Source organism: Pelophylax lessonae (genome assembly GCF_965119305.1).
Source record: "Pelophylax lessonae genome assembly, contig: HAP1_SCAFFOLD_377, whole genome shotgun sequence".
Lineage (NCBI taxonomy): Eukaryota > Metazoa > Chordata > Amphibia > Anura > Ranidae > Pelophylax > Pelophylax lessonae.
The window spans coordinates 99,212-161,000 of record NW_028119967.1 but is presented as its reverse complement, the minus strand read 5'-3'; the positions used below and the strand labels follow the sequence as shown (position 1 = coordinate 161,000).

General features: G+C 45.6%; 1 pseudogene across 1 annotated transcript; it reads right to left on the bottom strand.

The window, feature by feature from the left end:
- Nucleotides 1-5,468: 5,468 nt before the first annotated feature.
- On the bottom strand, nucleotides 5,469-29,528 carry LOC309543828 (annotated as a pseudogene). The gene is made up of 10 exons: nucleotides 29,516-29,528; nucleotides 28,525-28,629; nucleotides 28,311-28,408; nucleotides 28,044-28,182; nucleotides 25,132-26,346; nucleotides 24,853-25,062; nucleotides 24,037-24,096; nucleotides 6,399-7,932; nucleotides 6,228-6,330; nucleotides 5,469-5,753 (listed from the first exon to the last, which is right to left on the bottom strand). The product of its transcript is annotated as an uncharacterized misc_RNA (transcript).
- Between the last annotated feature and the right edge of the window lie 32,261 nt (nucleotides 29,529-61,789).

Sequence of the window (61,789 nt, the reverse complement as noted above, 5' to 3'; positions counted from 1 at the left end):
AAATGTAAACTTGAAAGGTCCACTCACAAATTTTCCATTCAGTCCGAGGTCCGGAAAAGTGACCGTCAAATTCCAAATACAGAAAGCCAACAACAAAAAAAAGGCATTCCCCAAAACTTACCCCCATCCAATGCAGAGCGTCCAGCGTGCGTGCCCCCATTAATGCAGAGCGACCATTGTGGGTGCCCCCATTAATGCAGATTGACCAGTGTGCGTGCCCCCATTAATGCAGATTGACCAGTGTGCGTGCCCCCATTAATGCAGAGCGACCATTGTGCGTGCCCCCATTAATGCAGAGCGACCAGTGTGCGTGCCCCCATTAATGCAGATTGACCAGTGTGCGTGCCCCCATTAATGCAGAGCGACCAGTGTGCGTGCCCCCATTAATGCAGAGCGACCATTGTGCGTGCCCCCATTAATGCAGATTGACCAGTGTGCGTGCCCCAATTAATGCAGAGCGACGTGTGCGTGCCCCCATTAATGCAGAGCAACCAGTGTGCGTGCCCCCATTAATGCAGATTGACCAGTGTGCGTGCCCCCATTAATGCAGATTGACCAGTGTGCGTACCCCCATTAATGCAGAGCGACCAGAGTACGTGCCCCCATTAATGCAGATTGACCAGTGTGCGTGCCCCCATTAATGCAGAGCGACCAGTGTGCGTGCCCCAATTAATGCAGATTGACCAGTGTGCATGCCCCCATTAATGCAGAGCGACCAGTGTGCGTGCCCCCATTAATGCAGAGCGACCAGTGTGCGTGCCCCCATTAATGCAGAGCAACCAGTGGCCCATGCCCCCATTAATGCAGAGTGACCAGTGTGCCCCCATTAATGAAGAGTGACCAGTGTGCCTCCATTAATGAAGAGTGACCAGTGCGGATTAGAGCACCGCATGATTTTAAAAAGTCAAGTCAGCGGGGGGGGGGGGGGGGCAGAATGGAGAGGATCGGAGTGGCTGTGTCTTACACTGGCAGCGCTGCATGATTACAAAAAGCCAAGTTCTTCTGCTTACCCGGCGGAGAGGATGTCCTACAAAGTCCCGCCTTCTGGACACCGGCTCCTATGATAGACGTCACCAGTGTTATGTCTATCATAGGTAAGAGCCGGCCCAGGAGGCGGGACATTGTAGGACATCCTCTCCGCCGAGTAAGCAGAAGAACTCGGCTTTTTGTAATCATGCAGCGCTGCCAGTGTAAGACAAAGCCACTCCGATCCTCCCTATCCTCTCCATTCTGCCCCCCCCCCCCGCTGATGACAGAAGGAAGCAGACCGCTTCGGCGGTCCAGATTTAAGTCCATGTGGGTCCGGAGGCGGCCCGGAGTCCGCCTATTGAGGACCCCGGCCCTATATAGTGCACTGCACAGCAATACCAAAAAAATTGCAGCCCTTTAAATTACTTTTGTGGACATTAACAGAGCGATTTGTGTGACTGCTGCCAATCTCTAACTGCCCCTAAAGCACCGACTGGATACCTGCCCCTAACCTGAAAAGATACTAGTACCATCAGGGTATCAGTACCAATAGAGCGCCTTCCATATAGGATCGCAGGTCTCTATGGTCATTTCACAAGCCACGCCCCCTCAGTTAGAATCACCCACCTAGGTACACATTTAACCCCTTTAATCACCCACAGGGTTAACCCCTTCCCTGCCAGTGCCATTAGTACAGTGACAGTGCATATTTTTAGCACTGACTACTGTAGTAATGTCACCGGTCCCCCCCAAAAGTGTCAGTTAGGGGTCCGATCTGTCCACCGCAATGTTGCATTCCCGCTGAAAATCGCAGATCGCCGTCATTATTAGTAAGAAAAAAATAAAATAAATAAAAAATGACATAAATCTTTCCCGTAGTTAGTAGACGCAAAAACGTTTGTGCAAACCAATTAAAATACGCTTATTGCGATTTTTTTTAACTAAAAATATGTAGCAGAAAACAAATTGGCCTAAAATGTTAAACAAAATTAGATTTTTTAAAAAAATGTTTTTTTTTTTTTTTTGGAAATGTTATATAGCAGTGGGCAATCATTACATTATAGGGGGCAAGAGATGGACAATTATGGCAATGCATGAGGCAACAGGTGATCATTCATGACAATACATGAGGCAATAGATGGGCAATACACAAGGCAACAAGTGGGCAATCATGACAATCCATGGCTTATCATGAGGACCTAACGGGAAATGCTTTATTCTTTTTGTGTTCTACTTATAAATATGTATATAGATCTAACCTACTGGATGGAAAAAGATCACTGTAACATGCATTAACCCACAGCAGCCAATCAGGATTTATCTTCCATTGGTGAACCTTTTTTATTGGTTGCTTCATGTTGTTGCTCCTTTTTGATTTATTGAAGTAGCTGGCTTTTTATTGGTCCAACCAATGTATGATTATTAATACATTTGACACATTTGTTAATTCTATTATAAAAGATTTAAGCTTTATTTTATTCATATCATTTACTGTGTGGTAATCGCTTATTCTGATCTTGTCCAATAAAAACGCTTCGTACAATATTCTGTGCCGAGTCTTCTTTTTTACCAATGATTAGATGATCGGTGATTGGAATGTGATCAGTTCATAGAGAGTCATCCATTGGGGTTTTATTAGTGAGATGGAGAGTGGAGAAGGCACCGCATTGACAAGCCATTGGAGGCCCTTTCTAAAGCCCTAAACATTTTGCCAACCTGTCTATGACATTAGTCTTCCAAACTCTATCTCACTGAGCTAAGGCCAGAAGAGTTCCAGGAGTTCTTCTCTGTCCACAGCATATAAGTGCGATAACGGGCGAAATTCTCGTAGCAGCTCTGGGCCTAGCCGGTTTGACACACATCCCTTGCCTGGCGCATGTGCTGAATTTGGTGGTGCAGAGGTTCCTTAGAAATTACCCCGATATGTCAGAGCTGCTGCAGAAAGTGCGGGCCGTCTGTGCGCACTTTCGGCATTCTCACCCTGCTGCTGCTCGCCTGTCAGCGCTGCAGTGTAACCTCGGCCTTCCCGCTCACCGCCTCATATGTGACGTGCCCACAAGGTGGAACTCCACCTTGCACATGCTGGCCAGACTGTGCGAGCAGCAGCAGGCCATAGTGGAGTTTCAGCTGCAGCACGCACGCGTGAGTCACTCTGCGGAACAGCACCACTTCACCACCAGTAACTGGGCCTCCATGCGAGACCTGTGTGCCTTGTTGCGCTGTAACATATGCAGACTAGGCCGCAATGTAATATTTTTTCCCTAAATGGGTGTTTATTGAATAGCGGAATAGAACAACAGTATCCAATGGGTGTATCTCACTGTAACATATGCAGACTAAGCCGCAATGTAATATTTTTTCCCTAAATGGGTGTTTATTGAATAGCGGAATAGAACAACAGTATCTAAAGAGTGTATCTCACAGTAAAATATGCAGACTAAGCCGCAATGTAATATTTTTTCCATAAATGGGTGTTTATTGAATAGCGGAATAGAACAACAGTATACAACGGGTGTATCTCACACGTAAAGATACAGACTATGCCGCAATTTAATATTTTTCCCCTAAATGGGTGTTTATTGAATAGCGGACTAGAACAACAGTATACAGCGGGTGTATCTCACACGTACATATACAGACTAGGCCGCAATTTAATATTTTTCCCTAAATGGGTGTTTATTGAATAGCGGACTAGAACAACAGTATACAACGAGTGTATCTCACACGTACAGATACAGACTAGGCCGCAATTTAATATCTTTCTGTCCCCTAAATGTTTTTTTTATTGCAATGCGCAATACAACAGTATGCAATGGGCGTATCTCACTGTAACATATGCGGACAGGGCCGCAATAAACTCTTTTGTCCCCTAAATAGTTTTTTTATTGCAAAGCACAATACAACAGTATGCAATGGGTGTATCTCACTGTAAAATATGCAGACAGGGCCGCAATAAACTTTTTTTGCCCATAAATATGTTTTTTTTTTTTTTTATTATTGCAAGGGGCAATACAACAGTATGCAATGGGTGTATCTCACTTTAACATATGCAGACAGGGCCCCAATTAACTTTTTTTGCCCCTAAATAGTTGTTTTTATTGCAAGGTGCAATACAACAGTATGCAATGGGTGTATGTCACTGTAACGTATGAATGAAAAACTGAAAAATAATTGTCACCTTAATTGGTGCTTGTTGAATAGCAGATTTGAAATGCAGTGTCTGTCTAAACAGTAAAATATGAAAGAAAAAAGTTTTTTTTCTTTTTAAAATGCAGATTAAGCAGACACATATGCACTGAGCTTGCAGGAAATGCCCGCTACACGCCGCACGCCTAACAGGTTGGATACTGTTGTTGTTCTATTCCGCTATTGAATAAAAAAAAAAAAGATTTGAATGAAAAAAACTGAAAAATAATTTTTTTACCCTAAATACTGAAAAATAATTATTTCCCCCTCACATTGGTGCTTTTTGAAGAGCAGGTTAGAAAAGCAATGTCTGTCTAAAGACTGTATTTCAAAGCAAAATATGAAGGAAAAAATGTTTTTTCTTTTTTAAATGCAGATTAAGCACACACATATGCACTGAGGTTGCATGAAATGTGCAGCACCGCACGCCGCCCACCTAACACACTCATAAAAGTTTTTTTTTTTTTTCTCCTTTCTCCTCCTCACTTGGCTCAGGTCAGGGCATAAAGATTGTGCACTGCACCCCCACACAATACAATCAATGTAGATCGCTGTCTGAATAAAGCAGATTGTTCCTATCCTATGTTTTCCCTACAAGCAATCTCTCCAGCCTGGCCCTACAGTAAACTCCTATCTCTCCCTCCGGGGAAAAAGATTGTGCACTGCACCCCCACACAATACAATCAATGTAGATCGCTGTATGATAAAGCAGATCAGTGGCATCTGGTGCTCAAAATTTTTGGGGGGCGCAAAAAGAAAAATGTAATAGGTATTGATTTGCGGTAAAAAAATTGTGTGACTTTGACGTCACACAAGTGTGAAAGGGGTCTTCAGTAATCAAGGAACAGTGCCTTGAAAAAGTATCCATAGTCACCCCTTGAAATAATCCACATTTTGTCATGTTATCTTCCAACCAAAAACGTAAATGTATTTTATGTGATAGACCGGCACAAAATTGTGAACTGGAAGGAAAATGGAAGAAAAATGACAATTGGATTGCTTTCAACATTTTATTAACAAAATTCACAAACCTGAAACAAGAAAACCAAACCGCAAAAAGTCACCAGGTACTATTTGAAAAGAAATTTTGCTCTTCTTTCCTTTTGGCATGCAAATTTTTCTATCACCTTCTGGTTGAAATCTGTCATTTCTGTCACCAGTCTCTTTTCCATTGACAGCATGGCCAATGCATTCAACCTCTCCTGGGTCATGGTGTTCCTCAGAAAAGTTTTTATTCTTTTCAGAGTTGAGAAGCACCTCTCAGCCTCTGCTGTGGTCATGGGTGTGGTGATGAGAATCTTCAGGAGAGTGACAGTCTCTCCAAAGACTTCTTTAAGATTGTTCTCCACAAGCAGCTGGAATAGGTCCACAGCACCATGGCAGGTTCTAAATTCCTCCTTGGAGTAGAGGAGACTAAGCTCTGTTCTCAACTTACTCCCATCGAGTACAGGATAGGTCTTCACAGTTGTGCTCAGGGCCTCCTTTGGAAATTCCCTTGCATACTGTTTAAACTTGTTCGCTTGAAGCAGGGTGGCACTAACCAGGTGGTTTGTGAAGGAGAAGCGCTCCATGGTGTGTAGGAGGATGGTATCACAGACCTATCGAGAATGATAAAAACAAAAATGATATACTGGTGACATGTCAATGTCATGCGTTAGCTCCCTGAGCATCAGAAATGCATGAAGCTTAACATATGTACTCAGAATGTCTTGGGCATTTGTATGGGATGCTGAGAAATTATGATTTCAAAAAGCACTTGTTAAAATGTTCAGGTTTAGGTTATTATAAAGTAAGATCATTTTCAGTGTTTTTGAATCCAGAATTTCTCAGAACTCCATACACATGAACAGGACATTCTAAGTACATTTTTATGAGTTGTATGCATTTCTGATGGTCTGGGAGCTATGAAGGCTGTAATACCAATGTTGTCCACTAGAGGAAAAAAACAAACAACAAATTCTTATAGATCACATCATTTTTATTGTAAGAAAAATATTTTTCTTTCCAATCTTCATATCTAAAAGAGGGAGCTATCAAAAAAACCCAAATACTTTCTACAAATAAAAACTAACCTCAGTTGCAATAAGTTTATGGGCTTCTGGATCAAGCGAGCACCACCTCTTCGGTTGAGAACCACCTTCACTGATTTGGCCAACCAGGTAATGGAGAGAATCTCTGAAAAATGTAGAAGAAGTAATAATAATTGAAACAACAACAAGGAAAAGGATGAATAAAGCTGCTACCTGATCTTCTGTATGCTCTGCTGGAACTGCTGGATGCTCCCCTTAATGTGGACTGAATCTATGTCCTTCCGCTGGAGTTTGGCATAGAGGAAGTCCACATGTGGCATGATGTTGTGGAAAAGGGTCAGAAAAAATCTAAAATCCTGATCCTCCAGCAGCATGGCAAAGCCTCTTGCCTCTCTGGTGGTAGTTAGGTCAAAGTCCCCTGAATCCTGTATTGTTTTAAAACAGCGAATGAGGTCCTCTCTGTGCTCAAACACTGTATTGACGGCACGGCTGTGGAAGTTCCATCTGACGCTGCTTGATGTTGGTAGTCTATGGGCAACTACTTTATCAAGAACATCTGTGCACTTAGGTGATCTTGAAAAAAAGCTGGCAAACCCTCCAAGGTTAGAAAAAAAATGTCTTACTTTGGATATGCGAGAAGTGGCCTGCTGAATTATTAGATTAAGCTGATGTGCATAGCAGTGGATGTAATGGGCATTTGGGTAAACATCTTGTATCTTCCTCTGAACACCTGCAGTGGCACCCCTCATCACACTAGCTCCATCATAGGCTTGGCAGATGAGTTTACTCTTCTGATCTTCTGGAAGGATGACAGCAAGACGCTCTTGTAGTGCTGTAGCAATGGAATCAGCTGTAGTTGAATGCAGAGAAATAAACTCAAAAAACCTCTCTTGTACGTTGCTTTTGGCATCAATGTAGCGCAGCACAAGCACAAGTTGGCACTGTGTGGCAATATCAGTGGTCTCGTCGGCCTGGATTGACAGAAAATCACTGTTTCGTGCTTCTTGGATAATGTGTTCTTTCACAACAGACAACATACAGTCCAATAGCTCGTTCTGCACGGTTTTCGAAGTTCCCTTAAACACAGTGGCGTTCTCGAGGTGCTCTTTTAAAACTCCATCAAGAGAAGCAACAAAATCGACCAAGCCACGGAATATCCCGGGATTATCTGAAGTCTCACTCTCGTCATGGCCATGCAAAGCCAGTTCAAATGCACCACAGAATTTCACACAGTCTATAATTCTAGACAGGATGTGTCGATTTTTGGTGACTTCCTCATTGTGCCTTCTAATGTCACTCCCATAGCCTTCATCTAGCTGTTCAGCAATGCTATGCCTCCCAAAAAACTGGAGCCTCATAGCATTGTCATGATGGCTTCGGCTACTTTCATGCTGTTTGCACTTTCCAGTGAGCTGCTGTAAGTCGCGAACCCCTGTTGTTGTCCACAACGTTTCAGTTCCAGGACTTTGAAACAACAAACAGGGAAAACAATAGAAGGCATGACTCACATTGCATCCAGCTAGCCAACTCCGTCTCTCATAACAAGTGGTGGAAAAGCACCGAGTGTAAGCTCGACCACGATCACTTGACTGTTGCTTAATTTCCAAGTTGGGCCGATCTGGTCCAAGCTCCTTTATCTTCTTTTTCTCTTCATCTGAACGCCTTGTGAAGGGGTTTTGTTTTAAAGATAAAACTGAATTTTCTTTCATGGTTAACAAATTTGCCTCGCTTCCACAATGATCAGTACCTAGGAGTCAAATGAGAATATGGGAATGTTTAGAAGAGAGATCGGTATGGCACTGCTCTATGCAAGTGTCTATTTCAGTGGTCTTCAAACTATGGCCCTCCAGTTGTTCTGGAACTACAATTCCCATCATGCCTAGTCATGTCTGTGAATGTCAGTTTTACAATGCCTCATGGGACATGTAGTTCCGCAACAGCTGGAGGGCCATAGTTTGAGGATCCCTGGTCTATTTTATCAAGAGTTATGATAGTTAGGCTAGGAGGTTTGAAGGCTTTTTGCGTGCCACCCTGAAGCCTCGTACACACACAATGAGAATATCGAACAAATGAACCTTATAATTGACTACTTAATGATTTTTACAGTGGTCATTATACAGTGACATGTTGTACTGACTATATGCCAATGATCAGGAGAAGTGGTATTGCTGTGTAAACAAAAGCAAGACAAAGGTGCAGCAGCACATGGAAACTGATAGAGATTGTTGATAATATAAACATTACTCCTGGTGACAACCGAGGATTCCCTCCCACTTCCTGATTGGCTTTGAGGCAGAAATCAAAGAGAAATCTCCCCAATTGGACACAGATCACAAAAAATATCTTATGGGGGTAATAATTATCCCCTACCCTAAAAAAAAAAAAAAAAAAACTACCTTTAGCTCTCCTTTAACCACACCTCAAGAAATGTCATTGAGTCATTGCTGGAGTGTATGTAAAGAGGAAGGAGCTGCAAAGAGGCTACATGAGATCAGCAGGATAAAAGGATGAATCAAAAAATAATTATAATATATATATATATATATATATATAAAATACAATGTGTACATCTAACCACTCTATCTAGAATATATATATATATATATATATATATATATATATATATATATATATATGCAGTGGGTACAGAAAGTATTCAGACCCCCTTAAATTTTTCACTCTTTGTTATATTGCAGCCATTTGCTAAAATCATTTAGGTTCATTCTTCTTCCTCATGAATGTACACATAGCACCCCATACTGACAGAAAAACACAGAATTGTTGACATTGTTGCAGATTTATTAAAAAAGAAAAACTGAAATATCACATGGTCCTAAGTATTCAGACCCTTTGCTCAGTATTTAGTAGAAGCCCCCTTTTGATCTAATACAGCCAGGAGTCTTTTTGGGAAAGATGCAACAAGTCTTTCACACCTGGATTTGGGGATCCTCTGCCATTCCTCCTTGCAGATCCTCTCCAGTTCTGTCAGGTTGGATGGTAAACGTTGGTGGACAGCCATTTTTAGGTCTCTCCAGAGATGCTCAATTGGGTTTAAATCAGGGCTCTGGCTGGGCCATTCAAGAACAGTCACGGAGTTGTTGTGAAGCCACTCCTTCGTTATTTTAGCTGTGTGCTTAGGGTCATTGTCTTGTTGGAAGGTAAACCTTCGGCCCAGTCTGAGGTCCAGAGCACTCTGGAGAAGGTTTTTATCCAGGATATCCCTGTACTTGGCCGCATTCATCTTTCCCTCGATTGCAACCAGTCGTCCTGTCCCTGCAGCTGAAAAACACCCCCACAGCATGATGCTGCCACCACCATGCTTCACTGTTGGGACTGTATTGGACAGGTGATGAGCAGTGCCTGGTTTTCTCCACATATACCGCTTAGAATTAAGGCCAAAAAGTTATATTTTGGTCTCATCAGACCAGAGAATCTTATTTCTCACCATCTTGGAGTCCTTCAGGTGTTTTTTAGCAAACTCCATGCGGGCTTTCATGTGTCTTACACTGAGGAGAGGCTTCCGTCGGGCCACTCTGCCATAAAGCCCCGACTGGTGGAGGACTGCAGTGATGGTTGACTTTCTACAACTTTCTCCCATCTCCTGACTGCATCTCTGGAGCTCAGCCACAGTGATCTTTGGGTTCTTCTTTACCTCTCTCACCAAGGCTCTTCTCCCCCGATAGCTCAGTTTGGCCGGACGGCCAGCTCTAGGAAGGGTTCTGGTCGTCCCAAACGTCTTCCATTTGAGGATTATGGATGCCACTGTGCTCTTAGGAACCTTAAGTGCAGCAGAAATCTTTTTGTAACCTTGGCCAGATCTGTGCCTTGCCACAATTCTGTCTCTGAGCTCTTCAGGCAGTTCCTTTGACCTCATGATTCTCATTTGCTCTGACATGCATTGTGATCTGGAAGGTCTTATATAGTCAGGTGTGTGGCTTTCCTAATCAAGTCCAATCAGTATAATCAAACACAGCTGGACTCAAATGAAGGTGTAGAACCATCTCAAGGATGATCAGAAGAAATGGAAAGCACCCGAGTTAAATATATGAGTGTCACAGCAAAGGGTCTGAATACTTAGGACCATGTGATATTTCAGTTTTTCTTTTTTAATAAATCTGCAACAATGTCAACAATTCTGTGTTTTTCTGTCAGTATGGGGTGCTATGTGTACATTCATGAGGAAGAAGAATGAACCTAAATGATTTTAGCAAATGGCTGCAATATAACAAAGAGTAAAAAATATAAGGGGGTCTGAATACTTTCCGTACCCACTGTATATATATATATATATATATATACATAATATATATATAGGTTACATATATACATAAGATACTTTATACACAGAATTGGGGGGGGGGGGTGTGATTGGAGGTTTCTCATCATGCCGTGCCAAGATATAGATACCGCATACACATAGGATATTGAAAATATGATCATCCTCATCATTGTATTATACACCCATCATCATCATCATCATCTCCATATAATACACCCTTCATCATCATCCTCATCATTGTATTATACACCCATCATCATTATCTCATATAGCGCCTTGTGGGTATATACATTATGCATGGCTGTGTGCAGCCTGACATTACAATACATTGTGCTGCATGCTATTATAACACACGGGGGGATTGCACGCCGCTCAGCATTCCAGCAGATCCATTCCGGCGTTGTATGTAGGAGTAAAAACGCACCCATACCTATATATGTACATCTATACATGCATTCACAAATGTAAAAGATCAGTGCTGAGGATGCGGTAACCCTTAGCAACCAAAGCCCTAGCATCCAGTGCTGATGATGCAGTAACCCATAGCAACCAAAGCCCTAGTACGCAGTTCTGAGGATGCACAAGGCACTGAGGCAGCGGCTTCAATCACTTACCTGCTCTCCTGGGCTGGCTGACTCGACTGTGACTCTGTGAGACGTCTTGACCACACGCTGCTCCTCCTCGCTCTGACGGCGGGCGGGAACTGGGACGCATGCACCGCCCCCACGATGACATCAGCCGGGATGTCCTGAATGATTGGTCCAGGCTGGAGTCTGGACCAATCACAGGACTACAAGTGTAGAAGTGGGGAGTGTCGGGCGCATTGCTCTGCACCCCGATGACACCCAGAAGGCCGCCAATCGGCGCCTCTGCTGTCAGCACGTGGGATGCCAAACCCTTCCCCCACCATAGCCAGCAATAGGTCCGGCGCCCCTAGTGGGCTTTAAATGGTAATTTTTTTTCTTTGAAGATGCTGGTTGGGGGGGGGGGGCGCCCCTGCGCCCCCTATCAACCGGCCGCCACTGGCTAAGAACGTTGTATTCTGTGGCGGAAGGTACATTAGGCATTCACAGGATACAGACGTAAGTGTCGCCCATTCCAGGCCCCAAAAATGAGCCCACATGCGTTTACCTGACAGCTAAGAATGTTGTATTCTGTGGCCGGTGGTACATTAGGCATTGACAGGAAAAATAATTGTCGGCCATGAAAGGCCCCAAAAATTAGACATTCAATGGACATGAAATGCCTTTTATGCCGCTGTATTTACCGAAGACAAGGACCATGAATTGTTGTGGGTGGATAGCGGTCTGGCGGACATTTGTGGTCTGTCATGAGGAATTTTAATCAAACATGGTCTACTGGTCACATGTGTTGAATTCCTATGAGATCCATGCCTCATTCATTTTTATAAATGTGAGGTAGTCAACACTGTCATGAGCTAGGCGAGTGCGCTTATCGGTCACGATCCCCCCTGCTACGCTAAACGTCCTTTCGGACAGGACACTGGACAGTAGGGATGCACAGAATATTCGGCGGCCGAACATTATTCGGCCGAAAATAGAAAAAATAGCACTTTCGGTATTCGGCCGAATAAGTCAAAAGGCCGAATAATTTTGTGCCGAACAATAGGGCTGACTGATAGTCGATATGATATCGACTATCGTTCTGTGGCCGTAGGCGATATTCATATCGCGGAGGTCACGATATTTACAGGGGGAAGGGACTCGGAGGAGGACAGGAGGACTCACAGACTTCCGTGAAGCCGGGACACTTCAGCGGTGAGCATACATCCATTACTCACTCGTGCACTGCAGCCCGCCCCACACATTCAGTGAGTCTTACTCTCCTCCCTAGTTTTTTCAATGGCACATTCAGGAAGCCAATCACGCCGTGATTAGCTGCACAGCGAACCAATCACGCGTGCCTGCATACCTGATTGGTTCCGCTGTGCCGCTACTCATGGCGTGATTGGCTTCCTGAATGTGCCATTGAAAAAACTAGGGAGGAGAGTAAGACTCACTGAATGTGTGGGGCGGGCTGCAGTGCACGAGTGAGTAATGTATGTATGCGGCTGTGCTCCTTTCCAGGCTCCTACTAGTCAACCTCCAGCCTCCTACTACCACCACTATGAGAGACTGTCTGTCACTGTATAATCTGATCGAGTCCACACTGACACTGACTGACTGTCACTGAGTAATTGATGTTACCACATTAACCCTGACCTGCCCAGTGCCCTGTATCTGCAATTAAAATTTACAAGGCTGCCTGCATGCTTCCTGATTTCCATTCCCAGCATCCTTCCCAATCCCTACAGTGTCACTAACATTAACCCTATGGTAAAAGGCTGCAGTGTGCACTGAATCCCATTCCCTACAGTAACATTTAGGGAGAGAGAGAGACATGAGAGGACAAGAGAGAGAGAGAGAGAGAGACATGAGAGGACAAGAGAGAGAGAGTGAGAGGACAAGAGAGAGAGAGACACAAGAGGACAAGAGAGAGGACAAAAAATTGGCAAAATAAATGGAAAAAATGCGAAACACCGCGTTCGGTATTCGGCCTTCGGCCAAACATTTCATTATTATTCGGCTTCGGCCAAGAATTTCATTTCGGTGCATCCCTACTGGACAGGGGGGCAAGCCAACAGTTCCATTGCAAATTGTGCAAGCTCTTGCCAGAGGTCAAGCCTGCTCACCCAGTAGTCCAGGGGTTCATCACTCCTCAGAGCATCCACATTGGCCGTTAACCAGATGTAGTCGGACACCTGTTGATCTAGGCATTCCCTGATGCTGGATCCGGAGTACAGCTGTCGATGGGTCGGCTGAAAGAATGATCTCATATCTAAAGTGACCAACACATCTTCAAAATGCCCTCTTCTTGCAGCCGCTGTTGGGTTGGTACCCGGAACGGTTTCTCTGTGAGTGGAAATTCCTCTGCCAGCAAACGCAAAATCAGAATGCAGCATTTCTCGAAGCAAGGCCTGGAAGTGCTGCGTTCTGATCGCCCTCTGAGATGGTGGAAACATTTCCGTCATTTTTTGTTTGTACCGGGGGTCTAAGTACGTTGCCACCCAGTACTGGTCCTTGCCCTTAATGCTTTTTATATGGGGGTCCCCCCTTAAAACACTGGAGCATGAAGGCCCCCATTTGCACTAAACTGGAATCGGTTTAGTGGCCTGGCTCCAGCTCATCATCCAGGATAATGTCATCCTTGTTCTCCTCCCCCATCCACGGACAACACCAGGGATCCCAGAAAGGTTTAAAGCATGTTCTTCTTGCTCCCCCTCATCCACCCCGGCACCTTCCTCCTCTGACTCCTCTTCAGACTCCTGTTGTTGACTTGTCTCAGATGGAGTAGCACCCCCTGGGATTTCATCCAACATTGCAACTTGCTCATCTTCCTGCTCTTGCTCCACGATGGCTTGATCAATGACACGACACAATGCACGCTCCAGAAAGAAGTCGTAAGGTACGATATCACTGATCAGTTTGGTGATCTCATTGAATGGCCGCAGGAGTCTGCATGCGTCGCACATGAGCAGCCACTGGCACGGTGAAAAAAACCCAAGCTCCCCAGAACCTGTCCTGCCGCAGAGTTCGTACAGGTAGTCGTTACCTGCATGTTTCTGCTGGAGCAGCCTATCAAGCATATGCAACGTTGAGTTCCATCATGTCAGGCAGTCACAAATAAGACGAAGGGCAGGTTGTGTCGCCGCTGAATGTCAGCAAGGCGAGCAATGGCTGTGTAATATCTTCTGAAATGGCCCAAGATTTTCCTGGCCTGCCGCAAGACGTCCTGGACCCCAGGGTATTTGGCAACGAATCGCTGCACCACCAAGTTCAGGACGTGTGCCATGCATGGCATGTGTGTAATTTTGCCTTGTTTCAGCGCGCTCAGCAGATTGGCACCGTTGTCGCACACCACTTTACCAACTGTCAAATTGAGCGGTGTCAGCCACTGATCTGCCTGTGAACGCAAAGCTGAAAGTAGTGCAGGACCAGTGTGGCTCTTGCCTTCCAGGCACAACAGACGCAGCACAGCATGGCAACGTCTCACCTTGCATGTGGAATAGATTCTGGGGATCTTGGGCGGCGCATCGGAAGAGATGGTAGCAGCGGAAAAGGAGGAGTCAGCCAAGGAGGAGAGGGAGGATGGAGAAGGGGGAGGAGAAGAAGAGGCAGGCCTGCATGCAATCCGTGGCGGTAAAACCAAATCTACACGGGTGCCACGGGTTACATGCTTGACGGCCGACAGAAGGTTTACCCAGTGGGCAGTAAAAGTTATATAGCTTCCCTGCCCGTGTTTGCTAGACCATGTGTCTGTGGTCAGATGTATCTTGGCACTGACACTGTGTGCCAGAGATACTGTATATTCACTTGCTGCTGAACATGGCCATACAGCTCTGGAATGCCCTTCTGCGAGAAACATTTCCTTCCTGGGACCTTCCATTGTTGTGTTCCAATGGCCACAAATTTCCGAAAGGCCTCTGAGTCCACCAGTTGATATGGCAGTAGTTGGCGGGCTATCAGTTCCGACAAGCCAGCAGTCAACCGTTGAGCAAGAGGGTTATCCGGCATCATCATTTTTTTTTAAGCTCCAACATTTGGGCCACGGAAGCCTTCCTTTTTCCAGAACAACGGGAGGACGGCATGATGGAAGGTGGAGTGGAGGACAATTGTGAGGAGAGAGGAGAAGGAGAAGAGGCTGGACGGTGAGAGCCTGGAGTGTGGCTTTGTGGGTTCTGGTGGCGTTGCTCCCACTGGGCTCGTGATGGGTATCCAGGTGCCTTCTTAAGGCAGTCGTCCCTAGGTGAGTGTTGGGCTTACCGCGATTTATGTGTTGACTGCAAAGGCTGCAGATGGCAACACTATTGTCAGCAGCAGACACATTAAAAAAATCCAACACTGCAGAGCAATGTGCCGGCGTCTTGGGAGCGCCAGATGTGACTGTACATGGTTGATGGCTCGCTCCCGATACATTAGCAGTCTGCTTTGTCCCTCCTGTGCAATGTACATTCGGCCTGCTTCTCCTCCCTATCTGCTGGTCCATCTCTCCCTCTGAACTCCCCTCCTCTTCCTTTCTTGTGGGCACCCACGTGACGTCCATAGACAATTCATCATCGACGTCACATTCCCCACCACTAACATTTGAGATCTTGGAGTAGGCAGCAACAGCGGGACCAACCTCTTTGGGCTAATCTGGGTACAGTCATCAGACTGCTGAGTGGCGGCTGTTGCTACCTCCTCTTCCTGATTCGATGCCAAGAATGGCTGCGCATCGCAAATGTCTTGTGATGGATCAGAAAATAATTCCAGTGACTCAAGCGGAAGGTATATGGTGGTGGTGGTGTCTTTGGTGGCGCACACAGCAGAGAGTGAAGAGGGTGCAGATAGAGAGGATGAGAAGGGTGCAGAAGAGGAAAGCTGAGTGAGCCACTCAAACAAGTCTGGTGCGTCCTTTGACGCAATTGAACGCACCTTCTGAAACTTCACACTTTGGCTCCGGCCTACTGCTTCTGCCCTACCCCTACCACCCCTGCGTAAGGGCCTGCCTCTTCCTCTGCCTGCATTTTAAATTACCCTGTGACAAAAGTCTCTAGAGAAGCGCAGTATATGTGGAAGAAGATATATAAATACCCCAATAAAACTTGATAAGAGAACTCACTTAAAACATACACATCAATAATAAATATCAAAAAATGTGACATCAAAATAATAGTGATGTGATAAAGTGCATATGTGTCACAGTCACAGCTTTTATTTACACAATCATATATTGCTATTCCTTCACTGTGCATTTATTTATTATTTTCACTTTGGATCATATCTTATTGGTGACTTTGTTTAGTCTACCACCACTTGGCACTTTCATTCACTGTCACTTTTCCTTCACAGTGACGTTTGTTCGCTATTATTGGTTATAGCTTTTTGCTGCTACTTATTGGAGTCTGTTCTCACATATTTATGCATTTTTATGCACTTTTGGCACATATGCACTTTATCACATTACTTATTTTGATGTCACAATTTTTGATATTTATTATTGATGTGTATATTTTAAGTGAGTTCTCTTATCAAGTTTTATTGGGGGATCAATTGCACGATGATTTTATTGCCTTTTATCTATTTATGTATGTGGTGACACTATACAGAATTGGCTGCTAATTCCTTTAATTCCCTATCTTGACTCTTTATCTATCACTCAGTTTTTATCTATAACATCTGGCATATGATCAAGCGCATAGGTTCTTTTTATTCTCACTCCTGCATATAAATACCCCGCTTCAATCTGTGGTATTGGGGGGGGCACTGATTTATCACACCAGTTCTACAAAAAATTGGCCAGTAACTGTTGTCACTGTGTGTTAACGCAGCAAAAGAGGCAATATTTTTGCAGGACACAAATACACTGTTCTAAAAGTATATTGTTAGATAACACCCCGCTTCAATCTATGGTTTAGGGGGGGTCACTGGTCTATTGCGCCAGTTATAATACTTGTCACTCTTTGTAGTTGTAGTATCGCTGCAGAAACGCTCACCACACCAGTCACAATGCACAATGCAAATCCACTATAATATGCTTTCTATATTAGAATAAAGAATTCTCCTCTCCTCTCTGGTCAGATCTGTGTTTTATTAATAGAGATAAGAGTAATATCATGTGACAAGCGAGAGAAAGCAAGGTGGCAGCATTGGGTCTGGGTAAAGAGTGGGGGACAGAAGCATCGAATAAGGGTTGTGAGGAGTTGAGATCTGCAATGTTGAATAAGGGAATGAGGAGTGGGGGACAACAGTGTTAGATGGGGGGTGAGGAGCGGGGAACAGCAGTGTTAGATGGGGGGGTGAGGAGCGGGGAACAGCGGTGTTAGATGGGGGGTGAGGAGTGGGGTACAGCAGTGTTAGACGGGGGGGGGGGGGGGGTGAGGAGCGGGGGACAGTGGTGTCAGATGGGGGGTGAGGAGCGGGGGACAGTGGTGTCAGATGGGGGGGTGAGGAGCGGGAACAGCGGTGTCAGATGGGGGCAGGTAGCCATGTCTGGTATCTTCTGACACATGCAGAGTATAGATGGCACAGACATGGTGGGGTTCCTGGTCATCCTGTATATACAGATCTGGGGGCCCAGTTGGTGTTGGGGCAGAGGACGGGATTAATGTTAGTAGTGATGAGGGAGGAAAGCTGCTGAATATTTCCAGGGGTGAGTGTCGGGGTCACCCTAAGCTCTGCCTCTTCCCCAGATAGATTATGAGTACCTCGGCTCTGCCTGGTGAGGGCGCTACAGGAGAGCTGGAGGAAGTTTTGCTGCTCATCCTACTTATGTGATTTCACCGGGGGACTGCAATCTGATTCTCAGTGTTATGCGTTCCTCTGTTTCTGTTCCTCCAGCATAAAAACAGAAGGAGAACATTTTCTTTATGTAATTAAAGATTATATATAGAAAATAATATCTTATTACCTCCTCTGCTGCCACTTCTCCTCTCTTCTTCCTCCCGACTCGCCTCTTTCCTTTCTATATCTGACATCACTTCCTCTGTGGACCTACATCACTTCCTGTCAGTGTCACTTCCTGTCTTTACCTCATCACTTCCTGTTTGTGCATTCCATCTGAGAGAAGTCAGGTCACCACCTTGTGGACCATATTGGGATTTTTGTACTTAGCGTACTTACGGTGACTGTAGGCGTATTTGTTCCTCGCAGCAAAACAGTTGAGTACTCTCGGTGATGTTTTGGTTATTTGCTCTAACAGGTAACTTTTCAGGACTGGCCTTCAGGGTGTTCTCCCTTCATCTTCTTCCGAACAGTATCAGTATTTCTTGCTAGAAAACTACTTAGAACCCCCAAACATTATACATTTTATTTAGCGGAGACCCAAGAGAAAGAAATGGGGAAAGTTGCAATTTTTTATGTCACATGGTATTTGCGCAGCGATTTTGCAAACTCAATTTTTGGTTGGAAAATATATTTTAATTAATTAAAAAAACACAATACCCCTAAACCTCAATTTTTTTTTGTATAATGTGAAAGATGATGTTATGCCGAGTAAATAGATACCTAACATGTCATGCTTTAAAATTGCGTACACTCGTATGTGTTAACATACGTAACGTATGTGTTCGCTTCTACGTGCGAGCACGGAGGGACGGGGCTCTTTACATTTTTCTTTTCTTATTTATTTTTTATTTTTTTACTGTTTATCTTTACTCTATCCCTTTTTTTTTTTCCATCACTTTTATTCCTAATACAAGGATTGTAAACATCTCTTGTAATAGAAATAAGGATGACAGGTCCTCTTTATGGGTGTCAAAAAGACCCCAAATCTCTTCTTTAACTTTAAAAGCAAAAAGAAAAAAAGATTTACTTCTAGCCTGGATCAGAACTGACGTCATGATGTCACTCCGTTCCTCCAAGGCCATTGGGGTGATCAAAGAGTATCTACACTTTGATCGTCTATGGCAGCAGCCAGCCACACCATCTGATCGTTTCTTAGGCGAACCGATGAAAACGGTAAGCCCAAACACCGGTGAGCGGCAGAAGAGGGGGGTATGTCCCTTCCCGCTGCTTCAGAAAGCTCATAAGCCGCTCAGAATGGTTTCATGAGAAAGCCAGCCACTGGCTTGAAAAAACAATTCTGGGGTTATGGCATATAGCTTTGGCCATAACCCCAGTAAACCACAATGTATATATATATACGTATTGTGGTCAGCAAGTATTAGTTCGTTGTTCCCAAAAAATGCGTATTCAGGTTGGGGAGCGCCTGTAGATGAAAACTAACTGTGCAGATTTGAATAAACTTGAATAATTCCCATCCTACCTGGTGTAGGCCATTTATGTACCTACCAGAGCCTAGCCCAAAAACACCCCCTGAGATGGCGTCCTCCCCAACCTGCCTTGTTGCTAGGTTGTTGCTAAGATAATCCCTGCCATTACTGCTTACCCTCACTATTACAAGAGGGAGGTCTCTACGATGCAAATCCTGCAACTGTGTGATCCAACTTCCTTTTCGTAGAAGCTCTGAGCTCAGAGCTGCTGTGACGGAGGAGATGGCAAATTGCGCTTGAACCTGAATCATAGATGGCCCCATTTTTCCCAACTGACGAGGCCCTTTCTCCTCCGATTGGCCAGAGTATGCCCCCTCCCCAAAGTCTGAAGCACAGTAAACTGACTCATTGTTTAGAAAGTATGGAGACCCCCTGATCTAGAAGAACACTACTATGAGCTCCAGAAATCTCATGCAGAAGCAAAAAGTTGGGTGACCCTTGGACTGAGGAGCCTGAGCCTAGGAACAGAGAGTTTTAAGATTCTCTTGGGGAAGAAAAACTCTTGCTTGAGCTGTGTTTAGAATGAGTCTCCGATATTGTAAGTGATGAGTTGGTTCCAGTATTGAGTTCTGAAGGTTCAGGACCAGTTGAACCTTTGCAATGTCAGGACAGTTCAAGCTATGCTGTCAGCCAGAACCTAAGCTAATGGAGGTGTTCCAGATATCCCACAATGGGGATACCCTGGGAGCACAGCAAGGCTAGCCCTGGGGGCCAGCGCCTTGGTGAACACTCAAAGTGCAGAAGAGATGATGAACAAGAGAAGCTGAAGGCCCACAGCAAAGGGGAAGAATTGCTGGTGCGTCAGAAAAACAGGAACATTCAAGTATCCATCCTTGATGTCCACAGAGTTTAGAAAGTCTCATTGATTATATAGGTATAGGCAGGAACTGTTAGATAAGCGAAATTCTGTATATGATATTGTGCTGACTCTGTATCCCGTTCTATTTCTTCTGGGGTGCGTAGATTCTCCACATTGGATCATGACCAGGTAGAGGCTATTATGAGATCACTATTTTTACAGTGAGGAAAAAAGTATTTGGTCCCCTGCTGATTTTGTACATTTGTCCAGTGACAAAAAAATGATCAGTCTAAAATTTTAATGGTCGGTTTATTTTACCAGTGAGAGACAGAATAACAACAAAGATATCTAGAAAAATGCATTTCAAAAAAGTTATAAATTGATTTGCATTTTAATGAGTGATATACTGTAAGTATTTGACCCCTTTGCAAAACATGACTTGGTACTTGGTGGCAAAACCCTTGTTGGCAATCACAGAGGTCAGACGTTTCTTGTAGTTGGCCACCAGGTTTGCAAACATCTTAGGAGGGATTTTGTCCCACTCCTCTTTGCAGATCCTCTCCAAGTCATTAAGGTTTCGAGGCTGACGTTTGGTAACTTGAACCTTCAGCTCCCTCCATATATTTTCTATGGGATTAAGATCTGGAGACTGGCTAGGCCACTCCAGGACCTTAATGTGCTTTTTGAGCCACTCCTTTGTTGCCTTGGCCGTGTGTTTTGGGTCATTCTTATGCTGGAAGACCCATCCATGACCCATTCTCAATGCCCTGGCTGAGGGAAGGAGGTTCTCACCCAAGATGTGATGGTACATGGCCCTTTGATGCGATGAAGTGTCCTGTCCCCTTAGCAGAAAAACAACCCCAAAGCATAATGTGTCCACCTCCCTGTTTGACGGTGTGAATGGTGTTCCTGGGGTCATAGGCAGCATTCCTCCTCCTCTGACATGGTGAGTTGAGTTGATGCCAAAGAGTTTGATTTTGGTCTCATCTGACCACAAATCTTTCACCCAGTTCTCCTCTGAATTGTTCATTAGCAAACTTCAATTAACACAGGGGTTCTGGCTTGTAGGATAGCTGGAGGAATCCTAGTAGTGTGTGGTAATTCCTAGACTGTTCCCCAACCCTTAGAGTGCACCAGATTGTATGTATGATTTGTATCTGCCTGTGTGTGGTCAGCCAGCTGGATTGGAGTGGAGTCTCCCTCTAGTGGTGACCAAAGGCAGTGCAGGCTGTGAAAGTATCGCAGCCAATCTAATTACTCAGTAGGAATTTTCTTTATTCTGTCATCCCCTTATACTCCCCAGTCACGGTTTACCACGTCTCGGTTAGCTAGTCGCTGTGGGCGTGGTCAAATCGTGACACGCTGTACCCAAATAAAATTGATGTCCTTTTTCCCCACAAATAGAGCGTTCTTTTGGTGGTATTTGATCACCTCTGTGATTTTCATTTTTTATGCTATAAACCGAGAAAAAAAAGATGATTTTGACAAAAAAAAACAATATTTTTTCATTTCTGCCATAAAACATTCAATAAAAAAAATGTAAAAAAATCTAATTTCTTCATCAATTTAGGCCAATTTGTATTCTGCTACATATTTTTGGTAAAAGAAAATCCCAATAAGTGTTTATTCATTTGTTTGCGCAAAAGTTATATCCTCTACAAACTATGGGATATTTTTATAGAATTTTATCTTTTTAATATTTTCTAGTAATGGCGGCGATCAGCGACTTATAGCGGGACTGCGACATTGCGGTGGACAAATTGCACAGCTAACTGATGCTTTTTTTGGGACCAGTGCCACCAATACAGTGATCAGTGTTAAAAAAAAATATGCACTGTTACTGTACTAATGACAATGGCAGGGAAGGAGGTTAACATCAGGGGGGTGGGGTCAAAGGGTTAAATGTGTTCCTAGGGAGTGCTTACTCATTGTGGGGGAGGTGCTTTAACTGTGGGAATGTAGAGATCCGTGTTCCTGCCTAGCAGAAACACACAGGAAGCTCGGGTTGCCACCTTTTCTTCAAGCCAAACCCGAACACTTTAGCCACGCACTGCAAAATCTTATTTTTAAAGAGGAACCCTGTGCACTCTGATGTAAAGGGGAACTCTAACGTAAGGGGGTTTCTACTCACCAAACCTCCCACTTACATGAGAGTCTCCAGCATTTCCCCTTTCATTTGGGTTCCCAAAGCCCCCCTTACATCAGAGTCCACAGAGCACCTCTTAAATCTTACCTTAGTGTACTTACTCACTTGGAGGCATCAGAGAGAATGGAGAGAGGGCAGAGACTTCAATCATAGACATTGGATGGTGAGCTCACTCTACCGAGGATGGAGGTTTAGGCATCAAAGCCTTTAATCCACCCTGTATCTGCCGGTTGCTGAGCTTAAAACTTCCAGCCCACACATCCCTTTCCTGAAGCACAGAACGCCAGGGATTGGAGTGTGGGTGGGCAGACAGAGGGGTAGGGGTGGGAGGAAGAGGAGTAGATCAAGCCCTTTCTTCTCTCCTGTCTGTGTATGGGGGTAGGGCCGGTGTGTACATGTATGCACTCAGTGGTTGTGGTACTTGGTTATTCCGGGAGCCACAGTCCATTCTGAATATTGTGTCTGGATTTCAGGTGGCCTGAAACCCAAACACATGACTCAAAACCTGAACTGTCCAGGTGAATCCTAGATAGGTGGTAACCCTACAGGAAGCACCAGCAAAGTGTAGTATCCTATTTAAAGGGTTTTAATAGTGATGGATTAAAAACACTCACATGAGGTAAAATATACAAGTGCTTATCTGGTGTCAGAGTCTATGGATCCTCTTAGAACCATTCTGCAGGACCGCTGTCCTCTGTTCCGGCTGCTGGGCACAGAGATGGCTGGCTCGGGAGCCTGGAGGAGCCCCAAGAAGCCATGCTAACCAGTGTGGAAGGCACAGGGAATGTGCCAGCACTGGAAGGATAGGAGGTACCAGACGAGAAGAGAAGCAAGGCTTTCCTCTTGGTCTATACAGAGCCAGTCACAAGGACAGCAGCCTTAGGTGGTCCCGTGCATTCCTTTATTGTACCCCCATAACCAAAGACCAGTGACATTTTATGAATTACCCTCTACCCTGATGATTGGTAGTTTTAGATATTTATGTGAATATTACGTGTGAAACGCGTCCACCTTTCTGTATCCCGTATTGACTGTCTGCAATAAATATCATCGCTATAACCTGTTGGAGTGCCACCATTTTCATTGGTTTTATGCCCCATATATTGTCAGGATTGACCATTAATTATCCCATGTATTGTCCGGATTGCCCACCTGTTGCCCCATGTTTTGTCTTAATTGCTCACTTGTTGCCCCATGTCTTGTCATGGTTTCCCGCCTGTTGCCTCATGTGGGGAGGGATCAGTAAAGGTAGACAGTTGACTCATGATTTTACCACCCCCTAAGCTTAAATTGCAGTCGGATGGGGCGGTACACATGGCACTGCAATTTGCGGCTGCTGCAAACCTCACACCCCCCGGTCACATTGGGCAATGCTAGTCAACTGAATGGGGTTGTTCTGCAACAGCCCTGATGCATACAGTTGCGGCATACTGGCGTGGACTTTACAGGGTTAACATAAGGGCTCCCAGCTGCCTGCCAAACCCACAGTGGGTCAGAGGGCGATGCGGGTGTAAACTAACCCCGAGTGGACTGTGGTGGTTTCACATTTTTTTATGGCCTAAACAGTTCCACCCGTTACAATCCAGCGTATTCTGATGTTTCATTATATTTCCTTTATTTGTAAACTTTCCCGCACTCTGAGCATGAAATAGGACACTCGCCCGTATGAACTTTCTGGTTTCTAAGAAATAAACCTTTGTTTGGAAGACATTTCCCACACTCGTAACATTAAAAAGGGCGCTCACCTGTGTGTAAGTAGGTGTTCTTTCTTAGTTAAACATTTCCCGCACTCTGCACAAGATTAGAGACGCTCACCTTTAGGAACTTTCCGGTGTTTAACAAGTAAACATTTGAGTGCAAAACATTTCCCGCACTCTGAACATGAATAGGGAAGCTCACCAGTGTGTATTCTCTAAAGGCTAAGAAAGTTTCCTTTATTATTAAAACATTTCCCGCACTCTGAACATGAATAGGGAGGCTTAACTGTGTGTATTCTCTGCTGTTTAAGAAGGTTTCCTTATATGATTAAAACATTTCCCACACTCTTGTTAAAGAAATTATGAATGTTTCATAATTATTATGTGTGTTATAATCATTTATGTATACATATATAGAGTATACCTAGAAACTGCATTTCTTCAGCAGATTCTGCTAATAATTTAAACAGTGGCTACTGCATATCCTGTCATATGTTCTTTGTTAAAGTTTTCACATTTACAAAGACTTACTACATTGCCTGACTCCGTATATCCTGTACAGATGTTTGTAGATGAAGAAGAATACAATAGACTACTGTTCAACCCCCCTCCTTAGGATATATTAAAGGCGGTATAGGCCATCATTCATTGTCCAAAGGAATAAGGATAGGAACCACGTATGCAAACCAGACGGGTTATAGAAGCTCACAGAAGTATGTCGATATAACCTATCTCCTCGTATACAAGTATTCAATGAATTCTTCTTTGAATCAGCTTGTGGTCTAAAGGTAAATTCCTTGACAACTCTGAAAATTAACAGGGAAGCTCACCCCTGTGCATTTTCTGATGGCTAAGAGGGCTTACTTCATGAGTAAAACATTTCCCGCACTCTGAACATGAATATGGAATCTCCCCTGTGTGTATTCTCTGATGCCTAAGAAGATTTCCTTTCTCATTAAAATGTTTCCCCCACACTCCGAACATGAATAGGGACGCTCACCTGTGTGTATTCTCTGATGGCTAAGAAGGAATCCTCTATGAGTAAAACATTTCCCACACGCTGAACATGAATAGGGACGCTCCCCTGTGTGTATTCTCTGATGGTTAAGAAGGTTTCCTTTATAATTAAAACATTTCCCACACTCTAAAAATGATCAGGGAAGCTCACCCCTGTGGCTAAGAAGGTTTCTTTTGTGATTAGAACATTTCCCACACCTGGCACATGAATAGGGACGTTCAACAGTGTGTATTCTTTTGATGGGTTAGAAGGCTTACTTCATGAGTAAAACATTTCCCGCACTCTGAACATGAATAGGGCGCTCACCTGTGTGTATTCTCTGATGGCTATTTAGGCTTATTTTATGATTAAAACATTTCCCGCACTCTGAACATGAATATGGAAGCTCCCCTGTGTGTATTCTCTGATGGCTAAGAAGGTTTCCTTTTTGAGTAAAACTTTTCCCACACTCTGAACATGAATAGGGACGCTCACCTGTGTGAATTCTCTGGTGCTGAAGAAGGTGTTCTTTTTGACTAAAACATTTCCCGCACTCTAAACATGAATATGGAAGCTCCCCTGTGTGTATTCTCTGATGGCTAAGAAGGGTTCCTTTCTCATTAAAACGTTTCCCGCACTCCAAACATGAATAGGGACGCTCACCTGTGTGTATTCTCTGGTGGTTAAGAAGGCTTCCTTTATCCTTAAAACATTTCCCGCACTCTGAACATGAATAGGGACGCTCATCCGTGTGTATTCTCTGATGCCTAATAAGGACTCCTTTATCATTAAAACATTTCCCGCACTCTGAACATGAATAGGGAAGGTCACCTGTGTGTATTCTCTGATGGCTAAGAAGGCTTCTTTTATGATTAAAACTTTTCCCGCACTCTGAACATGAATAGGGAAGGTCACCTGTGTGAATTCTCTGGTGCTGAAGAAGCCTTACTTTATGATTAAAACATTTCCCGCACTGTAAACATGAATAGGGACGCTCCCCTGTGTGAATTCTCTGGTGCTTTAGAAGGGTTCCTTTTTGGCTAAAATATTTCCCGCACTCTGAACATGAATAGGGAAGATCACCTGTGTGTATTCTGTGGTGCTGAAGAAGGTATCTTTTCTGTTTAAAACATTTCCCGCACTCTGAACATGAATAGGGACGCTCCCCTGTGTGTATTTTCTGATGATTATGAAGGCTTCCTTCATGATTAAAACATTTCCCGCACTGTAAACATGAATAGGGACGCTCCCCTGTGTGAATTCTCTGGTGCTGAAGAAGGCTTGCTTTTTGACTAAAACATTTCCCGCACTCTGAACATGAATAAAGACGCTCATCTGTGTGTTTTCTCTGATGGCTAAGAAGGCTTTTTTTGTGTTTAAAACATTTCCCACACCCTGAACATGACAATGAATTCTCTCCTGTATGACCCCCTTTATGATTTAAAGAAGATTCCCTGAGATTAGATAGTTTCCCGCACCCGCCGGCACTGTCAGATATTAGAGGACTATGTGAAGTATCAGGAGATTCCAATGATCTCCTCCAATGGTGAGGTCTGTCATGTATATTATGAGGAACGGGATTTACTTCTGGAGAAGATGCCATGTCATTATCTTCTGTAGTCACATCTTCCTCCGATGTCCTTCTATTCCCACCACAGAGTCCGTCTGTCAGAAGACAAGAAAAATTACCAAGAGTTTTCCACACTCATATACACTGCGCAACACTTTATAATCAGAGTATAGCATCAAGTCAGGGAAACTCCTGTGATATTCATCTGCTCAGTGAAGTAGCAGAGGGGGTTGTTAATCAGTTTCAGCTGGACAGGGCCGTAGAAGGTCCTTAACCCATCAGCAGGACCGGTATCTGCTCCTTTGTGCAAGGAGGAACAGGATGAGCTCTGCCAGAGCCCTACAAAATGACCTCCAGCAGGACACTGGTGTGAATGTCTCTGACCAAACAATCAGAAACAGACTTCATGAGGGTGGCCCGAGGACCCAACGTCCTCTAGTGGGCGCTGTGCTCACTGCCCGGCATCGTGGAGCTCGATTGGCATTTCCCATTGACCACCAGAATTGGCAGCTCCACCACTGGCACCCTGTGCTTTTCACAGATGAGAGCAGGGTCACCCTGAGCACATGTGACAGACGTGAAAGGGTTTGGAGAAGCTGTGGAGAACATTATGCTGCCTGTAACATCGTTCAGCATGACCGGTTGGGTGGTGGGTCAGTGATGGTCTGGGGAGGCGTATCCATGGAGGGACGCACAGACCTCTACAGGCTAGACAACGGCACCCTGACTGCCATTAGGTATTGGGATGAAATCCTTGGACCCATTGTCAGACCCTACGCTGGTGCAGTGGGTCCTGGGTTCCTCCTGGTGCACGACAATGCCCAGCCTTATGTGGTGAGAGTATGCAGCCAGTTCCTGGAGGATGGATACCATTGAATGGCCCCCACACTCGCCTGACCTGAATCCAATAGAACATCTCTGGGACATTCTGTTTCAGTCCATCTGATGTTTTTCGTTGCCGATACCAATACTTTGGCCATTGAATATCGGTATCGGCTGATATTTTAGTACATTTAAAAAAAAAAAAATGTATTTTAAGCACTTGACAGGTACTCTTTTGGAGGGACCTGAGGGTCTAAAAGACCCCAAACCCCTCCTCTGCACTTAACACCATTCAAAACGACAAGTTTGGATTTTTTGAATGCTGTCATTTTTTGGAATCTGGCGCCGAGTACCCGGAAGTGATGTCATGAATGCGGCTTTGATCAGGTCTTCGGCAGCCATGCAGGCTGGTTGCCTGGGTCTCCCGTTGGGACGGGAGACTCGGGCGAGCCGCAGAAGGCTGTCTTGTAATGAAAGCTGAGTGGCTTCTCAGCCGCATCGGTTGTCATTACAAGACAGCCGACTGTTGGCTATAGACGCCGATACCAGAGTGATGCAGGAATCACTCCGCTCCGGTACATGCACTTTCCCGAAATATCGGCAATATCGGTCACCTTGGTGGCCGATTCCGATATATCGGGGAAAGTGCATACTGGCCCCCGATATATCGGCTACTGATCCTCAAACATCAATCCATATACCCAAACAGTTTTTGTATTTAGTGGCCATCACTCACCTGTGCTGATATCTGGAGAAGATTCCTCCTCTTTAACTTTGTCCATCATCCCAACTTCTTCCCTGAACTGCTGATCACCCCTCACATACGTCTCTTCTTCCTCTTTAACCTCATCTTTTATATCTATCAGATTTTCATTCTAAACAAACAAAATAGCGGGGGATGGTTTCTTTAAACTGTGAGCACAAATAACCTTATACCTAAAAGTGGAATATATTTTCATACAGTCAGATCACTTTTAGGATCTCGACATCCATCTTCACCTACCTGATGATGGTGAGGGATGGTGTGACCTTCCTGTGTGGAATCCCAGGAATACAGAGGACGGGGACATCTCTCTGGTGGGTTCCCATTACTGGATCCATCTGTAGGAAACACACACACTGACTGAATACATTGTTTCTATGAGTTTATCAGATGATGGGGGATCTAGGTGGACCCTCCGTACTGCTCTCTCCTTTACAATAAAGTCTCCTCTTACCCGGTGATGTGAGGGGCAGCTGATTCTCCATCATGATGTCCTTGTAGAGATCCTTGTGTCCTTCTAAGAATCTTCTGAGAATCCTCCTCACCTCTCTGGTCAGGTCTGTGTGTTATTAATAGAGATAAGAGCGATATCATGAGAGAAGCGAGAGAAAGCAAGGTGGCAGCATGGGGTTTGGGTGAAGAGTGGGGGGCAGAAGCATCAAATATGGGGTGTGACGAGTTGAGATCTGCAATGTTAAATAAGGGAATGAGGAGTGGGGGACAACAGTGTTAGATAGGGGGTGTGGAGCGGGGGACAGTGGTGTTAGATGGGGAGTGAGGAGCGGGGGACAGCGGTGTTAGATGGGGGGTGAGGAGCAGGGAACAGCAGTGTTAGATGGGGGGGGGTGAGGAGCAGGGGACAGTGGTGTTAGATAGGGGGTGAGGAGTGGGGGACAGTGGTGTTAGATGGGGGGTGAGGAGTGGGGGACAGCAGTGTTAGATGGGGGGTGAGGAATGGGGGACAGTGGTGTTAGATGGGGGGTGAGGAGCGGGGGACAGCGGTGTTAGATGGGGGCAGGTAGCTGTGTCTGGTGTCTTCTGACACATGCAGAGTATAGATGGCATAGACACGGTGGGGTTCCCGGTCATCCACTATATACAGATCTGGGGACCCAGTTGGTGTTGGGGCAGAGGAAGGGATTAATGTTAGTAGTGACGAGGGAGGAAAGCTGCTGAATATTTCCAGAGGTGAGTGTCGGGGTCACCCTAAGCTCTGCCTCTTCCCCAAATAGATTATGAGTACCTCAGCTCTGCCTGGTGAGGGTGCTACAGGAGAGCTGGAGGAAGTTTTGCTGCTCATCCTACTTATTTGATTTCACCGGGGGACTGCAATCTGATTCTCAGTGTTATGCGTTCCTCTGTTTCTTTCCTCTGGCATAAAAACGGAAGGAGAACATTTTCTTTATGTAATTAAAGATTATAAATAGAAAATAATATCTTATTACCTCCTCTGCTGCCACTTCTCCTCTCTTCTTCCTCGGACAGAAAGTCTCTGTGGAATACAGACAGGAAGTGATGTCAGATACAGACAGGAAGTTCCGGGTGAGAGGTGAGTTGGAAGGAAGTAGAGAGGAGACGTTGTTGGAATAGGCAGCAGAGGAGGTAATAAGATCTTATTTTCTATTAACACCCAGTAACCCCCCGTCATGTTCGTCCTCTTCCTCCATAGTCACTGTGACATCTTTTATCTCCAGCAGATGATGATACACACATAGTGTGGAAACCTAGATTAACCCCTTCAGGGTTAGAACCCACTTTTGTGGCCGGAACATTCCCTTTATTTTGAAGATAAATTCTAGTAATATGTTCCTCTAAACAAACAGCACTGACAATAAATAGACAAGACAATGACCATCCTGACTAGAGATGGGCTCGGGCGTGTTCGAGTTTGCACGTGCCCGATCCCGCCAGGAAGCCGACACTGCACTCCGCTAATCACAGACAGTGAGACATTTCCCGATCCGCAGGTGCACAGATCAGTAAATGTCTCACTGCCTGTGATTAGTGGATTGCAGTGTTGGCTTCCTGGCGGGATCGGGCACGTGCGAACTCGACCACGCCCAAGCCCATCTCTAATCCTGACCATACATGGCCTACAAAGGGCAATTATTACACAACACAGGCAGCCAATGGGCAATCATTACAATATGCAGCCAACACAATGATGGAGTGCAGGGGTCAGGAGTATGGAGCCCCTTACATTGCTGGTCAGGAGGAAGAAAACATTCCCTAGCCTGCCATGAAGAATATGTTCTATCATTGGTGTCAGAGGGAGGAAAATAGTGAGGGCTCTGAGGAAAGTATAGGAGCTACATAGTTACATAGTTAGCGAGGTTGAAAAAAGACATCAGTCCATCCAGTTCAACCTATGATGTGTGTGTGTGTGTGTGTTTTCTGTTAACCGTACATTGTATACCCCTGTATGTTGTACATTGTATACCCCTGTATGTTGTGGTCTTTAAGGTGTCCATCTAATCGTTTTTTGAAACTATCAATGCTCCCTGCAGATATGACTGTTTGCGGAAGAGAATTCCACATCCTTACTGCTCTTACAGTGAAGAACCCTCTGCGTATTTTAAGGTTAAACCGCTTTTCCTCTAGTTTTAGTGAGTGGTCACGTGTCTTATTGTATTCCCTTTCACTGAATAGGTTTTTCCATATGCTAGGGTTGCCAGTACAGTATTTGTACATTGATATCATATCACCCCTCAATCGTCTCTTCTCCAGAGAGAATAAGTTCAGTGCTTGTAGTCTTTCCTCATAGCTTATGTCCTCCATTCCCCTAATTATTTTTGTTGCCCTTCTCTGGACTTTCTCCAGTTCCAGCACATCCTTCCTGAGGACCGGTGCCCAGAACTGGACAGCATACTCCAGATGTGGCCGGACCAGAGTCTTGTAGAGTGGGAGAATAATCTCTTTATTTCTGAAGTGAATCCCCTTTTCCCTTATCTTCTTTCAGGACAGGCATTTCTGAGAGAACCTGGCTCCTCCCTTCCTAGGAAACACCGCCCCAATCAATTGGATTTAAGCCTCCCTCCAGCTGGCTGCCTCAGTTCTGGTGTTTCCTCCAGCGGGGAGACACCGTCCAAAGAGGAGCCATAGCTGAGGCGGGGAGGCTGAAGCTACAAGGGAGTCAGGTACTCTCAGAAGCGGCCATAAAGACAGCACCGGGGGGGCACCCGCCTACCTGTCGGCCGCAAAAAGATGTTTATCACCCCAGCCCCGCTCAGGGGGTTTCCCAGGCTGGGGGGGCTGCTCTCCGCGCTCGGGGAGAGCGTCCGACGATTGTGCACCGCCCCCCACCCCCCCCCCCCCCCCCCACTGTACGGCCGGTATGGAGCAGCCGGGCCGGATGACGGAGGATGTCACTTCTGGTAGGGGCGGGCACTTCCGTCAGCAACCGCGACTTCCGGGTCGCGCCGGTGAGCGGGCCAGATATGAAGGCTGGTGCATTTCAAAGAGCTGGGGGACAGCTGCCTGAAGGATTTGTGAGCCACTCCAAGAGCCATGTCGGAGGCACAGGCCTCAGGGACTGCTCCGGGGGAGAACAGCACAAGCCACCATAAGGAGACCTGGGGTGGTACTCCTTTACCTTCTCCCTCTAGCTCCATTTCCTTCCCCTAGAGGCTCTATAAGGGGATCGGGGAGGCTTGAGGGTTACACTGTGGGATCTTTTGGTGATGGTCGTCCCTAGTAACACCCTCGGTTGGGGCAAGCTGTGCGGGCTGGGGGCGCTAGTGAGAGTACATGTTTTTACTATGTTTGTTTAAATTTTTTCAGATTAAGGCCTCTGAGATAGCAAAAACAGCCCATATTGCAAAGAAGAGATGCCCTTCCTGCAAAGCTAACATGGGGGAATCCTGGACTAAACCCTTATGCAAGGATTGTCTGGATAGTTTAGTCAGGGAGCACACAGAAAGTAAAAATGCAGCCTTAGCTACATCAGTCAAGGAGCTTACTAGCACTTTTCAGTCTTTTAAAGATTTGTTTGCTACCATTCAGCTTCCGCAGAGTTCCCCCCAGTCGGCACGGCAGGAAATTGCTCCAACGCCACAGGTACTACCCTCTACAAGTGGGGAAGCACCAGTGGTTCTTGAATATCAGGGGGAAGAGTGTGACAGCACACACCCCCCCCCCAATTCCCAAGGGGAATCTGAGGCAGAGGGGTCGGATGGGGAATCCAACAGAACCTCTAGGTACAAACTGTCTTTGGAAGAGGTGGAGGGCCTTCTACTGGCCATCCAAACCACTCTGGGAATCCAAGAGGAAAAGAAAACCTTATCCCTACATGATCAGATGTATGGGGGTCTGGGAAAACCTAAGAAAATTTTTTTTTTTTAGTACACAAGGTCCTGGTAGACACCATAAAAGAAGAATGGCAGGACCTAGAAAGAAAACCATTTTTTCCGGGGCTTTAAAAAGGAGGTTTCCTTTTTCTGAAGATGATTCGGCCGTCTGGAATAAATCACCTAAACTGGACGCAGCCTTTTCACGAGTCTCCAGACATACGGATCTGGCTTTTGAGGATATGGGATCTCTTCCTGATCCCATGGATAAGAGAGCAGACTCCCTCCTCAAAAAAGCATGGGACTCTTCTTTAGGAAACCTAAAACCTTCTATGGCAATTACTGTGGTAGCAAGAAACATGGAGTATTGGCTAACTCAGATAAAGGCGCACATTGAGGCTGGTACGGCCAAGGAGACCATATTGTCGTCTTTCCCCATGCTGCTACGGGGAGTAGCATATATTGCGGATGCCTCTGTGAAGTCGGTGCGCATGACGGCCAGGTCATCTGCCTTAACCAATTTGGCTAGGAGAGCCCTTTAGTTAAAAACTTGGCAGGGAGACGGGTGATCCAAATCTAAGCTGTGTGGGATCCCATTGACGGGGGACTACTTATTTGGTCCAGGGTTAGAGACCATCCTAGACCAAACGGCAGATCGGAAAAAATCCTTTCTGGTAAAGCAGGGGAAAAAGGTGGGATTCAATAAAAGATCATATCCCCAAAATAATTTTTTGGCTCCAAGAAAATCTGAAGGACAGAGAAAATCCTGGAGTCAAAAAGGGAAGGGCCATGGGGGGGGGGCTATTTTTCACCCTCCTGAACAGCCCAGAAAGTCACAGTGACAGCCTCACCACAGTGGGAGGGAGACTGGGGGCTTTTCTTCCACAGTGGGAAGAGATCACCTCCAGCTATTTTATCATGGATGTCGTAAGATGGGGCTATCAGCTGGAGTTCTCAAGCCAGGATGTTAGTTACCCATCTGCCAAGGTGCGAGAAGAAGGCCACGGCCATACTCTCCTCCCTCAAGGACCTGAGCAAACAGAAGGTCATCAGGAGGGTATCACCAGGGGAAGTAGGAGAGGGGCTCTACTCCCACATTTTTGTGGTGGTAAAGCCCTCAGGCAGTTACAGGTTGATCTTAAACCTAAAGCCCCTGAATCGTGCAATCAGATACAGGAAGTTCAGGATGGACTCTGTTATATTCGATAAGGGCTATCCTTCCCCCAGACTGTTATATGGCCTCAATAGACCTCAAGGATGCCTATCTGCACATTCCCATTGCAGAGAGAAGCCAGAAGTTCCTGAGGTTAGCCATAAAAACAAGAGAGGACATACAGCATTGGCAGTTTCAGGCCCTCCCATTTGGTCTATCCTCTTCCCCCCGAATATTTACAAAGGTCATGGCAGAGACTTTGGCATTCATGCATCTGCAGGGGTTGTCGGTCATAGCTTACCTAGACGACCTGTTACTTTTTGCCCATTCCCGAGAACAATTGTTAAGGGACCTCCGAGATGCAACACGGATGCTGGAAAGTCTGGGTTGGCTACTAAACCTAGAAAAATCCTCCCCAGTACCAACACAAAGGATATTATTTCTGGGCTACGAGATAGACTCCACTGTACAGAAAATCTTCTTACCTCTGGACAAAAAGCAGAGGATAGACAAGGCGGTAGGGCTGTTACAATCCAACCAAGCAATCTCAGTCAGACAGGCCATGTCCATACTGGGGTTTCTAACAGCCGCCATCCCAGCAGTTCAGTGGGCAGGCCTGCATTTCTGTCCCTTAAAGCTGTGCATTCTGGAAGCGTGGGACCACAGCCAGGACTCCCTGGATACTCTAATCCACATCCCAACCGGAGTAAAGCGATCCCTGTGGTGGTGGAGAAAAACTTCAAACCTATTGCAGGGCCTCTATTGGGTTCAGATAGCTTCCACCATTATCACCACAGATGCAAGCAGCACAGGCTGGGGGGCCCATCTAGGATCCAAGCTAACGCAGGGGTCTTGGGGACCGGAAGAAGCGAAACAATCCTCCAACTGGAGGAAATTGAGGGCAGTAGAGCTGGCCCTCAGAGCCTTCCAGGAAGACTTGCAGGGATGCAGAATCCAGGTTCGGTCGGACAATGCCACAGTGGTGGCATATGTAAACCGACAGGGGGGAACCAGGAGCAATCTCCTTTGGGGTTTGGCAAAAAGAATCTTGCAATGGGCCAAAGTTCAAGTTCTCTCTCTTTCTGCGGTTCACCTCAAGGGAGAGTTAAACCAACTGACCGACTTTCTCAGCAGGAGAACAGTAAGGGAAGGCGACTGGACTCCAGTGTTAATTTCGTCGACTAAAACCGACTAAAACGTTTTCGTCGACTAAATTAACACAATTTTAGTCGACTAAAATACGACTAAAACTAAAACAATTCAGATGACTAAAATACGACTAAAACTAAAATGGCATTTTAGTCAAAAGACTAAACTAAAACTAAATTGATATTTGCTGCCAAAATTAACACTGGTGCATGCTCAAAGCTTAATACCATAAATAATAACATATTAGATTTTTCACTCCAGGACCAGCAGTAGTATATAATGAGTTTGGAAATTGTAGAGAAATGCTTAAATAATGCATTACAAATTACAATTGAACTACACCCATTCGATTATAGATGACTAAAATGAGTTTTAGTCGACAAAAATGTAGGACGTTTTAGTCGACTAAAATGTACTGGAGTTTTAGTCGACTAAATACGACTAAAACTAAAACACTTGCAGAAGACTAAAATGGGACTAAAACTAAAATGCCATTTTAGTCCTAAGACTAAGACTAAAACTAAATTGAAATTTGCTGCCAAAATTAACACTGCTGGACTCTGAACCAGGAGGTGTTCAATGGGATTACCCAGAGATGGGAAATACCGAATATCCTGTTTGCCTCACGGCAAAACGCAAAGTCACCTCAATTCTTTTCCCTGAACAGATGGGATGGAGCTCTAGGAGTGGACGCTCTGGCTCAACCTTTGGCTTTCCCCAAATCTTATGCCTTCCCTCCGCTGGTGCTAATACCAGCGGTCCTGAGGAAGTTTCAGGAGGAAAGTATGACGCTAATCCTTATAGCGCCACACTGGCCAAGGAGGCCATGGTTCTCGACCCTAAAACACCTAGCGGTAGAACCCCCCTGGTTATTACCAGTGAGAGAAGATCTCCTCTATCAGGGCCCAGTACTCTGTCCTCAGGCACAACGTTGGAGCCTTGCAGCCTGAAGAAGAACTGTTAAGGAGCAAGGGTTTCTCGGACCAACTGGTACCAACTCTGCTAAGAAGCAGAAAGAAAGAGACACAGAGCATTTACCTAAAAACTTGGAAGTTTTTTAAAGGTTGGTGTAAAGCAAGCTCTTTAGACGCAGGAAGCACAGTGTCAGTACTCGAGTTCCTGCAAGAGGGGGCAAACAAGCGGTTAGCCATCAGCACCCTGAAAAGCCAAGTTTCAGCCATTAGCATGTTCCTAGAAATTCCCTTAGCAAAGGATCCCTGGGTGATCCGTTTCTTTAAGGCTTTGAATAGACAAAGACCAGCAGGAAGTCTCCCATTTCCAATGTGGGATCTGTCCTTAGTTTTGCAGGCTCTCATTAAAGAACCATTTGAGCCATTTGAGTCTTGTTCGGTGAAAACCTTAACCCTCAAGACAGTTTTTTTAGTGGCAATCACTACCGCCAGACGGGTTAGTGAGCTAGAGGCCTTTTCAGTTAAAGCACCTTTCTTACAGATTTTTGCAGATCAAATTATTTTTAAGACCGATCCAGCATTTCTTCCCAAGGTGGTCTCGAAGTTCCATAGAGACCAGGAGATAGTGATAGCGACGTTTTGTTCAGATCCTGTAAGGGAACAGGAAATTAATTTTCACAAATTAGATATCAGAAGATATGTTCTGCAATACTTAAACATCACGAAGGAGTTCAGGAAGTCAGATTCCTTTTTTGTTTTATTTACTAGTTCAAAAAAGGGTACTAAAGCGTCCAGACGGTCAATAGCCATATGGCTTAGGCTAGCCGTTAGTGGGGCTTATAGGCTTTCCGGGAAGGAGGTTCCTATGGGTATCAAGGCGCATTCTACAAGAGCAATGGCGACCTCTCAGGCGGAAAGAGCTGGAGCTACCCCGGAGCAGATCTGTCGGGCAGCAACCTGGTCCAGCTATACAACCTTTTCCAGATACTACAGACTGGACCTACTATCCGCTAAAGATCAGGCTTTTGGGCAAAAAGTCCTGCAAGCGGTAGTCCCACCCTGAAAGTAAGTACTCGCTTATCCTCTCAGAAGTGCCTGTCCTTAAAGACGTTAAGGGAAAATTAAAGTTACTTACTGGTAACGTCTTTTCCACTAGTCTTTCAGGACAGCACTAATACCCACCCAAAGAAGTTCTGAATATAAGATGATCAAAGGATGGAGGTTAGTATGATATATCTTTGTGTCTCCCCAGTGGCCGGAGGTACTCTTGAAGAACTGAGGCAGCCAGCTGGAGGGAGGCTTAAATCCAATTGATTGGGATGGTGTTTCCTAGGAAGGGAGGAGCCAGGTTTTCTCAGAAGTGCCTGTCCTGAAAGACTACTGGAAAAGAAGTTACCAGTAAGTAACTTTAATTTTTTATACATCCCAGTATTCTGTTGGCTTTGCTTGCAGCGGCTTGGCATTGCATGCCACTGCCAAGCCTGTTGTCTACCAGTACCCCCAGGTCCTTTTCCATCTTAGATTCACCCAGAGGTTCCCCCCCTAGTGAGTTGCTTGCTTTCTGGTTTCTGGCACCCAAGTGCATTACTTTACATTTTTCAACATTAAACATCATCTGCCATGTAGTTGCCCACCCCATTATTTTGTTCAGGTCCGCTTGTAAGGTTTTCACATCCTGCATAGAAGATATTGGCATGCTTAGTTTAGTATCATCCGCAAATACTGCGATTGTACTAGATATCCCCTCCTTCTAGATCATTTATGAATAAATAAAACAGGATTGGCCCCAGGACAGAACCTTGGGGGACCCCGTTTTCCACACCCGCCCAATCTGAGTACTCCCCATTAATCACCACCCTTTGCAACCTACCCTGGAGCCAGTTCTCTATCCAGGTACTCACCTTATGGTCCATACCTACCTTCCTTAGTTTGAACAGTAAGCGTTTGTGGGGAACGGTGTCAAAGGCCTTTGCAAAGTCCAGGTACACCACATCAACAGGCTTACCTTAATCTAGGTGGCAGCTCACTTCATCATAGAAGGTTAATAGATTGGTTTGGCAAGAACGATTTTTCATGAATCCATGCTGATTACTACTAATAATTAGTGATGGACGAACATCGGCCGGGGCGGTTCGCGAATACCAGCCGCAAATTTTCTCAAAAGTCCGCGAACTGCGAGTTCGTGGCGGGCCCCATTAACTTTAATGGGAGGCAAACTTTAAAAACCTTTAGGTCATATTTGCAGCCACAAAAGACGTACTAGCTGTGCACAAATAGTCCCAGCACATGGACAATGTCATAACAGAAGTATTGCAATTGAAAAAGTTGCCCTAAATTTTTTTTTTTTTTACAGCAAAAAATATTTTATTTATTTTTTCATAAATCAGCCAGAACTGACAGCAGCTGGTAAATACATTGTCTAATACATATTGGGTCCATTCACAAATCTATAAAATGGGTCCGCATCCATTCCACAATTTGGCGGAACCTTTACAGACCCATTGTTTTTCATTTCCAGTCTGAAAAATATGGCATTCACAGGATAAAGAAGTAAGTGTCGGCCATTCCAGGCCCCAAAAATTAGCCCACATGCATTTACCTGACAGCTAAGAACGTTGTATTCTGAAGGTACATGAAAAAGGTCTGAAAAATATGGCATTCACAGGATACAGAAGTAAGTGTCGGCCATAAAAGGCACCAAAAAATAGCCCACATGGGTTTAACTGACAGCTAAGAATGTAGTATTCTGTGGCTGAAGGTACATTAGGTATTCACAGGATACAGAAGTAAGTGTCGCCCATTCCAGGCCCCAAACATTAGCCCACATGGGTTTACCTGACAGCTAAGTACGTAATATTCTGTGGCTGAAGGTACATTAGGCATTCACACAGTATACAGAAGTGGCGGCCTGTATAGGCTCCAAAAATGAGCTCACATGGTTTGAACTGACAGCAAAGAACGTAGTATATGATGGCTAGAGGTACGGTAGGCATTCATAGTACACAGAACCGTAAGTGTTGGCCTGTATAGGCTCCAAATATTCGCTCCCATGGTTTGAACTGACAGCAAAAAACATATTTTTTGATTGCTAGATGTACGGTAGGCATTCACAGGATACAGAAACATAAGTGTCGGCCTGTATAGGCTCCAAAAATGAGCTCACATGGTTTGAACTGACAGCAAAGAACGTAGTATATGATGGCTAGAGGTACGGTAGGCATTCACAGTACACAGAACCATAAGTGTCGGCCTGTATAGGCTCCAAAAATTAGCTCACATGGTTTTAACTGACAGCAAAAAATGTATTGTTTGATGGCTAGATGTACGGTAGGAATTCACAGGATACAGAACCGTAAGTGTCGGCCTGTATAGGCTCCAAAAATTAGCTCACATGGTTTGACCTGACAGCAAAAAACATATTTTTTGATGGCTAGAGGTACGGTAGGCATTCACAGAAAAAATAATTGTCAGCCCTGAAAGGCCCCTAAAATTTGCCATTCAATGGACATGAAATGCCTTTTATGCCGCTGTATGTAGCAAATCCAAGGACCAGGAATTGTTGTGGGTGGAGGAATTTCAATGAAACCTGGTCTACTGGTCACATGTGTTGAATTCCTCAGAGATCCATGCCTCATTCATTTTTTATAAATGTAAGGTAGTCTACACTGTCATGAGCTAGGCGAGTGCGCTTATCGGTCACGTTCCCCCCTGCTGCGCTGAACGTCCTTTCGGACAGGACACTGGACGGGGGGCAAGCCAACAGTTCCATTGCAAATTGTGCAAGCTCTGGCCAGAGGTCAAGCCTGCCCACCCAGTAGTCCAGGGGTTCATCACTCCTCAGAGCGTCCACATCGACCGTTAACCCGATGTAGTCGGACACCTGTCGGTCTAGGCATTCCCTCATGCTGGATCCGGAGTACAGCTGTCGATGGTTCGGCTGAAAGAAGGATCTCATATCTGAAGTGACCAAGACATCTTCCAACCGCCCTCTTCGTGCAGGCGCTGTTGGATTGCTACCCGCAACTGTCTCTCTGTGACTGGACATTCCTCTGCCAGCGCACGGAAAAGCAGAACGGATAACACCAGGGATCCCAGAAAGGTTTAAAGCATGCTCTTCTTGCTCCTCCTCATCCCCCCCAGCACCATCCTCCTCCTCTGACTCCTCTTCAGACTCCTGCTGTTGATTTGTCTCAGATGGAGTAGCACCCCCTGGGAATTCATCCAACATTGCAACTTCCTGATCTTCGTGCTCCTGCTCCTCGATGGCTTGATCAATGACACGACACAATGCACGCTCATGAAAGAAGGCATTATGTATGATGTCACTTATGGCGCCCTGGCCGTGACTGACCAGTTTGGTGATCTCATCGAATGGCCGCAGAAGTCTGCATACATCCCGCATGAGCTGCCACTGGGGAGGTGAAAAATACCCAAGCTCCCCACAACCTGTCCTGCCGCCGAGTTCGAACAGGTAGTCATTAACTGCACATTTCTGCTGGAGCAGCCTATTGAGCATATGCAACGTTGAGTTCCATCGCGTCGGGCAGTCACAAATAGGACGCCTGAGGGGCAGGTTATGTCGCCGCTGAATCTCAGCAAGGCGAGCCATGGCTGTGTAAGATCTTTGGAAATGGCCCGAGATTTTCCTGGCCTGCCGCAAGATGTCCTGGACCCCAGTGTATTTGCCAACGAATCGCTGCACCACCAAGTTCAGGACGTGTGCCATGCATGGCACGTGTGTCATTTTGCCCTGTTTCAGCGCGCTCAGCAGATTGGCACCGTTGTCGCACACCACTTTACCAACTGACAAATTCAGCAGTGTCAGCCACTGATCTGCCTGTGTATGCAAAGCTGAAAGGAGTGCAGGACCAGTGTGGCTCTTGGCTTCCAGGCACAACAGACGCAGCACAGCATGGCAACGTCTCACCTGGTATGTGGAATAGGTTCTGGGGATGTTGGGCGGCGCAGGAGAAGAGACGGTAGCAGCGGAAGAGGAGGAGTCAGCCGAGGAGGAGAGGGAGGATGATGGAGGAGAAGAAGAGGCAGGCCTGCTTGCAATCCATTGCGGTACAACTAAATCTACACGGGTGCCACGGGTTACATGCTTAACGGCCGTCAGAAGGTTCACCCAGTGGGCAGTAAAAGTGATATACCTTCCCTGCCCGTGTTTGCTAGATCATGTGTCTGTGGTCAGATGAATCTTGGCACCAACACTGTGTGCCAGAGATATATTCACTTGCCGCTTAACATGGCCATACAGCTCTGGAATGCCCTTTGCAAGAAGTATTTCCTGCCTGGGACCTTCCATTGTGGTGTTCCAATGGCCACAAATTTACGAAAGGCCTCTGAGTCCACCAGTTGATATGGCAGTAGTTGGCGGGCTATCAGTTGCGACAAGCCAGCAGTCAAATGTTGGGCAAGAGGGTTATCCGGCGTCATCATTTTTTTACGCTCCAACATTTGGACCACAGAAGCCTGCCTTTTTCCAGAACAACGTGACAACGCCATCATGGAAGGTGGAGTGGAGGGAAAATGTGAGGAGAGAGGAGAAGGAGAAGGAGCTGGACAGTGAGAGCCTGGAGTGTGGCTTTGTGGGTTCTGAAGGTGTTTCTCCCACTGGGCTCGGTGATGGGAGTTTAGGTGCCTTCTTAAGGCGGTTGTCCCTAGGTGAGTGTTGGGCTTACCGCGACTTATGCGTTGACTGCAAAGGCTGCAGATGGCAATACTGTTGTCAGCAACGGACACATTAAAAAAAGCCCACACTGCAGAGCCATGTGCCGGCATCCTGGGAGCGCCAGATGTGACTGTACATGGTTGATGGCTCGCTCCTGATACATTTGCAGTCTGCTTTCTACCTCTTCTGCAATGCAAGTTCTGCCTGCCTCTCCTCCCTATCTTCCGGTCCGTCTCTCCCTCTGAACTCCCTTCCTCTTCCTCTCTTGTGGACTCCCACGTGACGTCCATAGACTCGTCATTATCCACGTCATCTTCCCCACCACTAACATTCGAGATCTGGGAGTAGGCAGCAACAGCAGGGACCAACCTCCTTGGGCTGATCTGGGTACTGTCGTCAGACTGCTGAGTGGCGGCTGTTGCTACCTCCTCTTCCTGATCCGATGCCAACAATGGCTGTGCATCGCAAATGTCTTGTGATGGATCTGAAAATAATTCCAGTGGCTCAAGTGGAGGGTATGTGGTGGTGGTGGTGATGTCTTTGGGGGTGCAGATAGAGAGGATGAGAAGGGTGCAGAAGAGGAAGGCTGAGTGACCCACTCAACCAAGTCTGGTGCGTCCTTTGTCGTAATTGCACGCTGCTTTTGAAAGTTCACAGTTAGGCTCTGGCCTACTGCTCTTGCCCTACCCTTACCACCCCTGCGTACGTCTCTGCCTCTTCCTCTGCCTGTCATGTTTTTTAATTACCCTGTGACAAAAGTCTCTAGAGAATCGCAGTATATCTGCAAAAAGGTAGATAACACCCCACTTCAATCTGTGGTATTGGGGGGCCACTGGTCTATCACACCAGTTCTACAAATAATTGGCCAGTAACTATTGTCACTGTGTGTAGCACACAGCAAGAGAGGCCACATTTTTGCAGGACTAAAATACACTCTTATAAAAGTATACTGTTAAATAACACCCCGCTTCAATATGTGCTATTGGGGGGCTACTGGTCTGTCACACCAGTTCTACAAATAATTGCCCAGGGAGTTTGCCAATGTGTGTAGTGTTGCTGCAGAAACGCTCAGTATTACCACCACACCTGTCACAATGCTGCACAGTGCACAATAATAGTACTAATCCACTATAATATGCTTTCTACAAAGTATATTATATTGTGGATTAACCCCCTCCCCCCCTTTTTAGTGCACTGCACAGCAATACCAAAAAATTTGCAGCCCTTTAAATGACTTTTGTGGACATTGACAAAGCGATTTCTGTGTGACTGCAGCCGATCTGTAACTGCCCCTAAAGCAACCACAGGATACCTGTCCCTAACCTGAAAAGAGACTGTAGAAGGCCTATACCGAAATACCAGCCCTGAAAAGGGCTTTTGTGGATCTTCACAGCGCTATATGTGTCTAGCAAACTCTCCCTAATGAGCACAGCAGACCTCTCCCTACACTGGCAGAAAGCGGAATGTGAAATGGCCGCCAGATCTGGTCTGTTTATAGGGTAGGGGGACTGTCCATGTGCTGGAATGTTTCAATTGGCTGTCCCGTTCCACCTGACGGCTGTGTCACGGGTCAAAGTTCTCCCCAATGTAAACAAATATGGCCGCCGCGCACGACGCCATGTGTCCAAAAATTTGGTGGGTAGTGAACAAGCAAAATTCGCCGCGAACCGACCGTCGGGCGAACTGCAAGGCCATCTCTACTAATAATACCATTTTCATTACTAAAGTCTTGTATGTGGTCCCTTAACATCCCCTCCAAAATCTTGCAGACTACTGATGTTAGGCTGACCGGCCTATAGTTACCCGGATATATCTCGGCCCTTTTTTAAATATTGGTACCACGTTGGCTTTTTTCCAATCAGCTGGCACCATACCCGTCTGTATACCATCCTTACAGGTCAAGAATAATGGTCTGGCAATCACCTGGCTGAGCTCTTTAAGAACCCTCGGGTGCAAGCCATCCGGTCCCGGGGATTTATTTATGTTAAGTTTCTCTAGTTTAGTTCTAAGTCTATCTTCTGTTAGCCATGGCGGTATTTCCTGAGGTGTGTTGTTTAGTTTGGCCTTACAAGCGTGGTTAGTGTACCCCCCCCCCCCCCAATTCTTTTGTAAAGACTGAAGAGAAGAAATTATTTAACACTACCGCCTTTTCCCTGTCCTCTGTGGCCAAAACTCCCTTATCGTCTTTTATGGGGCCAATGTGTTCTGGCCTCGCTTTCTTACTGTTTATATACTTAAAGAATTTCTTGGGGTTCTTTTTACTCTCTTCCACTATATGTCTCTCGTGTTCTATTTTAGCCGCCCTAATTTTGTCTTTACATTTCTTATTACACTCTTTGTAATGCTTGAATGCTGCCAATGACCCCTCAGCCTTTCCTTTAGCATTAATATGCATTTTTATGTGGGAGTTTAGCCACACAGGGTTTAGTTTTGCTCTTTTAAATGTATTTCCCTTTGGAATGCACTGGTCAATCCCTTTGTTAAGTATGCTCTTGAAGCACTCCAATTTTTCCTCCGTGTTCTTTGTTCCCAGGGTTCTATCCCATTTGATATTTTCTAGCAGAGAGCGCAGTTTAGGGAAATTGGCTCTTTTGAAATTCAGTGTTTTTATATTACCCTTGTGTTTCCTATTACTATAATTAATACTATAATTAATACTGAAACTAATTGACCTATGGTCACTGTTTCCTAAGTTGCCCCGTATTTCTATATCTGTGAGCAGGTCTGTATTGTTGGTAATCAGTAGGTATAGTACCGCATTGTTTCTTGTCGGTGCATTCACCATCTGACCCATGAAATTGTCCTGCAAAACATTTAGGAACTGCCGAGCCTTGGATGAAAAGGACATAATTCAAGAGATGGTCAGAGACTGAGGACATGATACAGTAGATGGTCAGAGACTGAGGACATGATACAAGAGACTGAGGACATGATAGAGTAGATGATCAGAGACTCAGGACATGATACAGTAGATCAGGGGTCCTCAAACTACGGCCCTCCAGCTGTTGTTGAACTACACATCCCATGAGGCATTGTAAAACTGACATTCACAAACATGACTAGGCATGATGGGAATTGTAGTTCCTAAACAACTGGAGGGCCATAGTTTGAAGACCCCTGCAGTAGATGGTCAGAGACTGAGGACATGATACAGTAGATGGTCAGAGACTCAGGACATGATACAAGAGACTGAGGACATGATACAATAGATGGTCAGAGACTGAGGACATGATACAGTAGATGGTCAGAGACTGAGGACACGATACAGTAGATGGTCAGAGAGAGACTGAGGACATGATACAGGAGATGATCAGAGACTGCGGACACAGTACAGGAGATGGTCAGAGACTGCAGAAGAGCACTAAGGGGGCCGGAAAGCACAGGGCAAGCAGAGAGCACTAGAGGAGCTGAAGGGCACGGGGGGGGGGCTGAAGAGAATTAAGGGAGGGGTTTGGAAAGCATTGCAGGGGGGTTGGAAGGTGCAGGAGATGGAGAGCACTGGGGGGAGGGGGGGAACAGGTAGCACTGGGGGGGAGGGCAGGGAAAGCCAGGGGGATGAAGAGCACGGGGGAAAACTAGAAATCACAGAGGGTGGAGCCAGGGAGCACTGGGGGAGCCAGAGAGCATGGGGGGATGAAAAGCACTGGGGGGGCTAAAGAGCAATGGCGGGGGGGGGCTAAGGGCACTAAGGGGAGGTTAAGAGCACTGGAGGGGGGTTAAGAGCATTGAGGGGGGGCTGGAGAGCACTGGGGGGGCCAGCAAAAGAAGTTGTATAGGAGGGGGATGGGCAGCTGCATATAGAGGAATTGGTCTTTCCCTATTCCTCCTGCAGCCACTGAATACTGCAGGAGGAATAGGGAAAGATCAATTCCTCTATATGCAGCTGCCCCATCCCCCTCCTATACAACAGCACACACACTGACTCGGGCACTCACCTGGCTTCTTCTCGTTGCGGCTCCGCCCATCCCCCCCCGGACTGAAGGAGCTGTCACTGCAGCCGAGCTGCCTTCACACTGAGAGATGCCGGGATCTGACAGCGCTTCCCCGCTGGCACGCCATTGGCCCTTACTATGGAGAGGGACAGATAGAGACACACAGGAGAGAGAACCCCTCACACAGCTCCTTACCCAGGGGGACAATAGCAGACTTCAGGCGGAAAGACAAGGCGCATTCTCGACTGGCTAACAAACTTTCATTCAAATTAGACTGTAGCCTGAATCTCACGATAATACACCGCAGCACTGCCCCCACGAGAGCTATAATTGGTTTTGATTAGTCCTGCCTTATGATGGCCATTTTCTGTGTCCAATGTGGTTTAGCAAATTACGGGCAGCCCGAGGCAACACTGACTAGTCCCGGCAGACTAAATTACACGTGACAGGGTCCTACTTGCTGGGATTGCCTCACCAAAAACGGGACAGTTGGCAAGTATGCCTTCCCCACAGTGCCTTCCCTTTGAAGTTCTACCCATAGGGATTCTACCTCGTTCATGGCTCCATTATTAATATCATCCCTCATACTTACCTGTACACTGTTCTTAATATACAGACATACCCCTCCCCCTTTTTTACCTTCTCTATCTCTGCGATAAAGGGAATACCCCTGAATGGTTGCCATCCAGTCATGACAGTTGTTAAACCAAGTCTCTAATCCCCACAAAATCTAAACCCTCCTCAGACCTCAGCAGGTCCAGCTCTCCCATCTTGACACTCAGGTAGTAATAGGTCCTCACAGATACTCAGGTAGTAATAGGTACTCACAGGCACTCAGGTAGTAATAGGTACTCACAGGCACTCAGGTAGTAATAGGCCCTCACAGATACTCAGGTAGTAATAGGTACTCACAGGCACTCAGGTAGTAATAGGTACTCACAGGCACTCAGGTAGTAATAGGTCCTCACAGATACTCAGGTAGTAATAGGTACTCACAGGCACTCAGGTAGTAATAGGTACTCACAGGCACTCAGGTAGTAATAGGTACTCACAGACACTCAGTGTTCAATCTCAGTCACCAGTCTTACTTACCTAGTGTGTGTCCCTTTAAGCCTGTCACTTGCAGTTCCTGACAAGGATTCCTCCCTCCTCCCTCAGTCGGTCAGTCTTCCCCTCTGCACCCGCCTCCCTCTGTCACTTCCCGGTCAGCCTTTGCTCTGTTAGTCTCCTCTTCTCCCTCTCTGTCCGGGGGGGGGAGGTTACCCCACCGCTCGCTGCCCGCCGCAAAAGGGGGGTTACTGCACCGCTCGCCGCCCGCACAAGGGAGGGGGGGGTTACTGACCCGCTCGCCGCCCGCTTTTACTTCCGGGGGGGGGGGTTCTAGCACCGCTCGCCCCCGCCACTCTACTGGGGGGGGCGGTTACTCACACACCCACAAGCAGTCGGTCACACACCCGCTCCTCTCACTTGCACACAGCCACTGATCCCACGCTCTGCTCTGCTCCTCTGCTCCACATATATCATCATGCATCACTTCTCTGCTGCTTCTTCCAGCAGTGTCTTCTATTTGTGTCTGGATGGTGACTGTATCATTGTGTGTGTCAGGTTCCTATAAGGTGTCAGGATGTCACTGTCTGTTTCTCCATGGAGGAGTGGGAGTATTTAGAAGGACACAAGGATCTCTACAAGGACGTCATGATGGACAATCAGCCGCCCCTCACATCACCGGGTAAGAGGAGACTTTATTGTAAAGGAGAGAGCAGTACGGGGGCTCCACCTAGATCCCCCATCATCTGATAAACACATAGAAACAATGTATTCAGTCAGTGTGTGTGTTTCCTACAGATGGATCCAGTAATGGGAACCCACCAGAGAGATGTCCCCGTCCTCTGTATTCCCGGGATTCCACACAGGAAGGTCACACCATCCCCCACCATCATCAGGTAGATGGGGAACAATCACTGATAGTATCATTAGGATCTGTACATTATCTGCATTGTTACCATTGATGTCATTTTTATTATATATTCAGAGTGGAAACCTGAGAGATTCTAAAGTTGAGGTTAAAGAAGAGATAAAAGAGGAGGATGATGAGGATGGGGTGATGAAGGAGTCAGAGATTCCAAAAGAACACAAAGATCTGTATCAGGACACCATGGTGGAGTCATCCAGCTACAGAAACCCACCAGAGAAATGTCCCCGTCCTCTGTATTCCCAGGATTCCACACAGGAAGGTCACACCATCCCTCACCATCATCAGGTAGATGATTGACACTTATTAGTAGTTATTATTTATACACAGCATGTTTGTTACAATGAATGTTTTATTATATATTTAGAGTGGAAACGTCTGGGATTATAATATTGTTGTTAAAGAGGAGGATGAGGAATATGGAGTGATGGAGGAGTTTTCAGAAGGACACAAGGATATGATGGAGCCACCAAATACCAGGAACCCACCAGAGAGATGTCCCCGTCCTCTGTATTCCCGGGATTCCACACAGGAAGATCACACCATCCCCCACCATCATCAGGTAGATGAGGAACAATCACTGATAGTATCATTAGGATCTGTACATTATCTGCATTGTTACCATTGATGTGATTTTTATTATATATTCAGAGTGGAAAGCTGAGAGATTCTAAAGTTGAGGTTAAAGCAGAAGAAGAAGTGAGGGATGATCAGCAGTCTATTGGGGAGGATGGAATAATGGGGACATGTAAAGAGGAGGACATTCTTACAGAGATCAGCACAGGTGGGTCATTAACACTAAATACATATATGACATGAATACGTGTAAGCCACCACTGATTACTGAATACCAATATTATGAGTCTTGACTTTTGCACTATATACTTTATGTTGTACATTACATACTCCTGACCTCTGCACTATATACTCCATGTTGTACATTACATTCTCCTGATCCCTGCATTATATACTCCATGTTGTACATTACATACTCCTGACCCCTATACTATATACTCTATGTTGTACATTACAGACTCCTGACTTCTGCTTTCTCCCCTCTACCCACTGCTATATATACACATATTATGGATTCTCTTTTGTTAAGCCCATTTCCTACCAGCTGGACATTTTATTTTATATCTGATGATTTGATTGGAGGACAGACTTTTACAGTAACCCAATGATGGTGGTCTTCAGGATCAGTTCAGTCTTCATCTTGGTTGTTCTCCCCCTATCCTCACTCTCTGACCTCTGGTGCGGCTCAGCCCCTCTGCTATTCATGACTAAATCATGGACTAAATAAGGAAGTGCAGCACTTCTTGTGTTAGGAAGATGGCAATGAGTGATAGAGGGGAAGGGGACACTCGTCCTATATTCCCCTCATTACTGTCACTCCTATAAAAGACAGTTCTCATTGTTTTCTCACCCTCTGACTAAGGTCCATGAATAAAGAAATGAACTGGTAGGAGATCAGAGGACCCATTTACTAGTTACCTTGAGTGGGGAATTGTAAGATCCTCAGAGACAAAGCTGTCTAATGTGGGCGGAGTCCTGGTTTAGGGGAACCAATCTGCTGATGTCTAGTAATAATCTTTGTATTTCTATTTTAGTAGATGGATGGGAGATGAGGAAAACCTCAGAGGATTGTCTCACTTTGTCTCCAGACTGTAAAGTAGAAGATGAGGACATCACACAGTATAGTCCAGGAGAAAACCCGGCTACCTCAAATGTCCATCCGGCACCACACAGTGTAGATGGACCATCATATTCCTTTTATCCTGAGGAACCTCAGACTGTGAGGGACAGTGCCGGACCATCGTATTCCTTTTACCTTGAGGAACCTCAGACTGTGAGGGACAGTGCCGGACCATCGTATTCCTTTTACCTTGAGGAACCTCAGACTGTGAGGGACGGTGCTGGACCATCGTATTCCTCTTATCCTGAGGAACCTCAGACTGTGAGGGACAGTGCCGGATCATCGTATTCCTCTTATCCTGAGGAACCTCAGACTGTGAGGGACGGTGCCGTCCTTCCAACAGAAAAGAGGTTCTCCTGTACTGAGTGCGGGAAGTGTTTCCGCTTTAAATACAAGCTTATTGTACATAAAAGATCTCACACCGGTGAGAAGCCGTATTCCTGTCCTGAGTGCGGGAAATGTTTTTCAGAGAAGTTCAATCTTTTCACGCATCAGAGATTGCACACTGGTGAGAAGCCCTATTCCTGTCCTGAGTGCAGGAAATGTTTTTCAGAGAAGTCCAGTCTTTTCACGCATCAGAGATTGCACACTGGTGAGAAGCCGTATTCCTGTCCTGAGTGTGGGAAATGTTTTTCAGTGAAGTCCAATCTTTACAAACATCAGAGATTGCACACAGGGGAGAAGCCATATTCCTGTCCTGAGTGCGGGAAATGTTTTTCACAGAAGTCCAATCTTTCCACACATCAGAGATTGCACACTGGTAAGAAGCTGTATTCCTGTCTTGAGTGTGGGAAATGTTTTTCAAGCAAGTCATATCTTTCCACACATCAGAGATTGCACACGGGTGAGAAGTCAGATTCCTGTCCTGAGTGCGGGAAATGTTTTATGCAGAAGTCCACTCTTTCTATACATCAGAGAATGCACACTGGTGAGAAGCCGTATTCGTGTCCTAAATGCGGAAAATGTTTTACACAGAAGTCCAATCTTGCCACACATCAGGGATTGCACACTGGTAAGAAGCTGTATTCCTGTCCTGAGTGTGGGAAATGTTTTTCAAGCAAGTCATATCTTTCGTCACATCAGAGATTTCACACAGGGGAGAAGCCGTATTCCTGTCCTGAGTGTGGGAAATGTTTTGCACAGAAGTCCCATCTTTCCACACATCAGAGATCGCACACTGGTGAGAAGCCGTATTCCTGTCCTGAGTGCGGGAAATGTTTTTCACAGAAGTCCACTCTTTACACGCATCAGAGATCGCACACTGATGAGAAGCCGTATTCCTGTCCTGAGTGTGGGAAATGTTTTTCACGCAAATCACATCTTTCCACACATCAGAAATTGCACACGGGTGAAAAGCCGCATTCCTGTCCTGAGTGCGGGAAATGTTTTGCAAGGAAGTCCAATCTTTACAGACATCAGAGATCTCACACAGGGGAGAAGCCGTATTCCTGTCCTGAGTGAGGGAAATTTTCCTCACTGAAGTGATGTCTTCCTGTACATCAGGGGTCCCACACAACCCTTGAGGTGTATTAGTGCCTTGAGTGCGGGAAATGTCTTCTATATGAATGTTGGTGGACATGTGGGGAAGAAGCACACCCTGATATACACCTCAGATATACTCCATGGCTGATCTTCATCATGTAAGAAACACTTCATAAGGAGATCAGAGATCACCAGAGACATGGATGAAGTGTTGTCCCGTGTTGGCCATTGATAGCAGGATAAAAATAAAAATGGAGTTCTTACCTTTCATTGGCTGAGTACATTTTGTGCGGGAAGATTTCAAAAACACTTACAGATCTGGTTGTTATAAATGTGTTGATGAAATGTGACCCCCATTCCCCCAGTCATGATGAAATGGGATTTCCTATAATGGTCAGTTCCATCTAGTGGCCATAATGTGCTTTCCTGAAAGATGTCCATGACAGCATACGACCCCATAAATGTTCAGGATAAGCCAATGACTGCGTTCCTTTTTTGTCCTCCTCACTTATAGGACCATTTTTTGTATGAATTTTTCCTACCTATTGGAAGTATTGGTGGGCGGGTCTGGTGCTGGGCAGCTGTGCGGGATGTCAGGAGCTTCCTTTGGTATCCAGAAGTCTTCCAGGATGTCCCGAGTGGTCATTGAGTCCCCAGCTATCAGCGGGGTGGTGTTATGGCACACATATGTAGTGGATCCATGCCTGGAGAGTGGGCCCTGCCATCGGCGGCCATTTGCATTGGCTGGGAGCCCAGCTGTTAGTGGGTGGCCATTAAGTGTTAGACACATGAAATTTGTTTCGGTGAGAATACAAATTCCGACAAATTTTTGGCTATTCCTAGATTCGGATGTATCCAAATGAAATTGCAATGAATCTCATTGAAATCTGTTAAAATTAGTTTCATTTATTCATTTTCTTCTGAATACTAACTTTTCAGAACAATTCGAATTCGGATCAGTCAAAAAAAACGATCGACTGATGCAAATTCTGTGTGAAGAAATAGCTGGTTGTTTGGCAGCAAGCCGGGAAGCCGGCCGCCCGCATCCTTACCAACCAAGACTCATCAGCTGTCAGCGGGCTTCCCCACTGACAGCTGAATGTAAAGAAAAGAATGTCGGCATTGCCCGGCAATAGAAGAAAATGACGTCCCCCCCACCCAGTCCATACCAGGCCCTTAGGAGCCCAAAAAAAAGCAGCGTGAGTTCTCCCCTAAAATCCATACCATATCCCGGCATGCAGCCTGGCAGGTCAGGAAAGTGAGAGGGACGAGTGAGGGCCCCCCCTCCTTAACCATACGAGGCCACATGTCCTCAACATGGGGGGTGGGTGCTTTGGGGAAGCTCTGCCCCCCCCCCACCCCACCCCAAAGCACTTTGTCCCCATGTTAATGGGGACAAGGGCCTCTTCCCCACAACCGTGGCCTGTGGTTGTGGGAGTCTGCTGTCAGGGGGCTTGTCGTAATTTGAAAGACCCTTTTACCAAGGGGACCCCCAGATCCCGCCCCCCCCATGTGAGTATCGGGACCATATTACCTGTATCTATTCACCAAAAAAGTGTCAAATATTATTAAAAACACACACACAATTTTTGAAAAATCCTTTATTAAAAAATAACTACTGCAGGCTCCTCCTCCATTTTACATTTCTTACATAGGTAAGGGGCGGGGTCACCTGTCTACGTCACCTGGTGGCACTGCCCCCTTCTGACCTCATGGACCAGTGCATGCTAGATCCCTGACGTCAGAAGGGGCGTGGTCTCCAGGTGATGTAGACAGGTGACCCCATCCCTTACCTATATAAAAGATGTGAAACGGGGAGCCTGCAGTAGGCAGAGGGCCTCCATGACGGCGAGAGCGTCTTTTTTAATTTATTTTTTTGGGTGCGGCAGGCGTTGTGATTGATGACGTATTTACATCGGGGGAGGCTGGTTTTTATTTTTTCATAAAGGTCTTTTCCAAAATCGTGTTTGTGTTTTTATTACTTTTTGACACTTTTTTGGTGAATAGGTTCAGGTACTATGGTCCACTGCCTGCAGACCCCCACAAACACAGGCCACGGTTGTGGGGAAGAGGCCCTTGTCCCCGTCAACTTGGAGACAAGGTGCCTTGGGGTGGGGAGGGCAGAGCTGGCACAAAAACCCACCCCACCCCATGGTGAGGACATTGTATGGGTTGGAAGGGAGGGAGCTCGCTTGTCCCCCTTTTCCTGACTTGCCAAACTGCATGTTCAGGTTAAGAATCTGGTATGGATTTTGGAGGGACCCCACTGCATTTATTTTTTTACATTTTGGTATGGGCCTGGTATAGACTGGGGGGGGGGGGGGGGGGAGGGGATCCCACGTAATTTTTTTTCATGAGTCCCAACATCTTATCTATTCAGAGAAATGGGAACCTACAGATGTTCACAAGGAACCACTGTCATATGTGTGGACTTCAAGGGCACAGCATGAGACAGATAACTACATGGATTTATCCTAAAATAACATTTATTGATTTATCTAAAACCAGATCTCAATAAAATGAGGAACAGGGTTCGTACGGTCATTAAAAACCTGGAAAAGTTATGGAATTCTGAGATGACACTTTCCAGGCCTGGAAAGGTCATGGAAAAGTACGATTTTACAAATGTTTTGGAAAAGTCATGGAAATCTGGGGAGGAGCGGGGTGGAGCGGCGGGCAGCGGCGGGGGGAGCGGATGCTTAAAACTTTTTTATTGCAAATTAATGTATAATTATTTTATTTTATGCTTGTGCACATTTCCGGGTCCGCAGCAGCCGAGGAGTAGATCACACACCAAGCACCAATCGCTGGCAGCGGGGAGGGCCGGGCCGCGGTTTGCCTGTATGTGACTGGCCAGCAGCAGCAAACCAATCACAGGCGGCGGAAGCGTCACTGGAGGGCGGGCCGCATGAACGTGATGATGACGCGGAAGGGGGCGGTAACCGTTTCAGTTACCGCACCCCCGCGTGATCACGTTCATGCGGCCGGCCCGCTCTCCAGTGACGCTTCCGTTGCCTGTGATTGGTTTGCTGCTGCTGGCCAGTCACATACAGGCAAACCACGGCCCGGCCCTCCCCGCTGCCTGTCATTGGTGCACGATCATTTCCTCGGCTGCTGCTGGCCAGTGACCGACCGTAGGGCAAACTGCAAGCACCTACTGTACCAGTCCTATGGGAATGTTAAAAATAAATGTAAATAAATATTTAAGCATCCAATCCTGAGTCGCCTTAGTTTCTGTGAGAACTCTTTTCTGCCTCATGGGACTGTTAGGTTCGGCCTAAGAATAGTAAGCGCCGCATTTTTTCCAGCTGCACCTTCATGACTCACTGCCACCTGAACAGTTTTATTTGGGCAAGCAGGAGCACCACTGTTCTTTCTCCCAAAAGTAAGTGCCGCATTTGTGCACCATCAGATCTGTGCCATCCATACCAGTCCGCCTGCACCTCATGACTGTCGCTTGGGCCTAAAAGATTGCTGTGCTGCATTTTGTGCATCTCACTGTCTGTGCCATCCATACCAGTCTGCCTGCACCTCATGACTGTCGCTTGGGCCTAAAAAGATTACTGTGCTGCATTTTGTGCATCTCACTGTCTGTGCCATCCATACCAGTCCGCCTGCACCTTATGACTCGCTTGGGCCTAAAAAGGATTACTGTGCTGCATTTTGTGCATCTCACTGTCTGTGCCATCCATACCAGTCCGCCTGCACCTTATGACTGTTGCTTGGGCCTAAAAATATTAAGTGCTGCATTTTGTGCCATCCATACCAGTCCGTTCACAGTTACAGCAATGCCAGGGAAATGCAGCTTTAAAAATGTATGGCTTCATGACGAAAAGTATGAGAGGTGGCTGGAGAAAGATCAGGACCCGGGACGTGCTAAATGTACAGTGTGTCGTAAAACGTTTGACATTTCGAACATGGGAGAGGCAGCGCTGTCTAGCCACGCTAAAGGTGCAAAGCACCAGTCTGCAGCTGCGTGCTCGACAGCTTCCAATCCGATCGCTGGCTTTTTCACCCGTGCGCTTGAAGTGACACCGGCTCCCAGCTGCGGCAGCGGTGCTTCCACCTCATCCTCTGTAAAACAGGGGACCATTTTGAGTCACGCTGTATCCAGAAACGAAACTCTAACAGCAGAGGTACTGTGGGCTCTAAAGGTGGTTAATTCACACTATTCATACAAGTCTTGTGAAGACACAGGTCAGCTTTTCCAGACTATGTTCCCAGACAGCAAGATAGCGGCCAGCTTTGCATGCAGCGAACGTAAGTGCTCATATTTATGTTCAGAACAGTGTTGCTGGACACTTTTTTATTTTTTAGTTGCTTCCCCTTGATTTATGTTATATCTCCTGTGGATTACGTTAATCCATTTCTAAGCGGTTCTCAGGGTTTATGTTATGAAACATCGTTACTGTGCAAGCGTTATTTAAATAAATATTTCATATTCCACTGTACACTACAAAGCTGGTCATTTATATTAGTAAATATATGCTGGGTGTGACATAGATTTTCTTCTTATTTAACACGTATACATAGACATTTCATGAAACATTAGGTCATGAATATTTACGTGAAGTCATGGAAAAGTCATGGAATTTCATTGGTGAAAATGTGTATGAACCCTGTGAGGAAACTGGCCCCAAACTGAGCTCAGCTCGTACACAGGAGATCAATGTCTCCAACTAATTTCACTCATGTACATCATACATATATAAGGATAAGTTGGTATATATCATAAGGTTCGTGTAGGTATAGATATTTCCTCTCTTCACTTAGATGTAACATTTAGTGACGGTCATGTACTTTTTTTTACTGAATATATCTTATTACTATTATAACAATCTCCTTACTATATGGATTTTTTTGTGTCAGCTTTTTTTGTATACATGTCTGCATCATATTTGTTACTGATGTCAACATTTGTATCAATTACTGTATGTATAATAAATGACTACGTTCAGATTCTATTTTTGTATATCTTAGTTGGTGACCGGCCTCATTTAAAGTCCCACGACCTCTGTTTTCTGTTTGCATTAACCATTAGGAATAGAGGCACGTCACTGTGTTTGCTTCGGATCATATTCCTCTATCTTCCTCTGTTCACTGGTCAACGCGTTTCACACAAGGCTTCTTCAGGACTATGAAGATGTGCAGACAGTTTTTTCTTAAAATGAACAGACTCGATATTAGTGTTTCATAAACATAGAACATAATATGTATTTATGTACATCATAATAAATACAAACATGGCTTACTAGCACACGGCCTTCCTTCTAACCCCCAACAAATTAACCCAACCTGGGGCGGACACAGGGGGGAAAAATCAGACCAAAATGTGTTGTGTATCTATAGGTATCTGTCCTGAAGATCCTATGTACAAGATAAAATATACAGTATCTCACAAAAGTAAGTACACTCTCACATTTTTGTAAATATTTTATTATATCTTTTCATGTTACACCACTGAAGAAATGACACTTTACTACAATGTAAAGTAGTGAGTGTACAGCTTGTATAACAGTGTAAATTTGCTGTCTCCTCAAATTAACTCAACACACAGCCATTAATGTCTAAACCGCTGGCAACAAAAGTGAATACACCCCTAAGTGAAAATGTCCACATTAGGCCCAATTAGCTATTTTCTCCCCAGTGTCATGTGACTCGTTAGTGTTACAAGGTTTCAGGTGTGAATGGGGAGCAGGTGTGGTAAATTTGGTGTTATCGCTCTCACTCTCTCATACTGATCACTGGAAGTTCAACATGGCACCTCATGGCAAAGAACTCTGAGGATTTTATAAAAAGAATTGTTGCTCTACGTAAAGATGGCCTAGGCTTTAAGAAGATTGCCAAGACCCTGAAACTGAGCTGCAACACAGTGGCCCGGACCATACAGCGGTTTAACTGGACAGGTTCCACTCAGAACAGGCCTGTCGTGGAAATGAATAGGGCTTGGAGCATGAAAACCCGCTTCAGTGCGCTCAAGATTATTACGCACCAAGCTCCATTAATAGCTTGTACTGAAAAGTACAATTGTACCGCTCTTTTGTGTAACGGTTTACCAAGCACTGGTAGCAAAGAAATGAACAGACACGCTTGCTGTAGTCAATCCGATGCTCTCTGGAGGGTCCCTCTGAGTAAACTGCCCTCTTCCAGGACACATCAGGTTTATTTAACAAAAGGGAGTTACAGGGAGTGGCTTCAAAACCACCAATCAACGAACAAGTATACATTAAAAAAAACACAATAGAAACTGGAGTACATGCCCATGAATGGACACGAGCGAACAAAGGGCTCAACTGCCACAAGGGGCACATGGCTTTTCATTGTTCATTAATGTCAATCCAAAAACATGAGTCCATTACTTGTTAGTGGGTCTTCATCAAACATGATTCACATATAAAGCATTTTTGATAGTGACCATTCTATTTGTTCCAGTTGATGAGGTTTTATCTGCATAAGATAATAGCAGCAGTCATTCAGTCACACCGATCGAATGTGACTAAAAGGAGCTATCTATTTATCTTGGTAAAATGCTAAGAATTTCCATATCACAGACATATCTCAGCAGCACAGGGCCCCGAACTGCAGACATAGATCTGTGCGATGGACTCTCTCTGCTACTAGTATTGTGCCATTTCATCCAATGGAAGATTTTCACCAACAAGTCTTTCCTGTAATGACAGTTAAAGCGACAATCACTGTAAATGGCGATTATCAGTAAAACTGACACTGGGAGACATTATGACTATTTAACTAAAGAAATGTCTATCAAAATTTCCACAACAGCCCCTCCTCTTTGTCATATGCTCCCATGTGTCCCTTGATGAATCTTCTTCTTCTAAATAAACAGAACAGTTCTTCTGACGATAAAACAATCCATTTCAAAAAGTTTATAAAAAGAAAAAGATAGGTAAAAACAATCCATCGAAAGGAAACAACACTTGGGTTCCGTTCTTCGGGAGATGACTTCAGAGGGAGGGCATGAGATGATGGGATGCGTTGATCAGCGGTCGGGCTGGGGTCCTTGGTGTCGGATGCAGGGGCGGAATCTTGGGGCGTCTCGTCTCAGCAATCAGGACAAGGTCATCTGCTCGGGCTTTGGTGACTTGGTCGACCAGACAACAGGATCATATGGGAGGAGTAGAAACAAGAACAACATAAGTATATATACTTCTATTTTCTTCAACCAAGAGCCAATGGAGAACAAAAAAAATACTCAAAACCTCCCAAAGCAATAAAAGGATTCCAACCCTCGCTAGCTATAGCTCTGCCTTGCAATGAAGTTACCTTATCCATATAGGCTTGGACCTTATCACTGGTGTTTGCTATACCGGAACAGCAGTCTTCCCCTATGAATTCACAGAAACCCCCCTTGGAAGCTAAAAGAAAATCTAGTACCATTTTCTCCTACAGTAAAAACACCCGGAGTTTCATTGGTGAGATGACTGCTATACCTGTCCCACAGGTTGTAGATCCTACGAATCTAGTTCCGGTGCCAAAACTAAAGTTAAAGCCCAGCCGTGGACTACCTGATTGTCCCGATACCCAAATTGTATTGACCAGAAAAGAACAGGAGCCAGAGCTAACATAAAAACTAAAATTGATGTTACCCTCTAGGAATGTGTCATTAAATTCTGTGGACAAGTGTCTCTCGGTTGTCTTCATGATGATACGAATGTCTGCCATTGCTGGGGTGTAATAGCTAGGTGGGGGTTTGGAGCACACCCAGCCATTAGACCTGTTTGCCGTCTTGGTCAGCTGAAAATGCATTACCCTTGCTAAAACACACTTGCTAAATATGTAAATAAAAATGATACTCCTCATCATCATTCTTGGATGGAGTTGAGCAGCTTTTTGCAGTGGCTGGCATGGATCCAGAGCCTCAAGGAAGTCGGCGTTGTCAGCTGAACCTGGTAATACCTCAGAATACCTCCGCTCCAATCCCGTCTTTTGACGTTTCCTCACAACGACTCAGTCACCTGGTTGGACAGAATGTACACCGGTTATCGTGTCAGGGTTCGGCAGAGACTCCCGAACCCTATGATGGACCTTTTGGAGCTCCCTTTGCCAGGACTGCACCCACCCCGTCAGCTGAGAATGTAAAAATTACAGCTGCTGAGGAAAGTACAATCCAGTCTCTGGTTGACTCCCAAACAAAACCTTCTAGGGTGATAACCCATGGGGCATTCCTGATGGGGTAAAGAGCAATGAAAAAACATTTGAGCCATGGCCCTTTCTATTCAGCTGTTCAACCTTACCGCTACTTTGAATCCCTTAAGCGCCTTACGTACCTCTGCAAAGATCTGACCAGTGCAGTGTGATCCGCGATCTGACTTGATCATTCCCGGCAGCCCCCCCTCCTGCTACAAACTATTTCAGACAGGATCTTTTTCGTGGTGGCAGTGGTAATGGCATTGTGAATGGGCCAAGCCTATGGCCACCCAGAAAACATATCCAGACAGACCAAGACACGCTCGTCTGTTCTTTGGCAAAGTGATATAGTCTATCTGGATGCGCTGAAAGGGATATTCCGGTTTGGGTGAGGGCTTTCTCTGTACCATTACCGTTTTCAGCTGCGGTAGAAAAGCCAGGGCCAATCCAATGCTCCTCCACCTATGCACACATAACCAGCTTTGTCTGATGCCCAGGGTAATGAGCCGAGTGGGCCATCATTGGAAAAACCGATCTGGGTAAACACCATTTACCATCAAGACCCCAGATGTTGCCTGGACCATGTGTAGCCCCTAAGGCTGTCCATCTCCTCTTTTCCGGCATTTCCACTTTGAACTACAGTTTACTAAATTCCTCTAGCGGCACGTCAGGGGGGATGGCTAGCATCAGGGTCTCTGCCCCAGGGCTCAGAGCACCTTCCTTAGCAGCTCTATCTGCCAAGGCATTTCCATTGGCTTCCATAGTGGTCTCAGTAGTATGAGCCTTTACCTTCAGAATGGTTATCTCGTGTGGCAAGCAGAAGGCAATGAACAGCTCTATAAACCCCACACATTTCACCGACCTCCCCAAACTAGTCAAGAACCCTCTTGCCTTCCAGACAGGACCACAATAATGTGCCAACCCAAAAAGCGTATCTTCAATCTGTATAGAAATTGATCCTCTGATCTCGGTCTTACAATCTGGGGTGTAGTACCTGGAACCATCTACAAAAAGGTTAGCGTCTGGAATGGGGGCCTCAGCTGATTGCCAATCCATCAAAGACAATTGTGTTGTTCCTACTAAAGTTAGAAATTGATGAGAGAGAAAGAGAAAAAGAAAAAGAGAGAGAGCGAGATAAAGTTTTTGAAAATTACCATTTTTCTGCATGACCTTCTCCCCCTTCTCTTCCTCCTTAACAGGAAGAAGAGACGCAGGGTTCAAAAATAGTGCATCGTTTAAGGTTACGAGGTCTTTGGGGGTCCTCCAGTGTCTGTATTCTCTGAGTGGTTAGATGTTGGGTACCCAGAGAAATGCAATGACCTAAAAAAAAAAAACAAGCTTCTCCTTGCAGAACTGGCCTAGCCTGCAATAGAGAGGTTCAGTCTTTGTAAAGACACTATCTGGCCTGTGAGACCTACAGTAGGAGTTGTCTCCCCTGGAAGGGGAACCTTGCCTCTAGGGTCTTGAGATCTTAGAACCGTGTTGGCTGCATTGGTGTCAGTGAGGCAAGGGAGGGCCTATTTTAATTACTCTAGGATGTGAGCTGACACCGGTTTACCAACGCCCTATGATAAGTCATAGTCGTTTCTGACCATACCTACCTTTAAAATTTCCGGGTCCTCCGGAAAAAAATGCCACTTACCCCACGGACCAGCCGGGTTAGTCGGACAATTATTCCTGATGTACCCTTACTTTCCACATCCATAGCAGACCTGTTAAAAGAACTTCTAGTTTGCCACAGAGTTAGAAGGAGAGGGTTCAGCTGTTATGACAGGCTGTTGAGAGATAGAGACACTGTGAGGTGGGAGGGTGTTACAAGTATCGAGGTCTACACTATGAGCTGAAGAAAATGGAGATTAAAGTGCAGAGACAGTAGAGTCGATAACAAGCCGTGAATCAGGAGACAGTGACAGGTTCAGTGTCAGCGGATCTGGCTCATCTCGGTAAAGTTAGCCCAGGAAGAGCTTCCTCCACTTCTCTCACCAGAAGGACTCGGCTATCGCTGGACTCGGCTATCTCATCAGGCCAAGTGTACATAATGCGGTTCTTCCGGACTGAAACCGCCTCATGCACGCCTTGCTGATTGACCATAATAGATCTCTGAAGCCACAATTGCTCTACGCTTAGCATCTTTGTTGCCTGGAGCCTAGTCCTAAATTTAATAATGAACTCCCATCTCCAGACATCAAAAACAAAGGGATGCACCAACTGTTTCCCTTGGTAATGCCACTTCCCGAGGGGTCTCATGGCCCGAGCCCCAAACTCGGACTTCATGTACCGCGAAAGTTGTTTGGCTAATTTAGGGGGCCTGCATTTTCCCCCCTTGCACGGACAAAACCATTGCCCGTGACGATTCAAATCGCTCCTTTGCACCTGGTTTAGGAGCAACACTGCCAGGTGCCAACTTTGACAGTGTTGGCCTGCTTCCGGTCTCCAACTATTTTACACGGCCCTCTGCCGGTCAGCTAGAAGACCTCAACCCGGTGACTTCATACAGCTATACAGCTCATCAACCCCCACTCGCTCCCCAGCTCTGATTATTTTACACGGCCAAATGTGGGGCGGGTTTCGGTATCTACTCCGCATACGTTGAAGGCTGAAACAAGCGTGTCGCAATTACCCGTTTCATGTAAACGGCTCAAAGTACACACATTCGTTTTGACCTAGCCTGTGCAGCCAAACAACCCCCGAAGGCACAATGAAAGTCCTCCCTATACAAACCTTGGCTTCAGTCTATTCCTTGATGTCGAAAATTAAATTGAGATGCCGGTTACTGATTGCACACTGGAAGGTATAACCTCTCTACCTAAAATCCAACCTGCAGTACCGAAAACTACCTCTGTGAGAAACAACCGCTACTCAGCACAAAACAAACCTGAAAACTGAATCCAATAAAAAAATGGATCAGTCACACTCCACAATGTAGTCTATCATTGGAAAAAAAACTTAGTTACAACAAAAATGAGACAAAATACAGCACAAAAAACAGCTTAAACAAAAAAACTTAGAAAACACAATAGTTACCCCTAAAAACAGACATAAAAACACAAAAAAAAAACAAAAAACTGATGGGTTGGATATGCATATGCTAAATATGAACAAAAAGATGAACAAACCTAGCTAGAAAAACAACCGCAATGGTCCTGTAATAAATAAAAATCTTCCTAGATGCTGAATTTCAATTAAAATGAAGAAACACCACTTTAAACTGAAATAGAGTGCAAAAATAACATACCAAAACAGAGGAAAATGTTTAAAATAACCAAAAAAGAGAAAAAAATGTTTAACAAAAACAGAGAAAAATGTTTTGTTAAAG